This window comes from Lepidochelys kempii, chromosome 24 (genome assembly GCF_965140265.1).
Source record: "Lepidochelys kempii isolate rLepKem1 chromosome 24, rLepKem1.hap2, whole genome shotgun sequence".
NCBI classification, from domain to species: domain Eukaryota; kingdom Metazoa; phylum Chordata; order Testudines; family Cheloniidae; genus Lepidochelys; species Lepidochelys kempii.
Window position 1 is genome coordinate 3,803,515 of NC_133279.1, and position 69,622 is coordinate 3,873,136.

The 69,622-nt window shown below is 51.5% G+C and overlaps 3 protein-coding genes across 3 annotated transcripts in view; 2 read left to right on the forward strand and 1 right to left on the reverse strand.

The window, feature by feature from the left end:
• The first annotated feature begins 3,262 nt into the window (after positions 1-3,262).
• On the forward strand, positions 3,263-13,271 carry SH2D2A (SH2 domain containing 2A). The gene is made up of 9 exons (XM_073323485.1): positions 3,263-3,398; positions 6,553-6,746; positions 7,982-8,211; positions 8,696-8,785; positions 9,189-9,354; positions 9,990-10,193; positions 10,305-10,814; positions 11,581-11,736; positions 13,231-13,271. The coding sequence occupies exons 1-8, from the start codon at positions 3,263-3,265 to the stop codon at positions 11,734-11,736; spliced, it is 1,686 nt and encodes a 561-aa protein (XP_073179586.1). The 3' UTR covers positions 13,231-13,271.
• A 3,877-nt stretch (positions 13,272-17,148) lies between these two features.
• On the reverse strand, positions 17,149-34,137 carry PRCC (proline rich mitotic checkpoint control factor). Its single transcript, XM_073322473.1, has 7 exons — positions 33,357-34,137; positions 29,786-29,833; positions 26,982-27,566; positions 25,490-25,585; positions 21,592-21,735; positions 19,651-19,716; positions 17,149-17,632 (listed from the first exon to the last, which is right to left on the reverse strand). The coding sequence occupies exons 1-7, from the start codon at positions 33,855-33,857 to the stop codon at positions 17,546-17,548; spliced, it is 1,527 nt and encodes a 508-aa protein (XP_073178574.1). The 5' UTR covers positions 33,858-34,137; the 3' UTR covers positions 17,149-17,545.
• A 6,272-nt stretch (positions 34,138-40,409) lies between these two features.
• The window catches only part of HDGF (heparin binding growth factor), a 30,625-nt gene continuing 1,412 nt past the window's right edge, over positions 40,410-69,622 (forward strand). Inside the window, exons 1-4 of the mRNA XM_073323236.1 lie at positions 40,410-40,779; positions 65,655-65,731; positions 66,938-67,076; positions 69,607-69,622. The exon at positions 69,607-69,622 is cut by the window's right edge and continues 167 nt beyond it. Of these exons, the coding sequence (XP_073179337.1) occupies positions 40,693-40,779; positions 65,655-65,731; positions 66,938-67,076; positions 69,607-69,622 (319 nt within the window). The 5' untranslated portion in view covers positions 40,410-40,692. The remainder of the gene's footprint in view (positions 40,780-65,654; positions 65,732-66,937; positions 67,077-69,606) is intronic.

A 69,622-nucleotide genomic window follows, 5' to 3' on the forward strand; every position in this document is an offset into this window, starting at 1 on the left:
AACTGCAGGGATTCCACCAACACAGACATGCCACAACAGCGTGATTGTGCATTTGCAGGCCCATCCATGAAGTGCTAGGTGCTGTCCAGGCATTGATGAGGGACAGAGCTTGCAGTCTTGTCCACCTGCGATGATTGCACCCAGTTAACCAACAGAGAGAATTTAAACTGAAATTGTAACACTGGTATAAGCCACCCTGATTCTGGGATAAGGGTATCTGGCAGAGGGAGGTAGTGTGGCCTAGTGGATAGCACACTGGACCGGGACTCAGGTGAACAGCATTCTATTCCTGGCTCTGCTGCTGGATGGCCTTGAGCAAGTCACCTTGCCTCTCGGTGCCTCAGTTTCCCCACCTGTACAATGGCAATACCGACACGGAGATCCTTTGTAAAGCAGGCTGAGAGCAATGGGTTATAAGAGCCAGGGGCTATTATTATTTTTTCCCCAGATTAATTTGTGTTGCTTAAGAAGAGGTTTAAGCTAAACAAACACAAATACTTTGGTAGGTGAAACAGTGTGTGCACATGAGGGGTTACGCTGGGGTAACTGGTCAAATTTTCTCATGTCGACAAGGTGTTATACCAAAGTAATCAACACAGGGCTTCCACCGATTTCACTGGACAGATTTAACGAAAGCATTTCTGTGCAGAGGGGCCCTGAAATGCCCAGCTGGGTAACCGCAGCAAGTCAGGGAAACGGGAAAAAAACAAAAAAGAAATTAAGCTTGTGTTACCCCAGATACCCAGCCTGGCTGTCCAGATTCATAGAACTTGTAGGGCTTCACAAAGGAAGGTCAGTAGCATTACCCCCATTTCACAGAGGGGAAACTGAGAGCGAAGCAAAGTGCCTGGGATTAGAACCCAGATCTCGGGGAACAATTGCCCTATAAACAGTAATGCATCCACGGAAGCACCTGGAATCACCCCGAGCCAGTTGATGCCTGAAGCCAATGGGCAGGTGTCCTAGTCTCAGCTGCCATGGCTGATCTGTTTAAACAACTATACTTGATGTGCCCTTCGTTACCACAGGCCCGAGAGATGCAAGTAAGAGCTCTTTCTCTTCGCATTATAGCCAGCCAGGGAGTACGAATCCTGGCCGTCCCAAACACTCGATCTGCGACTGCTTTCCGGGCCCAGCCACCCCTGAATCTCACTGCAGATTCACACAGAGCGGAACTCTTCCCTGATCTTCCTGGGGCTACAAAAGTACCTTTGTCTCTTGTATACTGAGACCGAGAAGCTCTCTGCAGGGACTGTCTCCTACTCTGTGCAGCGCCCACCACAGCAGCACCCTGATCTCAGCTGGAGCTTTAGTAGTGGCTGTAATCAATCATCAATCATCATCATCATCCTTATCATCCTCCCATGGCGCTAATGTTAAATTTGCAACACACAGGGACTAATGAGGCTGCAGGGAGACTTTGGCCCACTAGAGGGAGCGAGTGCAGTTGCCTGCAGCGAGTTGGCTATATTTTTCCTTATAAGTAAATTACAGGATTTTGCCCTTTTTCTGCTTCCCGGTGGCTTGCGACTCAACCCCCTTTTCCTGCCAAGTATGAGCTGTTTAGACAAAGTTTCCAGCTTATGGGAGCCACTGGCGAAGTGTGATTGGCGGCCTCCCCCACCCCAGGGGACTGTTCTTCCCTCCTGGCTGGACTGATTGAAGAAGACTTTTCACAGACAGGATCATAGTAAAACACCCGGTTGGATTGGCCTGGGTGTGGGGGAGGGAGAATATTTGTATGAAGATCAGCTGGTGGGTGGGGCCATAACCTTTGACCAACCCCCCCACCGGCTTTAGGTGCTCTTCTAAATTTAGCTTCCCCCCAACTCCACTGAGAGAGGGAGTTTCTACTCACAGCCTAGGGGGACAAATATTTTACCCCATTTTGCTGAGGGGAATCAGGCACAGAGAAGGGAAGACACTCACCCAGGATCACTGGCAGAGGGGTTTAAACCCAGGAATCCTGCCTGCCAGCCTTCTGCTCTAACCACTAAGGTCTCCCCTGTCAGAGCATGGAAAGGAACCCAGGAGTCCTGGCTCCCAAGTCGCTTCCTTAACCCATCTCTGATCATTTTAAAATCACCCATCTCTGATCATTTTAAAATCAAGATGAGATGTTTTGCTAGAAGCTCTGCTCTAGGGATTGTTCTGGGGCCGTTCTCTGGCCTGGAGGTCAGACTAGGTGATCACAGTGGTCCCGCTAGTCTTGGGATCTAGGAATCCCTTGCCCATCTGTTGGCTGGGTCCGATAAACAAGACCCGGCTCTTTTAGAGCTCTTTAAGTTTCCAAAGCCCTGTTCAAACATTAATTGTTTAATTGACAAGCCTTCCGCCGGGATCACAAAATACCCAGTCCCTTGGGAAATCTGGGACAGACTCTGGGCACACAGAACGGTGGCGGAAGCTCGAAGCCTCGAACCCATGGCCCTGCCTCAGCACTGCCTCCTCCTTACTCGGGAAGAGAATTAGGTCACCCGCTCAGTGGCACAGCCCTGCTACCCTGGGGCAGCCCCGCCTGGTAGGAGAGCGCCCCCTGCTGGGTCACCCACCCCACACCCCTGCAGCAGAGGGTACGCTGCTCTCCCCACTGCGCCCTGGAACGCTTTCGAGGTCCCCCGTCCAAGGACTAGCCTGGCCCCAGACAGCTTCCCCGGTGATCTCGCCCAGGTCAGGCCTCCAAATAGCAAAAGCACCTTATCTCAAACACCCTGGCAGGATAATACCGAGGGGGTCTCATGTTTAACAGTACTTGTTTGTCTAGCATCAGCACCCAGACACCCCAACTGAGATCAGGGCCCCCTTGCACCAGGCCCTTCACAGACCCAGAGCCACGGACAGTTCCCTCGGGGGGCTCAGTGATAGTCTAACGAGACGAAGGAAAGATGATTCTCCGTTATACAAGGGGGAAACTGAGTTCAAGTGATTTGTCTAAGGTCACTCAGGGAGGCTAGGGCAGCGTCTGGACTCGAACCCAGGTCTCATGGGCTAGTACTCAGCAGGCCTTTCTGACCAGCTCCAGCTGCCGCGAGCTGGCTGGTTTTTCAGCCCCCCAGACTGGCACAGAGGGATTTAGCCTAGGCACAGGCCCTGTCCTGCCCAGCGCTGCGGTGACCCCACCCCCTCATCTCCAGCCCCAGCACCTAGCCCCAGAACTCTGCCACGGCACTTTCCTTTTCCATGACGTCGCCGGCGGCGCTCCTTTGCTCGCCCGTGAACAAGCAGCATCTTGTGGCTTCGGTAGCTGCTTCCTGCCCTTTGCATGCAGAGAGCACACGAGGAGGACTTGCAAGTTCCCCTGCCTCCAGCAGACATCGCTGCCAGGGCCTCGGAGTGCAGCTCCCCGCAGGGGCTGCTGCAGGGCATGGACTCCCAGGTCAAGGAGGGCCTTAGGACAGGTAGGAGCCGCTGGGGCTCGGGGGGAGACGGGAGCAACCTCGACCGCTCTTCACAGGATCAGATCTGTTCCCTTAAGGGGAGTCCAGTGAAGAGGGACGTGGGCGAGAGCCAGGGAGATCGGAGTCCTGCAGGCAGGAGTGGGGAATCTACGCCCCATGCCACAGAGGGGCAACTGCCCACCAAGCATTGGGTTGATCCAGTGCATGAGTCCTGCAGCTGTTCAGACCCGGGTGTGACCCGGAGGGCATGTCCCCTCGGGCAATGGAGCCCCGGGTCCCCTCCCACGAGCCAAGCTTGGAGCGGAGCTCATTACGGAGGTTGCCCAGCTGTGGGGGCTGGGTTGGGGGAATGCAGAGCCCTTCCTGGCAGAGGTCGCACCGAGACCCACACAGCTCGTTTCATGCCAGCCTCCAGACGACATCCATGCCCTAAGCTGCTGACCTGGGCCAGACGGTTTGATGGGCCAGTTATGCCCTGCTCCAGAGCCACCCCTGCAATGCATTCTCCGAGGGGAGCGGTGAGCGCATGGCATCTTTCCTAGCCTAAACGCTTTCGAAGGCGGAGGCCCAATACTCCTGCACCCTGAGCCTCGGGCTGGCTGTTTGCCCCAGTGCAAAGCAGATGTCAAACGCTGCCTGAGCGGAATGGGCAGCAGCCCGCACTCCCACGGTGCTCATGCTGACTGGGGGGGCTGAGGGCATGACTTGGTGCCTTTTCTTTCTTAAAGGAACAAAAGGGAGGGGAAATGAGAGACAAGAGCGGGAGGGGATCTCTTTTATGGGAACCAATACGGCTGGTAAAAGAGAGACATTTCCGGGCCCCGAAGAAGAGCTCTGTGTAGCTCGAAAGCTTGTCTCTTTCGCCAACAGAAGTCAAAAGTCCAAGAGGAGATATTGCCTCCCCCACCTCGTCTCTCTGATATCCTGGGACAAACTCGGCTGCAGCAACAGGAAAAGACAGTTAGGTCACTTTCGAGAGAGGTGTCTCTCCTTTGCACAAGGGTAGGCCCTGATCCCAGAGTCAGATCCCTGAGCATGCAACCCTGTCCCTGGGCAGAGCTCCAAGGAGATCAACTGATGTCCTTGTGGGCACAAACAAATATTGATCACATTGCAGGATTGGGGCCTTGAAACCCTGCTCTCCATTTGAGTGGCAGGAGATGGGCTATTATTAATAGGACTCCGAAACGTGCCATGGCAATCGCTGGCAGACATCTCCGGGATGCTAAGAAGGTGGGATGGATCAACCGATTTAAATAATTACTTCCTGTTTTAATTAACCCTTATGAAACACTATTGAGAGGTCCCCTGTAATTACATCAGGATTAGAACACAACAGAACAATTGTATTTCCTGGGATTATTACAGTAGCCTTCAAGGTCTCAATCGAAGATTAGGGCCACAAGGTGCTAGATATACACACTGGGAGAGAGTCCCTGCCCCCGAAGAGGTTGTGATTACGTTAAACCCATTAAAAGAACATTAAGCTAGTAAAAAACCAAACCCTCCAAAGGTAAGAAGTGCCCAGTTAAGGCTTCCTGTGAATCTTGCTGCAAGGGGGCTGAATTCTGGGGCAGTCTTTGATTGCACAGTCCCATACGGGATAGGAAGCATTTTTTCTGCATGGGCAGAAGGACGGATTTTTCCCTACCCTCTTTCTCTGAAACAGCGGAAAGTTTTTAGCAGCAACTTTCCCCCAAAATTCAGATACCCAGCATGGGAAACATCAGCCGAACAGTGGAAGTTGGGCAAAGTTTAAAAGCAACCCCAACCAGCATGTTAGAAGGGAAAGCGCGCCCCGCGCAGCTTTAGGCTTTGCTCCCGGTGCCATCCAGAGCAAGGACACAGAGGAGAGGGTGGCTGAGCTGACCTAGCTGCAATCCCGGCATAGCAGCTGTCTTATTGCTTCCTCAGCGAAGATTCAGCAAAGCAGGGGCATTTATTTTGCATCTTTTTGCTAGGGCGAGGAAGATGCTCCATGTTCTTTCTACCCTTCCTCACACCTCTAGAGCAAGGTGGCTGCATTTGGAAACTGCACCCTGGGGGATTAATTCTCTCCCCCTCAACCCCCACGGCATCATGGGCACCTGGGGAAAGCAGGCACCAAGGGCTACCTGCAGGGTGCACTTCTGCCTACTCCAAGAATTCAAAAGTCGTGATTCAGAGCCCAGAAAATCATGAGATTTTGTTTAAAACAATAAGACATTTGGGGAGCTTTTTATTTGCCTTCTAGTTTTCTGGGCCTTTAGGATTAAACCAGGGCTCATATTTTGAAAAAAAATATACACACATCCCAAGCTAGAAATGTATTTTAACAAAGAGAGAGGGAGCTGGGAGTCTCACCTCATCACAGGACTCCAGGAGCTGCGGCTTGGTGAAAAACAACCCGTATCATGAGAGTAGCGATAAAGGCCCAAGCATTGGCAGATGCGTGGAGAATCCAGCACCGCAAGGCTTTACGGAAGGGTGCAAGACATCAGAGTGCCCCCTTGCAGCAGAGCACAGCATTGCAGCCACCCTGGCTCAGTTTCCCCAGCCTGCTCCAGCTGCAGATTGGACTCGGCAGGTAATGAGTTCAACCTCTTCTGGAGTAACAGCATCCTTTAGACTTAGGCTGACCAGAGCCCAAAACAAACTTCTTTCCTGCCAGGCTGTTCCCATCTGCAAGGGCTCAGGCTAGCCCCACCTCACCTCCATAGGAACAGAACAAAGCAGCCGCAATCAGCACCAGCTGCTGGGCTCTCCACCTCTGGGGTCAGGTGTAACAAGGCCAGGCTAATGGAACAGGGCTGGCTGGAGACCTTGGTTCTAATCCTAGCTCTGGCTTGCTAGGTGTGGCAAGGTACATCCCTGCTCTGTGCCTCAGTTTCCCCATCAACAGATATTCTTATGGCTCGGAAGGTCTATGGGAAGCAGGGCAGTGGATGCCGATCTACATTGCAGGCCAGCTCCACCTCCTTTTCCCCGCTCAGTGCAGTCCCCTGAGGGGGCTTGCATAATGGGGCCAAAGGCCAGGCAGGAAAGAGACCCGGGATGGGGACGAGAGCTGCAGAGAAGACTCTTGCACCCGCAGGAGTGCAGGGGGATGGGAAGGTTTCTGAGCCTACAGGGGGGCCTTGCTGGAGGATCGAGCCCTGTTTGTTTCCATCCCCAGGGGCTGACGTCTGGGATAATCAGGGACCCCTCCTCTTCAGCACATTTAAACCCAACGGTCTCAGCAAAGACAACAACGCGGACGAGCTGGCCCAGCTGGATGGTACCAGTGCTGGGCTCAGCAGGGCGCCAGCCGGGGCCCAGAAAGAGAAGCAGCCTCCTGGCTCTCAGAGGGACCAGGGCACCTATACCAGGGTAGGAATCAGCAGCTCTCGATCCAGCACCTTGCGGCTCCGGGTCACGGCACCACAGTCCCGAGAGGTGTCGGACTGGCCATTCTCCAGTTGCTCGGGACTGTGCAGGGCTCTGCGGTGTGGGGGGAGCGTCTGGCGGGTGCAGAATGAGGGGAGCTGGGGGAGGGTGCCCTGGGTGCCTGTCTGCTAGAGCGGGTTAAATAATGGAACAAATGTGTGTGCTGGGGGGGAAATGCATCGGGTACTGTATTCAGCCCACTCTTCTGTCCAGCCGTCTGTCCAGCCACCCATCTGTAACGAGGCACTCACCCTACAGCATCCATCCACTCACCCACCCACTCCACAGTATCCATCCGTCTACTCCGTACTGCCCGTCTACCCGTCCATTCATTCGTCTGTCTGTCTGCTCTACCGTATCTGTCCAACCATCCACCTTCTGTCCACCAGTCCATATGTCTATTCACTGTACAGGATCTGTCCGTCAATCCATCCATCCATCCTTCACTAGTTGTCCATCCATCCACCTTTACAGTATCTGTCCATCAGTCTATCCATCCATCCATCCATCCATCCTACCCTGTCTATCCATCCAACAACCCTACAGTATCTGTCCATCATCAATCCACTCTAGAGTATCCATTCATCCATCTGTCCACTCTATAGTACTCATCCATCCGTCCATCCTTCTGTCTCCCCCCTCCTGTATCTATCCATCCATCCACTAGTCTATTCACCCGAGAACCCTACAGTATCTTTCCATCCGTCCGTCCGTCCTGGCTCCTGGAGGGGGAGTATTTTTAATCGGCCTGGGACACCTGCCTGGCCCAGTGGCCCGCTCATGGCATCTCGCTCAGGTCCTTATCAGAGAGGCCAGGGCCTTTGGTTCTAGAAGGACAGAAACCCCCAGAGGATCCTCTCCAGGTCTCTGGAAGCAGAAGCCTCTACTTGATAAGCCAGAGATTAGCTCCCCAGAGGTGTCAGCCCAAAGGGAACCCCAAGGGACTGCCAGAAAGAAGGGCCTTGGCAAAGGGTGCGAGGCCCCTCCTGCCCTCGCTCGGCCTAGGCTTAGGGCTCGGTGTGCCGCCTGTCACATCCACCATACGGCAGGGTTGGGGGGGGGGCTCCCCTCAGTCACTGCTTGCCCCAGCTTGGCACTAAGGGGGGTGTGTGGAAGGACATGGCCCCCATCTCCACCACCACCCCCCATCTAGGCCTCTGTTGCTCTCCCTCCCTTAGGACCCTCTCAGCTCATGGCCGGCGGCCAGTGCCAAGCTGAGCTGGTCTCTTCTCAGGGACCCCGTGCAGGGAGCAGAGACGCAGGCGAGGCTGGGGCCCAGGCTGGACCCTCCCGAGGCCCCGTCGGCGCTGCAGGCCCGGACCCGGGCATGGTTCGAGCGCACGCAGGCGAGCCGGATCTGCCAGCAGGGGCAGCTGCCGCCCTGGTTTCACGGCTTCATCAGCAGGAGGTGAGGGGCTGGGGGCGCCTGGCAGGTACCCGGCGCCGGCGGTGGGAGGTACGTGGCTCGGCCCCACAGCAGCATCCCCTGGACCCTGGGGCTGTTCCCACAGGCAGCGCCACGCCCTGCTGCCACAAATAGGGCTAAGGAAGGAGTTTCACCCTCCTACCTAAATGAAGGGAGCGGCAGTGGGGAAGGCCAGGGAGCCAGGACTCCTGGGTTCTTTCCCCAGCTCCTCTCCTAACAAGCTGGATTTGCCCCCACTCGCTGCATGCCAGAACACAGGAGGCTGCGAGCCTGCAGGAGTCCCCATGCCTAGACTGCCCCTTTCCAAGCCTGGCGGGGGGCTGGGGGGGGCTGAGATATTGTTCCCGAACTACCAGCAGCTCCTACCCCAGCCCTACCAAGCCACATCTCTTACCCAGGAGCTGCTGCCCCCTCGCTTGGCTTCCCACCTGGATTATTTCTGACCTCGTTTGTCCTTCCCACACAGGGACACGGAGCAGCTGCTGCAGGAGAAGCCGCTGGGCTCTTTCCTGATTCGCTTCAGTGAAAGCACCGTGGGATTTGTCTTGTCGTACAGGTGAGGTCACCTGGCCGCCCCTTGCTCCTAAGCCAGCCCCGCAGGTGAGATCTCCAAGCTGCCCCAGCCCCACTCGCTGCTCTCTGTGCTTCGCCAGGCCCCCATCGATGCTGGTTGCTGAGCGCCGCGCTGTGTAGGGCCAGTCGGTCTCTCAGAGCTGGGGATCGTTGTTGTTACATGGCCCAGCTGCCTGGGGGGCGGTGGGGGACAAGGAGCCACACAATGCTGGTGTTGTGGGTATCGTGAACGTGGGAGCGCCTCTTCCAACCCCGCTGGCCTCCCCGGTTCCTTGAAGACCTGGACGCCACCGAGCCAGAGCCACTGGGTGGAAGTAGCGCAATTCCCAGTCACTCCGGTGTGGATGGAATTTCACCCCCTGTGTTGATTTCTCTCCGGGCTCCAGGGGCAGAGATCGCTGCCGGCACTTCATCCTAGATCAGCTGGAAGACGAGTGCTACGTGATCCTAGGAGAGAACAGCGCCCACATCGAGCTTCAGGGTCTGCTTCTGCACTACACCACCGCCCCCGTCACCCCCTACGATGAGTTCCTGACAGCACCATGCCCCAGGGTAAGAGAGCGACTCGCCCAGAGCGCCTGACATCCCACTGCGCGCCCAGGGATCGCTGGAATGCCGCAACTGCCGTCATAAGAAAGGCATGGGGATGTGCTGGCTGGCTGGTGTCACCACTGCCCTCTGCTGGAGGGGATCAGAATTGTTCCGCTGTGTGTCATAGGCCCTGTACTGTTGATGGGGATTCCCCAGGCCAAGCAGCATGGGTCTGGGCTTGTGCAACAGGAGGGGCTGAGGTCAGCACCATGACAGCCGTGGAATGCGAGGCAGTCACAGATGTTACAGTAATTAGCACCTGAATGAATTGTCCCCCCCTCGCCCCAGACATGCAGCAGTGCAGAACTATCCCCGGTGCACTGGGAGTATTTCCCCACCATGAGGCAATTGAAAGGCAAGTTGGTCCAGGTGGCACAGTGAATCAGTGACATAGAAGCTGGGAGTCCAGCTACCCTGTGCTCTGTTGTCCCCATTACGCCCTGCACCCTAGGAAGAGAACCCAGGTGTCCTGACACCCAGCCCTGTGCTCTGTTGCAGTTTGTAATTTTTATTGCCGTAGCACCTAGGAGTCCCAGTCATGGAACCCCAGACCTAATGCCACGTCTATCGCTCAGGAGCTTTTCCCTTTGCCACAGGGCGACAAGAGCCGAGAGAGTGGTGGGATCCCGGCTGGAGCTGAAGCAGGGTCTGGTGCCCCACTCGAGCCAGCAAATGTCCCCCCAGCAGCAGGCGGCCAAGCATACAGCCTGGTTCTCAGACAGCCCCAGGCCCCCGGCCAACAGAGCCATCCCTGCCCGCTGGCTGCAGAGCAAAGGAACGAGGGAAGCCCTTCCAAGGAGGTAAACGTGGACACAGACAAAGAGGGGAGGAGCAGGGCTGCTTAGACGGAAGCTGACTTCATTTCATTCCTCCCTTAGGCTCCCTGTGCCATTCCCCTGCTCCCCGCCAAGGCTGGCCCCACTCCGAGGCCGAGCAGCCCTGTGCAAGAGGCAGGGGCCTCTGTGGAGCCCTACGCCCACATCAGCAAAGCGCCCGTCCCCGCTGAGCAGCCCACACCGGCCCAGCCCGCAGAGGCCAAGTACCAGCAGCTAATGCGCTTCCACACCTACGCCGAGCCCTGCGAGGGCTTCCCGCCCCCTGAACGCCGCATCTACTGTGAACCCGACGAGCCCATCCCCTTCTACGCCATGGGACGAGGCTCGCTGCCCAGCCCCGACCCCGAGAACATCTACGCGGAGGTAGAGCTGGCGTGCCGGTCCCGGCCCCAGGCTCTACCCAGAGTGCTGCAGGACACGGCGTCCACCTTGCCTCGGGGCTCATCCAGACCTCCCGCCGAGCCGTCCCCAGGACACCGCAGGCTCCTCCGGAGCACGTCGGGGCAGGGGTCCCGGAGGAGGCGGTTGCCTGCAGCTCTCGCCATCAAGGGGGCCCAGGGGAGGCCATCTGGGCAATCCTCGGAGGTGGGTGCCACGTGGAAGGACAAGTGGGGAGCAGCACTTTAAATGGCCACAAGGGGGCAGGATAAGTTGAGTCTGATGGGCCCTGAAACACACTCGGGGCGCCGGTTCACATCCCACTGGTTATTCACGCTTGCTGGCTGTTTGGGGGCCTGTGTGCAATGAGTTTGGTGGGGCTCAGTCCCAATCCTAGTGGGTGGAGGTCTCTCCCACAGAACCCACCAATGCTATTTTCCACCTCTGCTGGTAAAGAGACCGCGGACTTAATGGGCCAAGGAGACTGATTTCCCCTAAACCTTCCACTATTCTGAAGTATTATGGTAATGCCTAGAGGCTGCACCTGAGATCAGAGCCCCATTGTGCTGGGTGATGCAGATACATAGCAAAAGCCTGTCTCTGTCTTACAATCTATGCAGCAAAGACAGAGGGTGGGAGGGGGAACTGAGGCACAGAGCAGGACATGACCAAGCTCACCCAGTGGAGCAGTGGCAGAGCTAGGAACAGAACACAGCTTCCCTGAGTCACATGTCAGTGCCCTACCCACAGACCCACGCTGCCGCTGAAGTTAGGGCTGAGGCATATCGGTGGGGGATGATGCATGGAGTGGGGGGCCGTGATTTATGCTGTTCTTGCTCTGGGGGTGCACCAGGAATCCCTGTCCCGCGTGCTGCCCGTCCCATGCCTCTCCCCAGCACCACACGGCGTGAATAGGAATGGCGCAGAGCAATTCTGCGTTCCTTTCACTTTCTCCCTCTCTCCTTCCCCTCAGAACCCGCTGGAGTTTGACGACCCGGTTTACGGCAGGAAGGCAGCCACCCTGACCAGACCGACGGCCACCAGGGGACAGGAAGGTCTAGAAAACATTTACGAGCTGATTTCTGGAGACCATCCTAGCCCGCACGCATCGGGGAGCAGTAACTCATAGGTAGGTATTAGGGAAAATCCAGAAGAAATTACGTAGGCAGAAGGGGAAAGTCAGCCCTTATGCATCATGTCAGCCCACAGCTAGTGTTCACACCCACTGGGACAAATGACACCGCAAAGCGCAGGGGGACTCGGGCCCATGGATCAGATCCAGTCTCCATTGCAATGAGCCTGGATTTCATCAGGGGTAGGATCAGGCCATCAGTGGCTGAAATTTCCCACTGTGCAGAGAGAGACAGAGCACGAGGCCCATGCACCACTGCAGTGCGGAACCTACCCCTGGGCGAGTATCACTTTCAGGTTCTCACACTCCAGCCTGCAGCCCTGCTCCGGCTCACAAACCCTCAAGGGATTGAAGTTGGGGAGGACAGGACAGGATTGAATTAATCTCGAAGAAGGGGGAAAGGCATTTCTTGTAGTAGCCTTTTGAGGGGAAAATTTGCTTTTTAATTAAAAAACAAACAAACCCCATTTGTAGGCTAAACTGACAGGAGCCTCCCTTCAAAGGCGGGTTAAAATTTTAACACCGACTTGAACACAAAAGGGAGGCAGTTTGGTCTAGGGGCTAGTACATAGGACAGAGTCAAGGAACATCAGCTCTGTGCGCAACTCTGCCACTAGCCTGCTGTTGTACAAGTCACTTTGCCACTCTGTGCCTCAGTTTCCCCATCAGTCAAATGGAGATAATGATATTTACCCTCGTTGAGATGGACGGCGGATAAGAGCCGGAGGGTGATATATTACCAGTTGCCCCGTTACTAGGCTTGGGGCTGGGATGGATTTTCACCCATCTTTGCACTCCCCATAAGCAGGTGCTGGGCCCTCTATGGTTCTCTGGTCATGCCCTCAATTCACCTCCTACCCCAACAGATGGGAGCAGGTTCCTTTCACCAGCGCCACACTACCCAGAGAGCTAGGGGATCTTCAGCCAGCCATTTCCATCCGCTCTGCGGCCCCTTTGCACTCCAGGCCAGCATCTGTAGGTCAGAGTTACTGAGAACCAGGCCCATAGAGCTGCATCTTTATAGTCATTGCAGTATCTAAATTCTGTAATTCTTAAAAGACACTGGCCCGGCCTGTTTGCTAGTTAGTTTATCTGTAAGCAAGTGGCACAAAATTAACATTGGTGCAGTGAAAATAGCCAGCCACAGCCACCCTCAACAGAGTGAAGAAAGAGAAGAGACAGAGAACTATGAGATGGAAGGGACACGGGGGGGGGGGGGGGGGTCTTAACCTCTTAGGAAGTTGCTAGATTTTCTCAAAGGGATTTAAGTTTTCTGCCACCTAAATAGCAAGAAGTCATATGCTCCATAACTTGTGTCATTACACACCCGCCAACAAAAGCTGCCTGCAGTCCCTCATATCCCCCAAGCGAGCCCTGACGCCCAGCTCCTGCAGTGCCTACCCTCCCCACCCTTCCCTGAGCTGGGAAGAGGAAAATGGCAAACACCCGACCCTTTGGGAGGCTTGACACAAGCATTTTCACTCTTTTCAGAGCCCTCCCGCATTCAAGGCAAGCCGGCAGGACACCCCCTGCCAAGGGTTCCTGGGCTTGAGAGCTGCCGGAAAAGACTTCTTCCCCATCAGCTGCTCTCTAAGGATATGTCTACACTAGTGTAGACCAGGGCTAGGACACAGAGTTGCTGCAGACATAAGCCCTCAAGACACTGCTGCTCTGACCACCTCTCTCACGTTTGCGCATGGAGCAGCCTCCTCCGTGAATTCAAGGATCACATGCTCTCCCCCCCTTCCAAGGGTGGGAGTTTCAGGAAGCAGGGAAGATCTTTCCATGGAAAGGACAATGAGATCCAACGCCAATAAAAAACCCAGTGAGGTCTTTGGCTCACAAAGTCTCTTCCTCACAGCTACGACACCAGCTTTGTCGGTTTTCCCATCCCTCCTGCTCTCAGTTGCTTGATACTCAAGACTCATGGCTTTTTTGGACCCTTGATGTTATCTCCTTCCCCCCCACCCGGAGGGGGTCTTTGCTTCTTGGTGTCATTGGGCAGTCATAGAAGCTGCTTCATGGGGTGGAACTACCAAGCCCAAATGGGATGACAAACACCCTCTGGCGTCGACGGAGATACCCACTGACTTGACACCGCAGAGCTGTTCAGATAAGAAGGATTTTTATTTTTAAATCAGGGGAATAAACAGAAGCAAATGGGATGAAATCGACTTGCATGCAGGGCAGGTGGCATTTAAATCCTGTTTACATAAGGGGCAGCTTCAGGGTTTAAATTCCATGTTAAGTCCTATGGACCCTCTGCTGCTTGATCTGTAACCACGATGGGCTGTTTTTCGTTCCCACTTCTCAGGGCAAGAATTTATCACTGCCACGTGCTGTCTGTAAATAAAAGTGATGGGCCTTCAGTGAGCCATGAACTGCCCTTATGGTGTCTTAGCATCCTCAGAGAAAACAAATAGAAGGAGAAGTATTTGATCTGGATGCTGCTCGGCCCAAGCACAGCGATAATTCCCTTCCCCCCCCCGATGGGTCGCCAGGCAGGTTCGAAGGCAGCATGTTCAGAGAGGAAGGATGGTCTTTAGGCTCAGGCCCAGTAGCAGAGACAGGATTCCCCGCCCCCTCGTGTCATCGCTGCTGCAAGGAACAGCTGCCAGTTAGGAGCAGCACGTGGCAGCGGGAAGGGGCACAGAGGGTGGAGGTACTGGGGGATGTGGGAAGAGAGTGGCAGGGCAACGAAACAGATGGATTGTGGAAGGTGGTAGGCTGGAAATGCTGCACGCTACAAGGATGGTTTGCAAGAAGTCTCATCGCCTGGGGAGAACGACTGAGGGTTCCACTAGGTAACATACGGAGGAAAGGCCTAGGGAACGCTGCAGTTAGGAACAAAAAAATAAATTCAGAGTGAAGGTGAAACTTACCAGAAATCCTAAACATGTGAAAGGTCCCTAAGACCCCCAACACCTCTTCCCCAACGCAGCCCCCTCTCCTGGAGGTAACCTGACTCAAAAGTGTGCACCTGGCAACATGGTTACTAAGCAGCAGGCAGCCAGAGAGCTTCTGGTGTCTGCCTAATTCTTCCCCCTTCTCCACCCCAAGACCTACCACTTCTTTGTGGGAAGGGCAGCCACAAACCCCACCACCAAACAGACCAGCATAAAAGCAACTGCCAGGCTCATATGAGTCAGCATCTGGGCCAATAGGCCCCTGCATGATTCAGCTCCACCGGAAGAAGCCATTTGAATGTTCCCTAGCCCTGAAGTCTCCCTTTAAACTCTGGCTGTCCCTTCACACATCACCTGCAGGAGAAAGGCCTGAGCAACTGGCACTTTGAGAGGCAGTCACCTCTTCAGCCCCTCACTGACCTGTGACTACCCCAGCTGTTCAATTCCAGGGGAGGGGGGAACAGTTTTGGTTTCCACCTTTTGCCCAGCAAGGTCACCTCCTATTCTCCGATGTAGAAAGACTGCCAAGACTCAGGCACAAAGTCGCCTGTTTCAGAGTAACAGCCGTGTTAGTCTGTATTCGCAAAAAGAAAAGGAGTACTTGTGGCACCTTAGAGACTAACCAATTTATTAGAGCATAAGCTTTCGTGAGCTACAGCTCACTTCCTCAGATGCATATCGTGGAAACTGTCGCCTGTGTATATGTTTAGAGTAGTCCCAGCTGTTCAGGGTCCTGGCCTTGATTCCCATTAAGACTAAGGCTGGGTCTACACTATAGACTTACATCAGTACAACTGCATCACTCAGGCATGTAGGAAGTCTACACCCCAGTGCCGCAGGTATACCGACGGAACTCCGGCTGTACACAGCACGATGTCAACAGGAGGGCTTCTCTCGTCAACACAGCCAAACCTCTCGGGGAGGTGGAGTACCTACCGCAACAGGAGACGCTCTCTCCTGTCGGTGTAGGTAGCATCTTCACGAGGCATTACGGCAGTGCCATGATAGCACTGTATGTGTAGACAAGCCTCAAGGGTCCTTTTTCACAGCTCTGGCAGAGGAAAGGGGCTTTAAAGTGGGTGTAAGTTACAGCGGTATCCATTGTAAAGCTCCATGCCAGTAGGGTGCAACCGGGCCTTGGTGCACAGGAGTCAGGCCCTGTGGGTTCAGTATTAAAACTGGTAAGATCTAATCACTCCTGTGCCAGTCCAGTTCCTGAGAATGACAAGAGGGTGTGAACAATCCCATCCCCTGGAGAGGCAACCAGAGGGGTGGTTTGGTTCGTTTAAAAGTTTTATTCCTTTATCAAATCTCTTTTCAGAGGATTTCACTGTACAGATAAGATAGGAATAAATTACTCAACAGTAACTTTATTCTGGTCATTGGAACACTCAAAACGGGCTTTGCAAAGTACTAAAACATCCAGGGAACTAACCTATAAATCTGATTTTAAAATACTGTCAGACTTCATTTACCACGTCCTTTTCTTTGGAGGGGGGGGAACAGGGTAGACGGGAGCAAGGTGCCTTTTGGCGTTTTCCTCAATGGAATTGCCGCAATTAACTGCTTTAGTTGTGGTACAACAAATAAAACCTTTGATGTCGGGAATGTAACTTAAAGAACTGGACCGACTCGCTCCTTGCTTCAGCATCGTAAGAGTTCAGCAGCAAACAATGAACTAGGAAGTGAGGCCAGCAAGAATGAACAGATACACACATATCTGAATAGCTAGCCTGTGTACTATTTGCAGACATGCCCGTCTCTGCCTCTGGGAAGTCCACCATCTTAAGTGAAATGAAGAAACTCATTTTTCAAGTGTTCTGTGAAACAAGTTTAAGTCAAGACATTGCCTCCCTTTTCCAGCCAGGTGGGTGGAGTTAACATTTAAACCAGAGTTGGTGCCTCAGCAGGAACTAGGCGTTATAGAGATAGGCGGATAGGTTAAAAATTTGTGCTGTAGGCAGCTTTTGCCTAGGTTTGGATTATTACAGGAAATACTGTGGTGACTTCAGTTCGCTGCGAGCTGCAGGGCACCAACTCACCCCAGAAATACTTGGATTCAACTAGCATTTGCATCAGATTTTTACAGCGCTCTGGGCCTTGGCTTGGGGACACCCACACCTACCCCATAGAGCTTACAATAGCTTCTTGTGCTGGCAGAGGAAACCAGAATATCTTCCGCGGAGTCCAGAGATTGGGGGTATCTGTGCGCTGTTTTCAAACTGAAACAAGCACCGTCTTCTTAGCCAACATCGACCTTGAAAACAAAAATGTCCCCTCAAAAGTGACTCAAAATTTACAGGAGGGCATGGCAAGGAAAACAAAAGAACCAGACACACTTCAAACCTGCTGAGATTGCTTGTAAGAAGAGAAATGTGTCTACACAAGTACAAACTGAACTATCCCAAAGGGTTTTTCAAATAATAGTCATAATAATAATACAAAAAGTTTGCCCTTGAAACTGCCTTTCAGAAAGGAAATTACACTCTTGACACACGGTAGGTCCAAAGAAAGGAGCAGTGTTGGACTTGGAAATTTATTGAGACTCTACCTAAGGTTCTGGTGACTAAAGAAAAAAATTGGTAGTCTGTACACCTACAGGATGAGAGCTCAAAACTTTGCGCCAGTCATGTCCTCTTTGGACAAGCCTGTGGCTGTCCGGTGCTAGAGTCCCCAGCTGCACGAACCAGACTTGATTTGAGCCTTCTACATTATCATTAAAAAAATTACAGCGTGGGTTTCAGAAATGGTTAGTATTTAACCCTTCTCTTTACAGACAGGGAGTGCTGTATCCTCCCACCCACACAGTTAGATCCAGGGGCCTCCTCAATTCCTGGTAGGCCAGGAGGAGTCTGACATGGTAGGTCATCTGGGCTAATGCCCACAAAATAGGAGAGGTACTAAAATCCATATTTGGCTTGGGTCTGACGCCGGCTGAGTTTGTTTTCGGACCATGTGTTTTTCAGTTCCAACTCTCGCTCCTTCGCCTGCAGAAAAGGGGGTGGAGAATAGATCAAAATCAGAACAGTTGTTCATTGTTTTAATAGTCCTTTGCCCTTCTCTGTCACTTCACAATGAGAAGCTCAGAGCACTTTAGTTAGTTCTCTGGTACCACGGTTATGGGTTTTCAATTGTTTTTCATTTGTGGACCCCTAAAAAATGTCAAAGGGCGATGCAGCCCACTTTGGAAATCTTAGATGTAGTCTTCAGACCCCCAGGGGTATGTGGACCACAGGTTGAAAACCACTGGTGTAATATAAATATCCTGATAGAGATCTTGATGTAGAGAAGCCAAGCTGGAACAATGCTCGGAGTCCCTAGTCATATGAAAAGTGTCATGGGGTCCTTAAGTGGCCCCAAGTGGCCAGGCCCTGTGGTTTAAGTCCCATCCACAGCAGCACAGCACCCTTCAACTTGTGCTGGGACACTGGCTCAGTGCTGATTCTACAGAACCACTTCCTGCAGCAGCAAGTTCTTTCGAGGTTTCACCTCGGAGACTCCCCAAGAGGTTCAATCACAGACAGGCATCAAGTCTCAAAAGCCCAGTGGTGCAGGCATTCCACCACTCCGCATACTGAGAGGACGGGGGCCACAGTAGGTTAATGTGCCACAGAGCCAGGAAAGACCCCAGGAGTCCAGACTCTCAGGCCCCCGTTCTAACCACTAGTCAACACTCCCTTCAGCCAGCTCTAACAGTGGGTGGCTAACCCAGTGGCCTCACACCACTGACCTCCAAACACAAACCTATGACAAACCATCTCTCTAAATCTCCACATCAGGGTGCTGGGTCTCAGGTGGGAGGAGAAAATATTCTCCTAAGGAACACAACTGCACAGACACCCTCACCCTCCAGCCAGGAAGCCAGAAGTGACGGCGATGATATCCCAGCAACAGGAGACCCTCTGCCATCTAGTGGCAAGACACGACGGGCTTCTGCATTTGGTCCCCATTACATACAGCCCCAGATGAGGCGGGAGGATTGCCGGTGGGGTGGGGGTGGCAGGGGGGGAGGTCAGGGGAGTTATCTGGGATCTACCAGAAATGCCTTTAGGAGGTACTGTCTGTCAGGATCCTCACCTTTCCCTCTGGCCTGGGCATGGCTTTTCCTAGTGTTACAGCTGTGCTGCCCACTGAGAGGCTGGCACACCTAATCAAGCGTCTGGGGAATCCAGAGAAGTTGCACAGGAACCAGCCTTGACGCACTTACTGCCAAGCTTGCCAAAGGGAGGTCCAGGCTGTAGACTGTTTGCATGAACCCTCTCGACCTACCTCTGTTGTTCGGTTTCCCTATGCCATAGGCATAACCCCATTAGCCTGGTGCCAAAGCTCCTTGGCTGAGCTTTCGCTCATGGAGCAACAAAATCGTGACTTCAGACAAGCATCAAGGCTGTCTGCTATTCCAGACACACATGGTGTCACTGCACTCTCCTCTACCACGTGGCTTTGTCATCATCTCCTAGGGCTTTTATCTTCTGCAGATCAGCCATACATATACCAGCCAGCACAGCACAACAGAGGCAGCACGTTCACCCCAGCTGGGGAGGATGGAAACAGGCAGAACAGAAGCGACTTGCATTACCCTCTAATGACCCTTTCTGGCAGATGCATGGCACAGAGGAGTTGAGAGGGAGATGAGGAATGTTCGGGGCTCGGATGGGAATCTCAGAAGACACCACAAATGGATTCAACCCAAGGGCAGAAATTATTGATGCACTAACAGTGGTCTCAGTTCTGTGCAAGGAGCAAAGGAAGCCCTGGCCTCTGCCCCATACAGCTTGCTGCAGCCCTCAATTCCCCCCACAAAACCACTGCAGGTTTCAATGGGAATTCTTCGTGCATAGATTGAGGTCTGCCTGATGTAGGACACACTGGGGGGCCTCTCTCTTGTAACTGCAGAAGTTATTGACTCCATCAGCTCATTTCCACTGATACTCTCTGCTCTTAACTGATACCACATTTGTAACATTGTCAAGGGCTGTTTTCACACCCATGGTAGGCAGCTGACCTGGTGGATCAGGTACGTGATCTGGTGTTTTCTTCTCTGCTGTCCTGTGGGCTGCTCTCCTTTTTTCTAAAGAAAAAACAAATTCAAAATGACTATCAGTGCTGGAAGGATACTGCCCCGGCTAGTGAAATCAGCAAGGAATGGTGTCACATGGACAGAAACCAATGCTGCAGAAACCAGAAGTGTCTGGTTTGCTTTAAAGCCCTTGACAAGGGTTGTGGTAGATTCTCCATCACTGGTGATTTTTTTTCTTTTAAAAGATAAGCCCTAGTTTAAAAGGAATGACTGTGGGGCAGGTCTCTGGCCTGTGCTATACAGGAGGTCAGACTAGATGGTCATGATGATCCCCTCTGGCCTTGGAATGTATGAAACAACAGATCCCATGTTGAGGCAGCTTCTAGTCAGTCTTCACTGCTCACACACTGGGGCTAAGCACCTGTTTCAAGATGCTCTGCAGCCATGCTGTGCCTAATTACTTTGTACTTAAACAGCACCTTCCTCCATGAGCTGTGAATTTCATGAAAACCGATTAAGCCTCACAACATATACAGAAGCTAGGCATTATACCCATTTTACAGAGAGGGGAATGGAAGCAGAGACAAGTGAAATGGGTTACAAGATCACGAAGAGTCAAAGCCAAGCTGGGAATAGAACCCAGATCTCCCATTCTATTCTATACAGGGTTGCATACTCCCTACATAACTGTAGATCCAAGTGCCTTACAAATCAAGGCATGGTCCCTACCCCGAGCAGTGAGCTAGCTGTGGGTTAAGTTCTCAAGGTGCTCCATTACAGGAGCAAACAGCCCTACCTCTCCTCCCTTTGACAGGGTTTGAACTCAGAGCACTGAGGCTGGGGAAGGCAGACGCAAACTGCCTCTCTGGTATCTTTATCCCAAAGTCTAGTAGCACTTTGGGGCCGTCTCCAGAGCTTTCCTGCTTCAATTGTTCATTCCCAACAACCTCCCTGCAAATTTCATTGCTGTCCCATGACCATTGGTTTCCAGTGATCAGCTTGGGTACGGCACCACCATACCGGCCGCACTGCGTGCCTGACTGCTTCCCAGATGCCCTTCCCTTTGCAGCTGGATAACTGGAAAGGCGTATCCTTTAATTTCTAGTCCCCTCTACATTAGATTCACAGATTGTAAGGCCACAAGGACCGCACTACATCACCTAGTCTGATCTCATGTATTTCGAAGGCCAGAGACGCTCACCCAGCTACCCCTGTGTTGAACCCAATAACTTGTGTTTGGCTAAAGCATCTTCCAGAAAAGTATTCAGTCCGGATGTGACAAGTTCAAAAAATGGAGAATCCACCACTCCTCTTGGCCATTTGCTCCTGATGGTGCATGTTATGTCTAATTTGTATCGGTCTGGCTTTAACTTCCAGCCATTGGTTCTTGTTCTGTCTCCTTCTGCTTGACTAAAGAGCCCTTGAGTACGCAGTGTTTTCTCCCCATCTAAGTGCTCTACACCATAATCAAGTCATCTCTTGATCTTTTCGATCAACTAAAGTCTCTCACTTGTAAGAGATTTTCTCCAGGCCTCAAATCATTTTTGTAGATCTTCTCTGCACCCTCTCCAATTTTTCAACATTCCTTTCAAAACGTGAGCACAAGAAATGAATGCAGTATTGGTCTCACCAATGCAATTCAGAGAGGTGAAAACAAGTTCCCTAAGGCTCTGAAGGGACAGCCGAACAGCAGCCCCGTGGCTTGCCATCCCTCTGCTACCCATCTATTTATCTGACCCGCACCTGAGCGGCTCACAATCATTAATGGATTTTATCCTCAACATCCCCGTTTTACAGATGGGGAACTGGGACACAAGGTTGATGAAATGACTTGCCCCTGGTCTGGGGCTGACTTGGGACCTGAAGGCAGGCCCTTTGCATCCTGGTCCAGTGCTCTACCCACTAGGCAATACATCCTATTCATACCTTGCTGAAAGATTTCATGGTCTTCTCCTCTGTTAAGGATTTGGTCATCCATTGCTGGGCTCCACTCAGCTGATCATCCCCTTTGATCTCCACAAAGTTGATCTCTTCCCTCCCACGGTTCCGTTTACCTTGGAGACGCTTGAACTGAGAGAGGAATTAAAACAAAGGTCAGAAGAGAATTACGCTCATATTACATGGCTCTGATACACCGTACCAAACAAAGGTGACTGGGGCTTGGAATGATCCAGCTTATCATCTGAGGTGCTGGGCCACAACCATGCTCATCTTCCCAGTCAGAGAGTTCTTTGTTTATAGTATAACTCTGCTCTTCTACAGATCAACAGATCTCAAAGCTCTTTACAGTGAGCCCCACAAACTCTCTCCCCCACACCTAACCCATGAGGTAGGGAAATATATTTTAAATATGGAGAGACAGCAGCAAGTGAAGACATTTGCCTGTAGCCACTGGCAAAGCCAGGAATAGAACTGAGCAGTCCTGGCTTCCACACCCTCCACTCTAAGAGTCAAGGAAGCACTGAAAATGTTGCCACTGGCAAATGCACCTTACACAACTGAACAGGTCTCCAAAACAACACAGCAGGGGGGTGGCATATGAAATGAACTGAGGTTGCTGGAAGGGAATTGCACACAACAGCCAGTGCTTTCTGCAGCATCGTTCGATTCCAGATGCCAGCTTTGCTGGCAGTTTCTGGAGAGTGGCAGCAGTCTGTGGTACATTTCAAATGGATTTTGAGCTGAAGCTGCTGAGCCCTGGAACATGAATGAAGCACATTGCTGCATTAAGTAAGGTAGATCCAAGGTCCTTTAGCTGCAGTTTTTGTATTGCTTTGCAGTTGTAAGCCAACTAGCACCTGTGCACACCACACCGTGTTGTGTGTGACATCCACTCCTTGCTACATCCTGAGTGAAGATTACGCTGGACTTGCTGGATTGTCTCCTGTTGGAAATATCTGATATCAGCTTATAAAGCAAACCAGATCACCCAGAGCAGAAGATCTAAAGATCACTGGAAGGGGCTGGGGTGTGAGAAAAAGTGCTTCTGAGCTGCCCATCTTGCAATCAGTGATCTCATAACGAGGACTAGTATAAGAGGGAAAAAGGCAGGAAAGTCTAATACCATACCTAGTGGTCAGGGCCACAGGCTTTGCCAAACATTCTTCCAAGGACATAAACACAAGAATTAGATCAGTTCACGGAGGATAGGCTCATCAATGGCTATTAGCCAAGATGGTTGGGGATGCAACCCCATGCTCTGGGTGTCCCTAAGCCTCTGAATGCCAGATCCTAGGACTGAAGGACAGAGGATGCATCACTTGATGATTGCCCTGTTCTGTTAATTCCCTTTGAAGCACCTGGCATTGGCCACCGCCGGGGGGCAGGATACTGGGCTAGATAGACGACTGGTCTGACTCAGTATGATCATTCTTACGTACAGGCAACAAGGCCAGATTCTCAGCTGATGTAGCTCCACTGACTTCACCATAAACCACTGTAGCTCCACCAAAGGCAGCAGATCTCCCCTGACTTACAACCCAGAGTTAGTTTCCTTAGCAGGGGAAATTTATTTATTTCTGGGGACTGGTGTGAGATCAGTCAATGTTAATACTGCTTCTGAAGAGTATAAAAATATTGGTCGGGCATGTAGGAATGATATCAGGAGGGCCAAATCGCACCTGGAGCTGCAGCTAGCCAGAGATGTTGAGTAACAAGAAGGGTTTCTTCAGGTATTTTGGCAACAAGAAGAAAGCCAAGGAAAGTGTGGGCCCCTTACTGAATGAGGGAGGCAACCTAGTGACAGAGGATGTGGAAAAAGCTAATGTACTCAATGCTTTTTTTGCCTCTGTTTTCACTAACAAGGTCAGCTCCCAGACTGCTGCGCTGGGCATCACAAAATGGGGAAGAGATGGCCAGCCCTCTGTGGAGACAGAGGTGGTTAGGGACTATTTAGAAAAGCTGGACGTGCACAAGTCCATGGGGCCGGACGAGTTGCATCCGAGAGTGCTGAAGGAATTGGCGGCTGTGATTGCAGAGCCATTGGCCATTATCTTTGAAAACTCGTGGCGAACTGGGGAAGTCCCGGATGACTGGAAAAAGGCTAATGTAGTGCCAATCTTTAAAAAAGGGAAGAAGGAGGATCCTGGGAACTACAGGCCAGTCAGCCTCACCTCAGTCCCTGGAAAAATCATGGAGCAGGTCCTCAAAGAATCAATCCTGAAGCACTTGCATGAGAGGAAAGTGATCAGGAACAGCCAGCATGGATTCACCAAGGGAAGGTCATGCCTGACTAATCTAATCGCCTTTTATGATGAGATTATTGGTTCTGTGGATGAAGGGAAAGCAGTGGATGTATTGTTTCTTGACTTTAGCAAAGCTTTTGACACGGTCTCCCACAGTATTCTTGTCAGCAAGTTAAGGAAGTATGGGCTGGATGAATGCACTATAAGGTGGGTAGAAAGCTGGCTAGATTGTCGGGCTCAACGGGTAGTGATCAATGGCTCCATGTCTAGTTGGCAGCCGGTATCAAGTGGAGTGCCCCAAGGGTCAGTCCTGGGGCCGGTTTTGTTCAATATCTTCATAAATGATCTGGAGGATGGTGTGGATTGCACTCTCAGCAAATTTGCGGATGATACTAAACTGGGAGGAGTGGTAGATACGCTGGAGGGGAGGGATAGGATACAGAAGGACCTAGACAAATTGGAGGATTGGGCCAAAAGAAATCTGATGAGGTTCAATAAGGATAAGTGCAGGGTCCTGCACTTAGGACGGAAGAACCCAATGCACAGCTACAGACTAGGGACCGAATGGCTAGGCAGCAGTTCTGCGGAAAAGGACCTAGGGGTGACAGTGGACGAGAAGCTGGATATGAGTCAGCAGTGTGCCCTTGTTGCCAAGAAGGCCAATGGCATTTTGGGATGTATAAGTAGGGGCATAGCGAGCAGATCGAGGGACGTGATCGTTCCCCTCTATTCGACATTGGTGAGGCCTCATCTGGAGTACTGTGTCCAGTTTTGGGCCCCACACTACAAGAAGGATGTGGATAAATTGGAGAGAGTCCAGCGAAGGGCAACAAAAATGATTAGGGGACTGGAACACATGACTTATGAGGAGAGGCTGAGGGAGCTGGGATTGTTTAGCCTGCAGAAGAGAAGAATGAGGGGGGATTTGATAGCTGCTTTCAACTACCTGAAAGGGGGTTCCAAAGAGGATGGCTCTAGACTGTTCTCAATGATAGCAGATGACAGAACGAGGAGTAATGGTCTCAAGTTGCAGTGGGGGAGGTTTAGATTGGATATTAGGAAAAACTTTTTCACTAAGAGGGTGGTGAAACACTGGAATGCGTTACCTAGGGAGGTGGTAGAATCTCCTTCCTTAGAGGTTTTTAAGGTCAGGCTTGACAAAGCCCTGGCTGGGATGATTTAACTGGGAATTGGTCCTGCTTCGAGCAGGGGGTTGGACTAGATGACCTTCTGGGGTCCCTTCCAACCCTGATATTCTATGATCGTTTCTTGTTTGGCTATGTTGCTTATCCAGATTGGAGGATGGGGGTGGGTAATGTCTTTGTAAGGCACTCAACACCATTTAAAGCAAATGTATTATTATTACATTTAAGGAATTCTTCCTTTTCCCCATGACATATGGTATTACCAGACTGACTGTGTGTACTTTAAGGGAGCGGAAGTGGGCAGCAGCAGGTATCGACTACTGCCCATAACAGGACACTAGACCTGAAAGAACAACAGCCAGATCTGCCATGGCAAGTAGCAAGGCACCAGGCTTGAGAGGTCAGTGTTTTGAGCTGCCAAGCAGATCCTATGTTCCTATAACCCCATAGCATCTAAATGTGAACTCTGTGGTAGGATATATAATAAATGCCAACCGCTTCATCATCCATGAAGGACGAATCGGTGCTCATCTCCTGTGCTGGTCCTAGGGCTGGATCCATCTCTGGGTAATAGCCACTGGGGTAGTAATCCTGTAATCGAGAGGAGAATAGGTTTGTCATCAAGGTGTGATCAGACAGCTACTGGAACAAAACTGGACACAGATACCAAGATGCAGCATTGGATCTGGAACCAGATGCCCTCAGGATGAGGTACCTTTAAAAGGCCGCCTTCAGAGATATCACCTGACCTTAGAGGTGTGTTAGCCTGTTGATGCCCATGAGGAGGCATGCACGTGCCTTGCCCTGAGCCCAACAAGAGAATTTATTTCCCCACTCAGGGGGACTGCATCCTGCTGTAAGCACTTGTCCCTAGTTCATCACTACTTTGGCAGCGCCATTGGACTGAGTGGCACTTTACACATGTGTACGTAGCGACTACTACCTTAGACTGCAATCAGTTCCCCTCTGGCTAGAGCCATAGCTTTGTGTTTTCACAACCCCACCTCAAGTGTTCCCATCCCAACATTCTGATGTACTGTTCCACTGCACCTTTCCCTACTTTCAGTATAAACTGACACATGTGGATTTCCTCCTGCACTCAAAAGGACTCTAAATATTTGGGGAGCTCCTGAACTCCACTACACAGACAATCTGTTAATGTTTTCTCCCTGCCCTTGGGCTTCATGTGGAAAGTAGATTAATGGGGGGTTAATGCTGGTAGGTGAGACTACAAAAGCAGACTCCGAAGGCTCTAGAAGAAGGGTTGGCATTTCAGTACATACTAACTCAGTAGGAAGAGCCAATCAAACCAATACCCCAGTACAGTGTGAGGAGGTGCTGTGCTAATGACAGTCATTTGGGGATGTAGTAAAACCAAGTCCAAGAACCCAGGGGACCTTCTGCAAGAGCAGAGATGGTAACTCCTAGGATCCCATTCTGGGAACTACATTCAACCTGCACAACTACCCTTGCAGTGTGAGCTGGGTGTGGTGTATGCTTCCTCATTTCCTTAACCTAACAGTTAAAAAAACCACCCTAAAGACCTTAAAGAACTTTCTAGCCCACCTTCAGACATTATGAAGCAGCAAATAGGACACACACACCATTTCCCCCCTTTAAGATCTATTATTGGCTACATGTACTCAACTGCTACCTCCCCAGCATAACCCTCCTGCTGGATCAGTAAGAACCAATCCTGTCTCAGACACTGCCCCCAGGTTTTGAAATGGCTTTGAACAGGCCCCAGATTTTGCACCCAGACAATGGCAGGTGCAATTCTGTGGATGCATTTCAAAAGTCAGGTAAACATTTATACTGTAGTCATGCCTTGAGACCTCCTCACAGCAGGGGCCTCAGTGTGCTGGGCTGTTTAGCCTGAAAGAGTTCGCACAGGCTCAATCTCCAAGGCTATAACCTGCACCAATTCAAAGGCTACTTTTTAAACCAAGCCCATTGTGTTTTGCCCATTGGTAATCCTGGTTCTTACCTGATAGTATGCCCCCGGGGCACTGGCATCGCTGTAGCCAGGGAACTGGTTAAATGGCTGGTTGCCATAGTCTTCTCCGGGTTTGGGGGCCCAGCTGTGCTGAGTGGTGCTTGAACCCGCAGCCGTCTTGAACTCCAGAGGGGCATTTGCGGCAGCATCCTGGAATTCAGGCTCTGGCTCCGTCCCAGGGGGCAGATCCTCTGTCACCACGGTGCCGGAATACACGTACGTCTCCGCGCTGACCACGCTGGGCTCACTTTTGTCAGACAAAGAAAAGAAGTTCTCTGGCTCTAGCTCTTCGTCACTGTCATCCTCCTCCTGGGTGATCTGCTTGGTCACCTGTAGGGCAGCACTCTTGGCAGCTGCCTTGATGGCAGATGGCGAAGGAGTCGTGGCCACTGCTGGCTTGGACAGAGGTTTTGGCTTGGAGGAGGAGATTGGAGCCTTAGCTGGTTTTGACTCAGAGGCATTTTCTGCTGCTTTCCTCGAGAAAGCATAGGGCAAAAGCAACCGGTTTGTCTCTTTCACTGTCAAGTTTTTGGGTTGAGGAAGCAAAGCAGACAAGCCAGAGCCCTCGCTGAGTCCCTGATGGTTTCATTCAGAAAATATGGTTCATAAAAACAGGAGACAAGAAAATAGATGAGCGAGTTTATATTTTCTTAACTCAGTGCTCAATATCTACCCCCATTTCACTTTATCTAATCTTGCCAATGGGCACCCCCACTACTCAGCGTGCACTGCAGGGACTGAAAATTACATTGGCCTGAGATACAAAGGAGGCTATATTCTGCTCTGAAGCAGTGACAGAAAAATCTGACAGACCAGAGCAACAGGAAGGGTTGTAAGGGGTTTTGCTGAATGCTAGCGCGGTGAACTGAAGCTTTATTTCACTTCTACAATGGAGAGGGGAAAAATGCCAGAGGCTTCCTTATCCAAAAATAAGAGGGCTTTTCAGGGAACGTATAGCTCTCAAAGGCATCAGTCTATGTTCTCCAAATTAAAGCACTGTTCAGAGCATTATCCTAAAGAAACCTTTTAAGAAAGGTATTTGATCACTTATACCTTATACTTATACCTTATACCTTAGACCAGACCACTGCCTTAGACCCTCCAGTTTGGGGTTTAATCCAACTTTCATATATACAGGCTGATTGCAAGTAAGGGAAAGATTGAAGAATTGTGCGTTTGTGCCAGCTTTTCACACCACACAGCTTAGTCTTCACCCTGCAGGCCTGCAATCTAAGCATGAATAGCGTGTAAGTGGTCAGGGTTGGGAGAATCTCTGCTGTGTTTGTCATCCTAACACAATGAGGCCCTGAGCCACGACTGGGGCCCTTCAGATCTATTGTAATATAAGTCATAATAAATTCCATCATCAAGTTCACACCTGAAAGCAATGGGAGGCAGAATACTGGGGGGAGCAAGACACTAAAGACTGTCCCGACAGCACCATGCTTTTTAGCATGCAGTGATTAGATCTCAAAGTACTTTACAAAGGAGGTCACTATCATTATCCCCATTCTACAGAAGGGAAACTGAGGCACAGAGCAGTAAAACCACTTGACCAAGGTCACCCACCAGGCCAGTAGCAGAGCCAGAAAAAGAACCCAGGTCTCCTGAGTCCCAGTCCCAGATTCTATGCACTAGGCCACACTGCCTCTCACGACCGGTGTTTTTAAATAGATCAGCCGCTCCTGAACAATGTTTAGACCCATATAGGACAGGAAGCAATAAACTTGTTACCTTCAGTTCTCCTGTTTATCCAAGCTACTTGCAGGTGCAAATACACTACGCTTTTCTAAACATTGCTTCTATTAGGAACTACCACCAATCTCTGGAGATAGGGTTTTCTTGGCTGGCAGTTTGAAAACACTGAAGTATCCAGCTTGTCAGTGGAGGTCTAAGTAATTTGGCTAAGTAATAAAGAAATGGACCCTTGGGGGTCTTGCTGCCAAAGTGCAAGAAGTTGCAGGATCAGGAACTAAGTCCCCAAGGTGTCACAGAGAGTCTGTGACAGAGCCAGGAACTGAACCTACAATTCCCAAGTCCCATTCCGGTGCCTTGACCAAAAGGCCATCCATTTTGAAGTCAATGAAATGCCTCGATCTCAAAAGCAGCAGGGTTGGGTTTACAATAATTTTTCTGAGTAACAGCCGTGTTAGTCTGTATTCGCAAAAAGAAAAGGAGGACTTGTGGCACCTTAGAGACTAACCAATTTATTTGAGCATAAGCTTTCGTGAGCTACAGCTCACTTCATCGGATGCATACTGTGGAAAGTGTAGAAGATCTTATTATATACACACAAAAAGCATGAAAAAATACCTCCTCCCACCCCACTCTCCTGCTGGTAATAGCTTATCTAAAGTGATCACTCTCCTTACAATGTGTATGATAATCAAGGTGGGCCATTTCCAGCACAAATCCAGGTTTTCTATTACTTTCCCTCATTTTTATGGGCTTGGCAGCAGGTTCAGAGTTCCAAGTGACTTGACTGTCAGCCAATGATTCTGTTTGCTACTATAGATTAAGTTTCATATGTCATCTAACCTGTGGCAACTTGATTCAACTGCCTGATTAAGTTTTAGTAGCAGCCTAACCAGTTGTTGTAGAACCTGAATATACCATACTTGTATACCACAAAAATAGTCTCCTTTAGGAACTCTGGCAGTTTGCTACTGTACACTAGTGCCCCCTTAGTCCTGATAGGGGGCTGCCTGAGGGCCCCAGCTGTAAGCCCAAGATTGTGACAATCAAGTTGCTTCCACAGGAAGTATACGTTTGAGAATTACATTTTAAGTCATTACCTGAAGAGAGTTTTTCTTCTTTGCTGGTTCATCTTCCTCTGAATCTGACTGAGAAAGAAAAAAAAAAAAAACAATTTAAGTAGCACTTGTGATAGTAAAAAAAAAAATAGAATAAATGTACTCATTATCAAAGAGATCATGTTAGCAGTAGGGCCAGCTTTTTGATTTGCAAGGACCCTAGCTGCTGAACAAGCGGTAGGAGATCGAAGTTCTTTCACCTCCAGTCCAGCTGATATGAGGATCAGGTCAAGAAGTGCTGTCTCATTGAAAGCCAGCCCTGGTTACTACATGAGAGATAAGCAAACTGTCCACAATGGAAGCAAGACTCTGCTACTTGCGGCTACGTTTAGCAACAGTTGTAACTAATGCAGTTTGGACATGGCCATGTATAAAGCACTACGCTACTGTAAAAACTATAGCTATATAAACTAGTACACTGGCATTAGTTCTTTAAATCTCATAAGAGCAATTTCAACGCAACTGAACAATGTTTTGTCCAACTTAAGATCAATTTCATCTGTATGGTATGTGGACCAAAAAAAACCATTTACTTAAAATTAAGTCAGGATTTAAAATTTTAAGCCTGTCATTTTAATACATTTACAATGCAGGAGTGAGTGGGAGAAAATGAGAGGCACAGCTTACACATATTTAGCTGCTCACCAGTGATTAGTACACCGAGTACCAACAGCTCTGGCATTTTAAAGTTTTTTGCTGCTGTTTTTTTAATATAAGAAACAAAACATTGAGGCAAAACTCAGTTTGAGTCTTTTATAAGTCAGGCTCTGTTTTGAAATCACAAAAAATGCCAACCTCAAAACTGACAGCCCTCTGCTTTTGTGTTTAGACAATGTAAACCAAAATGGAAACACAAACTCATAACACTGTGGATCTGGTAATTTAGAATGGAGATTTTTCAAAGGTGCTTAGACGTTTTGGACACCCAAGTCCCATTAGAAATTAGTGTCTGTAGACTGATTCTCTTACGTTCTAGGCCCCTTTCCACGCTCTGCCACCATAAAGGGGCCTTACTGTACAAGAGAATCCAGCCCTAAAGAGGTATACAGTCCGATAGCTTTCCATGGCAATTTACAGAGATTAAGGGAGACATAGCCCAGTTTACTACCTAAATTATACAAATGTAGAACATGAAGCTAGATAAAGTAAACAGATAAGGAGAGTTAAAACAGAACTCATCATGTAAATTCTGATATGCTGAAGCAGAAACTGAGGTAGAATTCCCTGGTTGGGACGCAAGGTGAAAGAATGGAATTTTGAGGGGGGGTTTGAAGGATTAGGACGATTGTCACAATGGAAAAGAGGTATGGAGTAGTGAAAAATTAAGAATGGCCCCATTTTTATGCATTTCTTTTTACTGACCCTTACTCATCAACATAACAACCAGTGATAATCTGTGCCACATAACTGTTCAAAGTTAATATGTTGCTACATGGGGGTGGGTGGGATGGATTAATACACGAAAAGAAACAGATCCCTTCCATGTAAGTCTATCCCACAAGAGTTGTCAATAAGCCTCCTCATTAACATTACGGCAGTAGGTTGGCATCTGTTTTATTATGAAATGTCTGTTTCTCAGCCAGATGCTGTGAAGAAGGGAATGAGCAAACAGGGGATGTGAGAGAGGAGAACACTTCTGATTAGTTTGCTAACAAGACTGATCAATACATTGCATTGCCCAACAGATGTACATCGTCACTGGAGCCAGCAGAAGGGATAGAAATAAGAGGATTATGACACAGGGATATTAGAGATGGACAGAGTGGAGCACACCTAAAGCGAAGCCATTTCCTCCCCCTATCATCCTAACTGGGATGGAGACATGCACATTGCAAAGCAGTGGGAAGTAGAATGAATTTGAATGGTCCTGTTGCCTGCCAATGCTTTGACTAAATTCAAGTTCACTATAAACAGTCCCAAGGTATAGCAACAAGATATTCTCTGTCACATATCTTATATTTTGGTCATCTTGGCATAGGGATCTATGGCTCTGGAATTTGTTAGGCTAGGTCACTTAACAGCCAAACCAGCGCCCTGAGTTGTTGAGACTATGGAGAGCAGCATACACTCTGGAGTGTCCCCTATGCCATTCCTGCAGACTCCTAGCAAGGTGAGAGGGGAATTGACATTGACACAGTTCCAGTTCTCCCAAGGCTAAGATGCTGGCTGACCAACTATATCCCTGCAACTATTTATAAGTTCACAGTCAGGATCCACCTCCTGCAGCTGCCTGTCTCAAAATAGACAGGCAGCTCTCTGTCGTCTCTCCAGGACTTTGCTGATTATTCTTTGCATCCTACAAGAGGCAATATAAAATAGGTAACACCCTGACGGAACAGGGAGACAATGTGCCAGTGAATAGAGACTAAAACAAAGTCCTGACCCTTTGTGGGGTTTAACTACAATCTGCCTCCCTAAGCTTTTGCCACAACTGCAATTGGATTAGGATATTCTTCCACTTCCTTTCCTAGTCTTATTAAATAGGATTGCTGGACACTGTCAAAAAGCTGTCACTTTCCACTCAGGAGGAGGTTGCATTTTACTAGTATACACATCAATCACATTCCTACACATGGTTTATAATTAAGTCCTTATGCTAAAATATTACAGATTCTTTCAGAATAGAAGGCATTGCTGAACCAATGTATCTCCTGATGAGAGTAGGACAAACCCAACTAGTTTCACTATTAGGTTTGATATATGTATGTCCTAGAATCAAAGGTTCGAATCCCAGCAACACTATCTCCCTAATCCTTTACGGTAAAAGAAGTGAGTTTTGGGGATGCTCTTTCAAAAGAGAAACTGAGGTCCCATTAGTTCTGCATACTCTGAGAATGACACTTTCTGCGGGAGTGGTTACCCTCTGTTCTTGACCAAGAATATTCCCCTCCCCTCCCTATTGTACAGCACATAACCAGTTGCAATTTCATGGTGCTTAAGGACCCAGTGGGATCAGAGACACTATGAAAACACAAAGGCAAGTTACAGATAACCTATTACTTAAGTGTCCCGGGGGAACCTAAAACCTTCAGATAATTAGTTTTAAATAAACAAATTTTAGTTTTGATGTGAAATTTGGGCTAGCAAAATACAAATTATTTTGGACGTTCCAAAACTGGTAGATTCAGGCTTCGACTCATTAACTAGTTAACTTTTCTAACGAACAAGCCTACGGATAATCTAGTTTTGCTGTATTGTGATTGTAAATAAGCTTTCTATGCCAGCTTAATTCTGCAAAGCACTTTAGGATTAGAGTTGCCAGCTAGGACAGGTCTCCCCTGAGACGCTGCAATGTCAGTGTCAACTTTTTTTCCCCGCACCTTCTTGTGCTAGGATGCTTGGGGTCAGCACAACATTTCACAGTCGCCTGAAACCGCCATAGGATCACCCCAATAAGACAGGGAGAGTTGCAGGAATACTCTCCCAGGGGGTGCTCCCCTACCAGGGGCGCCCCCCATTCCCTTACGGGAGACGCCTCTTTATGGGGGCACCCCCCGCTCGGGGTGGAGGCGTCACTGGATCCCCAGAACACAAGACTTTATTTCATACTCACATCCCCCTTGTGCAGCTCGGGCGCCGCAATCCTCTTCTTCGGCTTGGGGAGGCCGGAGCCAGCCCCGGGGGGAGCAGCGCAGGCCATGGCAGGAGGGGGGAGATTCAGTCCAGCGGGGTCCCTGGGCGGGGGCAGGGGGAGCCCCCCAAGCCTGGGCTGCTCCCCCGCCAGGCTCCCCAAGGCTGCTGGCTCAGGCAGGCCCAGCCCCAGAGCAGAGGCCTGGGCCGGGCTCATCCCTGGAGGGGGGGTGCTGAAGCCCCGGACTGAGGGAGGGGGCCCCAGCATGAAGGGAGGGGGCGGCCCCCCGTGGGGCGGGGGCAGCAGGGGGAAGCCGGAGCCCAGAAGCTGGTGGGGGGGCAGCAGGGGGAGCTTGGGAGGGGGCAGGACAGAGAAGAGCCCCCTGCCCGGGGGGGGCTGGACGGGGGGGGCCTCCTCTTCCTCGCCGGAGGCCTCCTCCGCATCGCTCTCCTCCTCACTGCTGCCATAGGCCACCAGGGACATGGCCCCCGCCCCGCGGCCGGCCGAGGGGCAGCCCTGGGCGGCAGCGGCCGCTACGCGAGCCCGGGGATCCGCCCGCGCGACTAGGCCGCGCCCGCTTCCGCCGTTCCCGGAGCTGGGGGGGAGGCGAGCGGGGCTAAGCCGCGCGGGCCGCCATGGCAGCTCCACCCCCGGGTGGAAAGGGGAGGCGAAGGCTCCGACCCAGCCGCTCTCAGCCAGCCCAGCGCGCGCACAGCTAATGGCCGCCGAGAGCCCCCCTCCTCAGCACAACAAAACTACAACTCCCAGAGGGCACCGCGGCCGAGCCCCATTGGCTCTCCGCAAGGGGGTCCCCGCGCTGCACCTCGGGACGTGGAGTCCATACTCACCCAAAGGCGGGACGACCACTCCCAGCCTGCACCGCGGCTACCGGTAGTGACGACAGCATCGTCACCTCCCACGAAGACTGAAACTCCCAGAATGCACCGCGGCAGACGGGCGGTTAACGGACCCCATTCAGTCGGGGGAGACTACCAATCCCAGAGTGCACCGCGGCAAAACGCCCTTGCTGCCCACAGAGACAGGAAGCTGGGCACCCTGGGATTTGCAGTCATTTCGTCACTCTCCCCGCTGTCTCATACGGCCACTCCCAGAGTGCACTGGGCCCGTAGGGATTTAGTAGCTTTCCCAGACTCAAATAACGGTAACTCCCATAATACACTGCAATTAATGCCGCCTCCGACCCCACCGTTCATTATCTGCAAAAAAGGTCGGCTAGAGATTTGCGGTCATAGAGAAGGACTACAACTCCCATGGTGCACTGCCGTGGGTGGACTGCAACGCCCATAATGCACCACGGCGAACTCTTCATTGGCTGAGAGAGGGACCTGACGCAATACGTGCCAGGACTGTTAGTTAATCGCCAAATCAGGACCCGGAGCGCCCTATGGCAGAGGGACTACAACTCCCATAATGCCAAGGGAGACGCTTCTCAGTCCCTACCAGCAGGGGGCGCTGCAGTGCATGCTGGGACTCGTAGTTCATTGCCCCGTGGCCAGCAAATGGTGATCTCCCCTTGGAGTCGGTGCAGTGATAGATTACTCACTGTCCTGAATTTTCACACTTGCTGTCTGGTCACCCTAGGGTCACTGCTAACCCCAAAACCGAGCGTGGGGTCAGGGGTTCAGTTAGGGGCTCGAAGCTGCAGGGACCGTTGGTAGGTGCCCTGCCTCCCAGTGTCAGGCTCTTAATCACAGCCCCCTTGCTCCCCTAAACTGTTCCCTTGTTCCCTCCGTGTAAAAGCCACCGATTTTCACCTTCTGCACTGTGATACAGCTGGGGGCATTAGCACTTTGCCGTTTTACTATGTAGGTTACACATCTCGAACGGGGTGCAGCAGCAGGCTCCGGGGCAGCACATAAAATAGTTACGCTGTAATTGGGCCCATCTTTGCACAGGCCTCCCAGTCAAAATACCTACTTCCCCTATGCACCACGTGCTGGCTTCAACACTCCCGGCCTTTCCGGGCCACTGCACATGCTGCTTTGCCATATCATTGCACTGGGTTTACAGGAACACTACCAAGTGCAAAACACCCAGCCAAATCCCTCCGTGCCTAGAATTTGGACCAGCAAGGGTTGAATCTGGGTTAGCTACAAACTGAATAACCATCACCAAAAGTCCCACTTCTCATCATGCTTAACGAAGGGCTGTGTGGGCCAGGGATGAGTTCTGACGGAAAAGACCGTGGTTCTATTTCCATTTCTTCCACTGATTTGCTGCTTAGGCAAGTTCCTTCTTGCACTATGTAATACAAACCAGTAATCATAATAATCTCATGCATGCTGCTTTTACACTGGTATCACTCCAGTGACTTCAGTGGAGGTCCTCCAGACATACAAGAGCAGTATGAAGACTTGAGATCTTCTTCCTCTTCGCAAATGTGGAGCCTGATCCAAAGCCCACTGAAGCCCATTTGCTAATATGCTGTGAACCGTTAACATATATAATTAAAGTGAAATCAAGAGAAATTAGCAAAATACATTTTGTGACGCCGGTGCCTTAATTTTACCACTTTCGAAGGGTTGGGTATTGGCTAATCTGCAGTTGGCCACCAGCCCCTAGACATTAGCTTGAAGAACTGGCAAGTCCCTGCTGTGTTAAAAATGGATGTTCTCCCCTGGGTTATGAAGATCTCAGGTTTCAGAAGCTGAAAGAAGGTTAACCTCCAAGTTTACTTCTTACTGATTATGATCTTTATTGTGAATTTCTCTCCATTTCTTCTAAACTGGCACAGCGAAATGAAACTGGTTGGTTTCACTCTTGTTTTTAGTCAGTTTTACTCTCTTGGCCATGTTAGAGCATGCTAGAGGAAGACTGGTCTAGCAGTTAAGGTAGTGGTTTGGTACTTAGGAGAGCAGGATTCAATTCTTGCCACTGTTGCAGACTCATGGTGTGACCTCACAGAGTTGTTTCCCCTGTGAGTGCCTCAGTTCCCAGTCTGTGACACAGAAATATTAACCCATCCTCTGCCTATTCTATTCCAATTGTAAAGTCTTCAGAGCAGGGCTGTCTCTCTCTCTCACTACATGGATGCACAGTGCCTGGCACAACGGGGCCCTGATCTTGGGGCCTTTATATGCTACTGAGAGAGAGATTGGGTTTCCATCACAGCTGGAAAATGTTTAAATCTTCTTCCTGCTCTCTCTCTTTTCACAAGCTAATGAAAACCATTTCCACTGAAACTTACAACAACCAAAAAATTATGGAAGCTCATATTAGGTCCACTTCTGCAGTCACTTCTCAGGCAAAACTCCCACTGAAGTCAATGGAAGTTTAGTGTCATGAGTGAAGTTAGAGTCAGGACTTCACTCCCACCCCCTTTGACGCCCATCTCAAAAATCTATCCTGAGCTTCCAAAGACTGGTTAGTCTCTAAGGTGCCACAAGTACTCCTTTTCTTAAAACAAAAGAGGAGAGAGGTTGTCCTGAGAGTTACTGTGGGAGCTTTTTTGGGATGTTCACAAGTCCACATCACTAGGTGGCAACACGGAGCAGCTATGCCTCAGATTTATTGAGCTGTAATCAGGCGGAAGGGGCTTTGGTTACTGTGTTTGTGATGTGGCTGGTTTTATATGGTTGTGTTAACTTTGAATAATGGGGAGGAGTGATTTCTCCTTCTATACATTTGATTGATTTACTTAGATAACTATAATTATATTATGTTAGCATCGGCAGCAACCTGGTCGAGTGGTTAGGGCTCTTGAGACGAAGTCAGAGACCTGGGTTGGATTCCCAGCTCCGCTACAAATCTGCTCTTTGACCTCAGACAAAGCTGTTCCCCACTCTGGGTCTGTTTTCCCTCTCCCCCTTTGTCTGTCTTGACTATTTAGACTGCAAAGATCTCCAGAGCAAGGGCTGTCTCTCTCTGTGTGCACACACAGTGCCTAGCATGATGGGACCCTGATCTCAGCTGGGACTTCTAAGGGTTGACCTCAGCCAGGATCAGGGCCCTGTTGTTTTAGATGCTGTCCATAGACAGAGGGTTAATTATCACACCCTTACTCACACTGAGTAGTACACTGTTCCTCAAGTAGCCCCCTTGACTTCAGTGAGATTATGCCAAGCACAAGGCACAATCTAGTGAGAGTCATAGTAGCATGATCTGGCCCACGGTAGGGGACAGTCCCTTCCATCTTCTGTCACATCAGGAGGTGAAAGAAATGCTACTGGGGAGCCAACCACAATCACCAGATGGAATGAAGCATCCAGACTTTGGGGCTGAAGCAGATGGTTCTAGACACGGATGATAAAGGAAACTCTTAAGAAGCTGGGAATGCTTCTTCTCCAGTGAGATAAAATGGTTCCCTTCCTCCCTCTCTTCCAGCAGTGAGATACTGTAGTTTGCAGCATTAGCATTACAATTGTCATCATGAGGCTTCAGAATGATCAACCCATTGAGAGGAATAGGAACGTTCAGACCTCTTGGAGTTATTGTTTCAGGCAGGTGGCAAACGCAGGTAGACCTCACTGATTCGGTTCACAGCTGGTTCCTGCATCAGAAGTTATCTTTGCGACCACAAGGGCTAGGACTAATGGTAATACACATACAAGAATAATGATAATAATTAATAATAATAGAGACCTAATTTTTTAATTAAATCTGGATTTTCCACCTGCAAATGGGGATAATAGAATTTCGTTCTCCTCACCCTTTGTCTGTCTTGTCTATTGAGACTGGAAGCTTCCTGGAGAAGGGATTGTCTCTTGCTGTGAATACTCCCTAGCACAATGGGGACCTGCTCTCAGCTGGAGCCTTTAGCCACTACTTTAATACTAATTATTAATTATTAATTTATTTTTATTATTATTAAAGCTGGGGGGAAATTACCAGCTAAGACCCTGATCCGGCAAGGTACCCAGCACTCTGATTCTGACCCAGCAAAGCACTTACTTACAGCTAAGCACCTGGGTAGTCTTATTGAACTCCATGGGACTGCTCATGTACTTAAATGCTTTGCTGGGTCAGGGCCAAAACAGTCAGGCTGAGATCCTCAAAGGTAGTTAGATGCCCGTCTCCTGTTGAAATGAATGGGAGTTTTAGGTGTGTAATTATCTTTGAGGATCTGGACCTCAGCCCCTTGCAAGATCAAGCCCTCAGCTGCCAGGAGCTCTCCCCATTCAACCCCTAGCCCTGCTCTTTTGACTGTCTGTTGATGAAATGGAACGGGGAGTACAGAAGTGGAAATCCCCAATATGCATCAGTTTCAGTCCTGATTTAAGCTGGCTACTTTTAATTTTAGTGTTGGGGAAAAGTGTGGTAAAGAGAGTTTATGAATCAGACATTAACAACTCAATAACCTCCCACCCCACTGGACTCTAACTTAAAACTCTCTGGTCTGTTCACAACTTTGGCTGCCATCCTGCAAAGACTTACGCACAGGCTTGACTTCACACACTGTGTGTAGTCCCTTTATTTCAAGGCCCTGACCCTGGAATTGGAACCACACAAACAGGCCATTGGCTTAAAAATCACGAGATTGTAAACAACAACACATTTTGGGTTCTTTTTATTCCCCTTTTCATTTTGGAGCCTTGGGGGGGGGGGGTCACATTTCCAAGCTTTTATTTGCAACCGAAAGGGCTAGAAACATCTCTTCTTTAAATAAAAGCCAAGATTCTTACCTAATCCTATGACTCCAGCTTTAAGGAACACAGTAAATATAGCCAGAGTTGGCCAAATTGACACATACACATAAGTAGCTTCATTGTTGGGGCTTTAAGTATTTGTGCCGTTGTTCATAACTGTAGCTGGAAACTTTATTTACTTATTTGTTTGTACAGGACCAATAGAAGCTCTGAACCAGAACGTTCTGTCCATATAAAGTATCTTTAGTTGGATTATCTTGTATTTTCTTCTTTTCCGATATTTTTTCCTACCTTGTTTGCAACAAGACACATTTAGGCCCAGCTCCTGCAATCACTGACATGAGCGAGTAACTTAAATACACTTTGTAAGCCCCAGTTAACTCAGTGGAGCTACTCACAAATGGAAAGTTATCTGGGTGCTTAAGTGTTTGCGGAAATGGGGATCTTAACTACATTATTTTTTTCTGGATTTAAAGCAAAAGCCTGACCCAGCAAATTGTTCCAGAGCTCTTTGCAAGACCAGGGCAGCCGACAAGTTGAAATCAGCTCAGGCCCTGATGACGGCCACATGCTTTTAGCTTTATGCCTGGGCATAAATTCAGTTGATGGCAGTGGGGTTGGTACATATGTGAAGTTAAGCAGGTGTACACATTTTTGCAAGACTGGGGGGCCAGCTTTTGAGTTAATTCCAAGGCAAAGAGAGAGGAAACTGTTGCTGAATATTTGTGGCTTTACCTTGAAAACCGTGGACCAAAATCCTGTATAATCATTTGCCAGATTGTTCATAATTCATTAGAAGCCAGATATTTTGTCATTAGCTAATTATTATGGTACAACCCCCCCCCCCCCGCCCGGCTAAATACTTTAATAAGTATTGTCATTAGTTTGCAACAAGACAAATCTAGCTGAATATTCCCCCCCCCCCCCTCCAAAGAAGTCACCTGGATGCTGTATTTGTAGGACTAATAATTGTCTGACAACGTGACAAAGGGTAGCTGGATTCCACCTCCCCAACCTGGGAGCTGGACACTTCATTGATTGTTGGGGTTGGTTTTTTTTTTTGTTTTTTGTTTTTAAACTATCAATTATTGATTTGCAACAACTGTAGCCAGATCCCTCCCCGGAAGCCACCCTTCCCTGGATACTTGATGATTAGGAATATTTGCTTTTGCTACAAGACAAATGTAGCAACGACGGAGTCGCTCTTTGCAACTTGTGTTTGCTCGCACCTGACCGTCTGCAGGCCGGAGTCTCTCTCGAGTCCCCCCCCCCCCCCCCCTTTGTATCTGTTCGCTCCGAGTTCTGCGCCTTCAGCCTGCTGACTGCACCCCCCCCCCCGGCTTTTTGCTCCTCCTTAGGGGGGGGACTTCACACCAAGCGCTGTGCCTGGGACGAGGCATCAGCAAACGAGCCTCCGATCGCATCCACCGGGAGGGGGGGTGGGGAAGGGAGGGAGCAATTGAATTTCAAACACAAACAACTGCATGGGGCACCGACCCGTCTCCCGGGAGCCAACCTGCTTCTAGCACCACCGGCTCCCGTCCCCCCGGCCCCCCACCCCAGCCCCCCCAGGCCGCTTGCTCTCCGGAGGGGTGGGGGAGAGCCGCTCGCCGGATCGCTGGGGTTTGCCTCCAAACTTCACCCTCCTCCCCCACTACCTAAGCCCGCACCCCCCCCCCCCACTTTCCAGCAGCCTGGCGCTCAAGGCGAAGATGTCCCGGTCCAACAGGCAGAAGGAGTACAAATGCGGGGACCTGGTGTTTGCCAAGATGAAGGGCTACCCCCACTGGCCTGCTAGGGTAAGGAGCCTGCAAGGGGGATCGGGGCTGGGGGGGGGCGGCGGTGTGCAAAGGGAGGGGGGTCGACACTGCCCCCCTTCAATGGGATTCTCCGTTGCATAACGCGGGCTTTTGCACGTTGCACGGGGGGTGCAAGGCCGACCAGGCTCAGCGCCCCCGGCTGGCCCAGGCTTGCTCCCCCCACCCCCCGCCGGGCAGAGCGCACGTTGAGCCGGGCAGGGGAGCTCGTAGTTTTAGATTAGAGGGAGCCTGGGGATCTGGAGTGGGACGCAGCCCGTGCATGGGATTATAAAACTCCCAGGCTAGGTTATAGGTATGGGGGCCAGGAGATCTGGAAGTGGGGCACCACCTGGGGAGGGAGATTTAGATTATAAACCTCTGTGGATCTGAAATTTAAACGTAGCCAGGGAACCTACATAGACTAGCCCTGGAAAACAGAGATTAGAGGATAACACTGTAAAAACTGGGATAGAACAGGGCCCGGGAGCCTACAGATTACAAGTGGACCACTGCCCTGCTTTCCAAGGATTATAACCCCTAAGATTATCTGTATAACGCTCAATTTTACCTATGCCCAAGAGAGTGTAATATCGGCTTTCAGGTTTTGTAGTTTCTTCATCTCTCTTTTCAGCCATTTTTCATAGGATCGAATTTCAGCTTCCACGTGAGAGGTGTATTTCATATAGTTTGTGTGAAATCAGGTCAGATAAATTATACAGAAAAAAGAAATTCAGTGTATATGCTGTTCTCTGTGTGAGCGCAAAACCTGCAATTAGACCATATAATAAATAGGTAGGAAACGACGCAGATTTATAACTAGGTTAATCTATTACTTTGTTTTAATGTGTGTTTATATATGCTGCCCTGTGCATTTTCATGCTGGACAATACATATAGTGCTCTGAAACAAAAGCTGGTAAATATATGGAAGCCAGATGGATATTTGTAGTGCTCCATGAGTGTTTACATGGTCCTGTCTGTTTTCATGCTGTGCAGTACACATCTCTGGGAACAAAAATTAGTTCATACACATGTAGCTGGGAGTCAAAGTAGACTATAATAAATATATACATTGTGGTTTTGTGGCTGCTTTATATGACTGCACCTTTCTCCATATTTTCTATGATTGTGCATTATTATTCCATCAGCGCTAAAAGCGGCTGCAACTTAAAAATAAATATCACTTGGTCTATTGCCTGCTAATGATGCAGTTTGTTTAAAAAGTGAACCCGGTTGTATTCAGAGTTTCCTGCTAGGAGGGTCTCCTGCATTTTTTTGCTAATCTCCTTGGAGACAGTAAGTGAAACTAGACTTTCCCTGTTGTGTTTTAGTGGGAGGAGGGGAACTGGAGGGGGTACCAATGGGGATTGTCATATTTCATCTTCAGTGCAACAAACAGAGCTCTTCTTTATTTTTGTAATATTAGACTCCAGACAGAATTAAGGCTATAGTCAGGGGGTCACTGGTAACTGCTTTTGCCGTCTTTGTCAGAGCTTTAAGGGTTCTTGTTTATTTATCTTGTAAATTTAATTTAAAGGCACAGTAGTTCCATTTAGGTGCCCTGGGCCCTATGGGCCAAATCCCCAGATCGTGTAAAGTAGTGCCCATGTGTTACACCAGCTCAGGATCTGGCCCTTTGGGGGGTTCCTTTGTCGTGTGATTGGTTGGAATTTTAATTTTGCCCGGTACTAAAAAGCAAATGCCCAGCTAGTGCTAAGAAAGTTTCTCTACGAAGCTGTGTTGGCTCAGCCTAGGAAATGCGGGGGTAATTCTGGAAGCACATGTGCTGGTCTGTTGCCTGCTTTGGGGGGGGAGGTTTGTCAGACCAGGCCTGCAGATGACATATCTTATAAGCTGGTAACACACGTCCACGTTTGTGTTTTCTTCATTAGTTCAAACTAACGGCGGAAAAAAACAAACCAGAACTTCAGATCAGATGTTTCCTCCTTATTTTGACCTCGTTTAGTTTTTGTGCCTCTGTTCGAGTGAAACTCTATTAATAGACCTGGGTCCTAGGCCCACAAGCTCAGACTTCTGACCACTTGATTCCCTTATTGGCATCGGGGCCCTGTTTTGTGTGTGTGGCTTGATTGTAACATAAGTCCCACGTGTTATTTCCGAGCACATGTGGGGTCCTTAGAGTCATGTGGTGTGCCGGATACCGTGAGGCTGGGTTAGGGAATTGTACCCCAGTGGAACTACATGGGTGATGATACACCAGTGCAAAACCCTATAATGCAGTCGCACTGCACTGGTACAGAATGGGGTTACACAGCCATAGGGTTAAGGTGCCGAAGAAGTCGTGCATTGGGTATAATTTAATTTCACTCCCAAGTGGTGCTGCTCAGGTTAAAAGTACTTTGTTATTTCATAACGAGCCTGATTTGATGTTACTGGCTGTGTCCGAACAGCTGGATATTGTAAAGTGGGATTCCTACATGATTGCCCCGATTCTGCAATCCGATCAGCGCCTCTGGACCCCTGGCGTAGCTCCCATCTCAGGATCGGGGCCTCTCTAGGTCCGTGCAGAGAGCCTGATTCTGTTGCAGCTGGCAGGAATTCTGCCCTTGTTTGAACTGGAACCAGGGTGGGGCTGGTTGGAGCGTGTGTGAACAGCAATGTTTTAAAAATCAATATAAATATTTGGAGCGTTTTGGGGGAGTGTTCTGCTGCTCCCCGGGATAGGCCCATCCAAGCCAATGGCAAAGTCCTGATCCAGGCTTTTGGGCTCTGCCATACTGTCGTCGTTTAATAATAAACAGGAGTAAGATTGGGCTGGTGTGCAGGCCTAAGTCCAGATTCAGCAAAGCACTTGGCACACGTACGTAACTGAGAGCTGGGGATTTAAGCATGTGCCAACGCTTTGCAGAATTGGGGCCTCCACCCTCGCTCTCCTGAGCCCTGCTGATGTCCCCAGACATAGGTGTGAGCGGGGGCTGCAGCAGGAGCTGCCCGGGGAGGGGGTGGTTTTCCTAGCTGCTTTATCTGGGCTCCTTGGGGCCTGATCCTGGGCTCTTACAGAAAGACAGCAAGAGCCTTCGCCATGCACTTCAACGGCAGCCAGCTCCAGGTCTTTAAGAGACAGACTTCGCCAGGAATCCAGTTGCTCCGGAGCGAGAGGGTGGGGAAGACAGACTCTTGCTTCAGAATACGTTGCTGGTTATTTTTAAGCGGTTGATGATGCAGTTTAAAATTTCCTTGGAGGATTTGCCCCCGCCCTCTTCCTCCTCGGTGCAGACGGGACAGGCTGAAAACGAAAGCGATTTCAAATGGAAAAATCGACCCAAAGAGCAGCTTGTTTGAAAGCGAGTTTTGCGCAGCCTCCCCCCCCCCCCACTCCCTCCTGGCTTTTGTGGAATTACTTCTGTTTGGTTTCATACCGTGTGGGGGGAGGGGCAGGGGGATTATAACTTGGCTCTGGCCTGGAAATGTGTTTGAAAGCAGCTTTTCGAGGAGGAGCCAACAAGTGATCCTCAGAATCAGAATGTTTTCAGCGTGGGGGGGGGTGTTGTTTGGGGGGACGGGAAGGGGGCAGCATGGGCCGAGTTCTTGTTCGGGGGCTTTTGATCTCTGGCTTGAGGGGAGCATGGATTTTGCTTTTCGAATCTGTTACGTTTCTCCCAGCCTGATTAAGGGGATTGCCAAAAAGGAGTGTGAGAGGCTTACTGCGTTTCTCTGGGACCTCCCTAAGGGACGTGTCTTTTCATTCCTGGCTGGAGTTTTGCTTCAGGAGAGGAAAAAACTCTTCCTTTGGCTGCGTGTGGCCTTGGGGGCTTGATTCCCCTCTTCAGAGGGGCCTAGGAGTGTGTGGAAGGGGTGAATTAGAGGAGCACCCACTTTAAGACCCCTTGACGTGCCTCAGGGCGGGGCGAAGCGGGCCTCTCCGCGGTGTCACTGGGAATCGGGCGCTGAGATTTCCGCTGGGAATTCTGCGGGGGGAGCCAGCTTGTCTGAGCTCCCTGCAGATCAAATTATAAAACAAGTGCGTGGGGGAGGAGGGGAACACAGGCAGGTTTCATATTGGGCATGTGATCCACGCAGTGCACACAAAGAACCGCTCTATTATTATTATTGTTTGTAGGCCAGTAAGAGCTCGAGGCCCCGGTCAGGGCCCCATTGGGCCGGGTGCTGCACAGACCCACAGCGAGAGACGTGCCCTGCCCCGAAGAGCTCACGGGCGATTATTTCTCTGATGGCAGGATCAAGCTTGTCCCTTCACAGCCATGTGAAGGTGTGGGGCCGGATCCTCTGTTCCCTGTGCAGCCGTTCGCACCAGTGCAAAGTGATGTAAAACGCTCCCACATCACAGCCACAGTGTTTTGCTCTCTGTTTGCCTTGGTGTAAACAACCCGACAAGCTTCAGGGCAGTGGGGAATAGGACCCAGTAGATTTGCTCCTGGTAGTAAGCACTGGGAATATCCTGCACCTCCTTTGCCAGTGAGCAATCCTTAGTCAGGGCAGGAAATCTCTGCAGGATGCAGCCTTGGAAGGGCAGATACTCCTGGCCTTACTCCCACAGATAGGGTGACCAGATGTCCCGATTTTATAGGGACAGTCCCAATTTTGGGGGCTTTTTCTTATATAGGTACCTATTATCCCCCACCCCCACCCCGATTTTTTAACACTTGCTATCTGGTCACCCTACCCACAGATAATCCCATTACTTGTGTGAGTAAACCGAGCAGGGTTGCTCACACAAAAAATGGGCCAATTTCTTTAAACCTTTAAGATTTTTTTTTAATGTGTTTTGGTCTGGTGCATTTGTGCAAAAAACCCAGGGTCTAAATCAGGTGAGAGTGGAATCTAAAGAGACAATCAATAAATTAAAACTAGAGAGGCATAAACAGGAGGGAGGCGTGACCAAGGGGACTGCTTGAAAGTCATTTTATTTAGATCATAGTTCAGTTAGGTCATCGGCTCTTTCGGAGCGGGAGCTCTCTGGGAGCCTGTACAGCGCCTAGCACAATGGAGTTCTTGGCTGGTCCCTAGGCTGTACTGTAATTAATATGACTGACCAGCTTTCATTGTTAACATGTCTTGTTAGTTTTAGGTTGAGATTTATCGGGAGCCCCAGTGGGTTTAAGCTCCCAGTTGCCATTATGGGACTCGGGCAGCTTTGAAAGGCCCACCAAATGGCCGTCATCACCCCAACTGCCTAAAAGAAAAAAAATCCAAACAAACCTAACCCGTGAAATAATATTTGTAACCTAAAGGATGGAGGGGAAGGTTGGCTTTGGGGTTGAGGTGCTAGCCTGGGACTCAGGAGATCAAAGTTCAGTTTCCAGGCTCAGCTGGGTCCAGTCGCTCCATCTCTCTGCGCCTTTGTTCTCCATACTAATCATTACACCTATTATGGTAGCACTTAGGGGCCCCGACCAAGACAGATGGTGCCAAGCACTGTATGTACGTGTGATAAGAGACCGTCCCTGCCCTAAAGAGTTCACAATCTAAATATAGACAAGAAGTTGGAGGGGAAACTGAGGCACCAAGAGGGACAGTGACCCAGAAGGCCAGTGGTAGGGACGGGCATAGAAGCCAGATCTTCGTAGCCCAGCTCTTTAAGCACAGAGCCGCTCTTCCTCTTGATTTTAAGACCTTGGTTGTGTCGATTCAGAATTCCAGCTCTGCGGAGCGGGGATTGCATCTCCCTCTGTCTGTGCAGCCCCTGGCACGATGGAGCCTTGGTCTCCGTGGGGGCCTATCGGTGCAGGTAGCAATACAGGGATACACACAGCTGCTGCAGTCGCTCTGCGTTCCCGACCTTAGGGACATCCCCCTCTGCAGCTATGGGATCCAAGTCCCTTCTTAATTATAGCCACATTATTTATTTACAGACAATTCAGAGGAGGTGTTGCAGGTTTGCTCCTGATCCTTCTGGGGGAGAAGTGCGGGGGGAGGTGCTCAGCACCTTTCAGAATCGGGGCCCCAAGAGGCTTAAGTAGAAGGCTCATGCTGCTGGCTGCACACAGGGCTCCTCGGTGCTGAGGTTGTGCGGGGAGGAGGTGGATCTTTGGCACCCTGCAGGAGCGGGCCCTTCAACTGTTCTTGGGGCTTCCTTGCTTGTGCGCCCTGCCTCTTTAAACGAGAAACCGGATCCTGGTGGCCTCGTTGCTGCAGGCTCCGCTGCCGCTTTAAGGAGCTGGTCTCTGCGGGCCACGCCATTTGTTCTGAAAGGCAAGAAACTAGTCGGGAGCCTCTTAAAGGGAAACGCCATCTAAATCGGCACCCAGGCCCCGGCTGTCTCCTTGCAGCGACGCCCCCGGGGCTCTCTTCTCTCTCGATCCTTCGAGAGTGAGGCGGAACCCGGCCTGCCTAATTCTGACCGGGATCCCAGGTTTGGTCTCGGCCCCGCCATCAGAACAAGGGGGCAGCTGCATCCCCAGAAGCAGCGAAAGGACAGGGCTTGGCTGAATATAAAGAGGCTTTTTTATTGTGGCTGCCGGACTCAGACAGACCCCGTGGTCCTCTCTGGCTTCCAGTCTCGCCCCGCGTCGCCGTACGCTCGGGCTACCTGTGCACCGCCCGCAGTCACCTGAATTGCCTCCTCTTGCCTCCCCTCGGTTAACCTCAGTTTCCCCATCTGTTAACGATAGGGGACTTGCCCAGGGGCATGTGGCGTCTGGCAGAGTGGGGAATTGAACCTGGCTCTCCCAGGCAAGTGCCTCGAGTGCAGAACCAGCCTCGCCCCGTCTATCCTGGCCTGCAGGGCGAGTCCTGACGTTTCGCTCCAGATACAAGCACAGAGGCTGGGTGCGGTGCTGGAGTGGGAGCGGCTCCAGGGTGGGCCCCTGGGTCGCTGCGTTCTGCCCCCTGCAGCAGCCAGGCCCTCCTGGATAACGCTGTCTGAGCCACGCCCTTCTCGGTGGTGGGCAGGGCAGCTTTCTAGCCAGGCTGGTGCGCAGCAGTGGCCCTGCCTGGACCAAGTCGAGGCTCGGCTGTAGCCAGGGGCCACTGATTGCCGCAAAGGTCTGGTTGAGCAGCCTATGGGCCCGATTCTGCAGGGTACAGCGTGCCCCGGCGTAGTGCCGAGCGCTCCTGGCTCCCAGCGGCTTCCGTGGGAGACCCTGCCGGGGGCTGAACTCCCAGATTCCAGCCGTGTTAGCTTTGGATCCACCTGGGATAGGTCTGTTACCTTGTGCCTCTGGGGGGGCCCCTGATCCTCAGTGATGCTGAGGCCACTCTGGCAGCTGAAGGGCTTGAAATGGCCCCTTGAGAATTGCCCCCTGAGTAGGGGAACCCCCTGGCTGGTGTGGGACTGTCGTAACCCTGCACTGTGGCTATTCCCTGCTTCCCGGGGGGCACAGAAACAGAGCGTTAAATAAGAGCAGCCTTGAGGCTGCTGTGATTGGCAGTGGGGCCCTGGAATCTGGGGAGCACAAAGGTGACCTTGGGCAAATTGCTTAGCCCTTGTCTACACAAAACAGCAGAACCTTTGTAATGACGCTGGTCTAGTTAAAGCGGTACAGCAAGGGTGCAGGTATACTGGTATAAAGGTGCTTAAACTGGGGGATTTAGTCCCGTACAGGAAGGGGAATAAATTAAACTGGGCTCAGGTACCTTTGTACTGGTGTAGCTGCGTCTATGCTAGGACTTGCACTGATATAACTAGATGGGTGAGAAAATCACGCCCCTAGCTGATGCACTGATACTGGTATAAGGATTGTGGGTGGATCTGGCCACGTTGCCTTGCTATTGGAAATTCCCCCCGTAATAAAGTCTTGTTGGGCTTTGCCAGTGTGATACGTTCCCAAGCGTTTTCCTCTCTCTGACTGATGAGAGGAAGGGTCTTATCAGCCCAGAATGAGGGGGGTAAGTTAAGGAGATGGGATCTGAACGTGCCTGGGATTCCCACGTTAAGGTCCCGGCCTAACAGATCAGCTGTGATCAAGAGCTGCTGCGTTTAACCGGGCACCCAACCCACCCCTAGCGCTGACGACGAAGGGAGAGCGCCCCCTATTGAGTCACACGCACTGCTTCCTCCAGCGCCGTGGCTGAGGGGGAGGTTCGTACCGACTCCAGGGGACAGCATGGGTCCTATTGAATCACCAGTACCACTTCCAGCAGGACGGCGGGTTTCCCATCCAGTCGCAGAGCGAGGCGGACCTTGCTTAGCTTGCACTGGCCCACCTCCTGCCCAAAGAAAACCAGCAAACACCCCAAGGAAGCCAATTGGGTCGGCCACCCCAGTGACACCACCCCAGACCCCGGGGGAACAGGCAGCATGGGCAGCGTCTCCTCAGTGCACACCCAGCACTTCAAATGCATCACCCTGAAGGCCTCACTCAGCCTCTGTTCCCCCACGGCACGGTGCCCAATCTCAGGGCCTTCTTCAGGCCCGGGCTGGCTCTTCCTCTTACTGTCTCTTCCATGACTTCCAAGCTGGCTTTCGTTCGGCATCGGAGTTTCCGAATTTTCCGCAAAAAGGAATTTTCACGGGTTTTGTTTTGTGGAAATGTTCGTTGTATTATCGCTTATAACATCAACCGTAATTTAGGCTGTCCAATTTCAAAATGGAAAGTCAACATGCTCTCTTCTGCAGATGGCAAAAATTGAGCATTACGATCTTATCGAAATGCTTTGTTTTGATTTCCCCACCCCACCCCCCAAAAAACCCTGATGTTTTGTCAAAGTCACTGTGTTCCCGCGGGAAGTTTCCATTTCAATGCAACAGTGTTTTCCAGTGGGAAAAAGCCCGGCTGGGAAATTCTCACTCAACGCTAGTTCTGGGGTGAAGTTCTCTTCAATAAATGAGACTGCAACAGATTTTCCATCTGGATCTCGATCTCGGAGATGCTGATTTAATTCCAGAATTTTTCTGGCTTGACACTGAGATTAGAACCTGGCTGGTTTTCTGTGCATACGCAGGGAGCTCCATGACTCTCCAAGTAGCCTTTTGCCATCCACCCGAGAGAGCTGGTTTGGAGTCCTGCTTGGGAAGGCAGATGACATGAGTGTGTTTGCCCCCAGCCCAGCCTCTGCCTGTCCTGGTGGACGTCTGTTCACCTCGCATGGCGTGATCCGGGAAAGGGTCGGGGTGCTGCTTGGAGGAGGAGGTGCAGAGGCCAGCTGAGTGGATGCCTCAACCGGTGCGTCCACACAGAGCAGATACTGCCCCAGAGCCCGTGGGAGTTAATCTGGTCTCGCTTTGCCCATCTCCTCTCTGCACTGCTGGGAGCCTCCAAACTGCTCACTGCTCCAATCCACCAGGTGCCCCTCTGCAGAGCCAGCCCAGCCCCCTCCCCCTGCCCAGTGTGTGGGACGTGCAGTAATGCAGACGCGTCGCATGCCAGGCTGGCTGAGGGGATGTCTGGGGCTCTCGGGCAGCAGAGAGGGAGTACAGCCTTATTTTCTTTTCTCTGTCCTGTTCTTCAGGCCTGTCACATTCCCTCCCGCACAGCCCTGTTTCTCGGGGCAGGGCCCGGGGCTGTTGTCAGAGCAGCATCCCTTGCTGAGGGAGCCAGCCTCTCTCTAAAGTGGGGACTCTGGCGTTCAAGGATTCGGCATATGCTAAAAATGCTACGGTACCAAGCCTGGGATCACATTCCCTGCCATGGCCTCTTGGCATGGCGTGGAAGCCACAGAGACAGAACTCTCAGCCTCCTGTTCTGAGCTATGGGAGAATCACCCGCTTGCGGAGTGCAGTCTAGGGCCTCTGACACGCCACTGAATTGCTCAGATTCCATCCGGCAGAGAGTAGTGGGGCACGTCTTTTCCATTCGCATGGCAGTAGTGGCTGGGAGCCACACTCGTGGGCCAAGACCCCATTGTGTGCGGTGCTGTAATAGACATAATAAGAGACCGCCCTGGCCCTGACCAGCTTACAATCTAAATAGCCAAGAGAGACCAAGAAGGAGAAGGGAAACTGAGGGACAGGAGGGGAAGCGACTTGCCCAAGGTCACCCAGCAGGGAGGCCAGGTTTCCTGAGTCTCACTCCAGCGCTCTAGCCATTAGGCCACACGGCCTGCCCCTGACACTCTAGGTAACAAACATTGTCCGCCTGTCGCACTGCTACAGCAACCGTCTGAATTTTCACCGTGTGCCCCATGAGGGTCACAATCCCCCATTTTACAAGTGGGGAAACTGAGGCATGGGCCTGGGGTGGGAAGACCCCCAGTGCGCTGATGGCTCGACTCCCGTCCCCTATGAAGAGCCGCGACTGGGAGCTGAAAGTGAAAGTGGGAGCTGGAGAAAGTCGGCCCAGGGAAAGCCACTGAGCACAAGCAGGCTGAGCAATCCTCTGGAAAAGATAAAGGAGCCCCGGGTTATTGCGACCTCTCCCTGCACAGAGCTTGCGTGCGGCAGCTGGGTTGCTGCCTGACCTTCCTGCTGATTAAATGTAAACATGAAACCCCAGGGGCCTGATTCTCCTTTGCACCCAGGCTCCTTTACGCTGCTCTAGGGCCTTGCGGTGGGTGTTGGTGATATTCCCTCTCGCCCAGAGCGTGCTGTCAGCGACAGCCAGGCCAGGTGCATCTCCTGCTGTTCCCTGACGGGCCTGAACCTGCAGGGAGACAAGGGCACTGGGCAATTCCCCAGCTTGGATCCCAGGGCCCGGAGTCATTTAGACCCTCTTGAAAATGTCACCCATCGTCTCTCAGCCCCGGTGCCCCCCGGGGTTCGTGCCTCGTGCACACAGCAACTCCCGGGTCCGGTTGCCACTGCCTCTCACTCGCGTGGTGCTGGAGTAAATGGCTGCGCAAGGAGGCAGGGCCCTGGAGGATTGGGAGGAAAGAGGGATAACAACACTCGCGTGGGGGGGGCGGGGAGAGGAGGAGTTGGAGCAAATGGCCACTGATGCTTCTGGGGAGGGGGGGAACACCTTGTTACGACTGCGACACCAGCTGAAGGCAGTGGGGTCTGCGAAGGCCCTGATCCTAAGCCCAGTGGAGTCAGATTCCTCTTGAATCATGCGCTGGGAGAGTGGGATTAAAGGTGAACAAGGATGCTGTGCTGACCAGTGGTCGGACCTGAGGGAGGCAGGGAGAGGGAATCCCAAGAATCAGCGCCATCTCTGCTGTCGACTCTTATTTTGGGAGAGGCTGGGTGGGCTAGTGGTTAGGGTCCTGCACCAGGAGCCCTGGATTCTGCTCCTGGCTCTGCCACTGCCCTCGGGGAAGTGGCTTCCTCTCTCTTGCTGTCTCCGTTTCGTCTCTCGTCCCTCCATCTGTCTCGTCCTTTCACACTTAGCTTTTCGGGGCAGGGACTATCTCTTGCTGTGTGTCTGGGCCGTGCCCAGCACAATGGGGCTCTGATCTCACGTGGCGCCTCGAGATGCCGCTGCAATACACAGAATAAGTGACTGTGGGTGAGTCGCTCGGCCCCTCGCTGCCTCAGTTTACCCACTTGTAAAAGTGGGTGTAATCCCTATCTCCCAAGGGTACCGTGTGGTTTGAATTAGGTCAGTCAGACCCTGGGGTGGGGGTGGTCAGACTCTTGGCCCATCACATGTTTACACCAAGGCTCCTTTACGCTGCCAGGATGGTGCAAACACTAGAATAGGGCCTGGGGTCTCAATCTCCCCAGGAGAGCTGTGGGCCAGCATTGTCCTCATTGGGTCGGGGTGTATGGTGGCATCAGGAGCTAGCCTGCTGTGACTCTGACTCATTGTTCCTTTCTCATCGCTGCTCAAGATTAGTCACAGCTGCTCCGAAGCGGGTCTGAGACCTGGGGACACCTTTGCCAAGCTCCCACTCCCCCATTTGGTTTTCATATCGGAGATGGAGGGTTGGGGTGGGGAGAGGCAGGCAGGCGGTCCACACAACACAAATTCTTAAAGATTAAACCCTGTGATCTTGTAGTTCGCTAGCACAGCCTAGGGCGTGACAGCTGCGTGGAAGGGCGGGCCTGACCTTTGTCCTATCGAATCAGGCTAGGGAACCAATTCCAACCCGCAGCAGCCGTGCTGGGGCTGCTGGTTGGCTGGGGCCGGCCCATCACCAGCTGCTGCCTGGCACGTTCCTGCTTGGGCAGCAGAAGCAATGGGGCCTTTTCATATTGCAAAACAGAGACTAGCTGATCATCTGAGGATCCCGAAGCACTTTGCAGACACTCAGCCTCCTAGCACAGCTTGTGAATCAGGGGAGGCCCAGGGGAGTGTGGGCACAGTTGCAGGGGTGGGAAACCCAGGGCTTGGAATAGCAGGGGGGCTGCAAATCAGGATTTGAGAGGACACGGACAGAGGTGGGCAGGGCAGAGGCTGGGGAGCAGGGGCACTGCAAGTTGAGAGAGCCCCACTCACGCAGGGAAAGGGCTGAGGGGGCTGGGGGCGGGATTGGAGGGCACACGCAGAGCGGTGACAGGGAAGCTTGCCTATTGTCTGCCATCTCATTGAACAGAGGCAAGTTCGATTAGTCACCAGCCTTGAGTCACTTCTCCCCGGTCCGTACGTGACCGTATGACCGAGCTTTCTGGGTTCAGCCTGTCTGGTGTGGGTGGGCAGCGGCGGCTGGCGCAGTAGCTTAGGACTTGCCCCCTGCATCGCCAGGCAGCTGAGCTGGGTTTGATCCCCGCTCCCGGAGCCCAGGCCTCTTACTCTGGGTGGGTGGGACTCCCCGGTGCCGTGGAGGAGAACGGTGGGGGAAAGCAACAAGCGTCGCTCAGTGTCGCCCCACTGAGCTTCTGCCCTGCCAGACATTTTTTCACGTGGTTCGCACAACTGAAGCACACTCGCCTTGCAGGAGTGGCTCTTATCCCGCAGGGCTGGGCCTGGCTCCCCGCCCTGGACATCGCGACTTGGCATGTGGGGTCACAGCACGGCCCTGGTTTGGCCCAGCCGTCTCTCCCTTTGATGGTTTGGCGGGGGGCTTTCAAATGGGGGGCCTGAGGCAGATGGGCACCCCTGCACGTGTGCACGACTGCGGGCACCACTGGTTGTTAAGGACAAAGGCGGGTGGCGGAGATGCAGAGCTCTGGGTGCTGTGATATCAGGAGTCACAGACACGCCCCCCAAGGTAGGAAGGAGGGTAATGGGTAGGGCACTAGAGTGGGAAGTAGGATATCTTGGGTTCAGATCCTGGTATTGCTATGGACTCCCTGTTGGACCTTGGGCCAATCATTTCGGCTCTGGTTTAAAAGGCACTGAGGCATTGCTGTGCTCAGTGTTGCAAATGTTACGGGTTTAGGAGCCTAAGCCTCATTTTCAAAATGGATTTAGGCACTTGAGACTTAGGCTCTTCAATGCGTTAAGTTTGCCATGCTGAGCCCTGCAAGGCCTTAAAAATCTGGGCCTTGGTCGCTGTGTGCTTCAGTTTCCCCATCTGTAAATTGGGGATAATCCTTCCCGGCCTCCCGGGGAGGATGGGAGGAATGAAATCCATTAATATGAGGGGTGGAGGGCGGTGAGGGAGTGTGAAGATACTTTAATACAGTAGCACTTAGCTCTTATGCTGGACTTGTCATCCGTGGATATCAAAGGACTTTACCAAGGGGGTCACTGTCGTTTAGTCTCATTTTCCAGCTGGGGAAACTGAGTCACCAGGCGGGTTGACTTGCTGGGAATAGAACCCAGGTCTCCTGATCCAGTACTCTATCCACTAGGCCACGCTGTATCCCCTGCAGCTACTGTAATAGCGTAGCTGGGGCCTCACTTCCAGACAGTAGCCAGTGCGTCCCCATCATGTGACTCCTTATTTGCATCTGGCCTCCTTCTGGCCCTGGTTATCTGGTACCCGCAGACACGGCAAGGCCGCTAAGACTCTTGGGCTGGGTCGCTGCAGGCTCAAGATCCACCTGGGGAACAGATCAAAACAAGAAGGCGCAGTCCAGGGTGTCGCTGGAGCCAACCTCCCCACCCCACACCCAGGGGCACAGAATCCGTGTGAAATGACTTGGGTTTCCATGATTTTCTAGGTGGCTGGGAGGCAGGGGGGTCAGAGGGGCATCAAGCAGCCTGAAATCGAAAACCCTGTTGCTTCCTGTCTGTTGCGGGCTAACAGCTTCCCCGGCTGCGGTTACAGTCACTGGGCAGGTATATTTCGTGATCCTGCAGCTTTGGCGCGTCCTCTCCCAGCAATGGGAGCAAGGAGTAGATGAGAGGCAACCTGACCATCCTTTCCCAGAACGAGAGCCAGGTAGTCGAGGTCCCACAGCACTCCAGGGGGAGCTGAGCTCCAGCCTGCCCAGAAGGGCAGGGGGCCATGTTGCAGCTGAGTTCCTGCCACACGGAGCGATGAGGCGTACGGGTCTAGAGAGGCCCTACACTGCTGGCACCGCTAGGCAGTGCTGTAATAATAAAAATGGCCAGAACAGAAGACTGGGAGCTGGAAATCAGTGAGTTCTTGTCCAAGCTTTGCAAGAGCCAAGACTGGTCCTTCTCCTGCTCTGTGCCTCAGTTTCCCTATCTGTTAAACAAGGATGATGATACCGACCTCCCCGTTTCACCAGCCCAGGAGGGTAAAGTCAAGGTGTTGATATGTGCATGGAATTAAGGGCTGTAGAGCAGCCTATGTGGTGAATGCAGCGCCTCCATGAGCCGACCCCCATCCTCTCTGTGGTTTGTATGTATTAAAGCAGCCACCACGAGGCACCAGCTGAGATCAGGACTCATTGTGCCAGGTGCTGCCCATGCACCCAGGGAGAGACAGTCCCTGCCCTGAAGAGCTCACAGGCTAAACAAAGGATGGGTGAAAGAAAGGATTATTATCCATTCATAGATGGGGAAACTGAGGCATGGAGCGATGTCATGGCCTGATTTCCAAGGAGCTCTGGAGAACAGGAGCCGAGCTCTTTTGAAAATTTACCCCTCCGTTTTGGGCACGGAGCATTTGAAAAGCCAGCCCCACGTTAGGCATAGAACCCCTGTGTCCCAGTCCGGTGTGCTGCCCACTGGACCCCACTGTCCCTCTGCCTTGAGAGTGACCGGAGACTGCGCTGGGTAGACTCCCGATCCAATTCATCGTCAGTCTGGCCATTCCCACGCCGGGAATTGTTCAGATCTGGCCCTTAGGTTTTCCTAGATGTGAGCACTCTGCCCGTTCAGAACACACTGTACTTTGGGTTCCCCCTGACTGAAGTCCCTATTGATTGATTTGTAACTCTTGTTAGCAAACAGCTGCCAAGAGTCTGGGTCTCCCCAATGCTCCCTTGGCTTTGGAGGAGCTTTGGCTTTGGCATCAGGGGCTTTTTTAAATACTGGGGTGGGAGCAGAGAGTTCTACCACCAGAGCGGAGCCAGGATCGCCTCCCCAGGTCACAAAATAGCAGCCCTGCTTCACCCTGCAAAGCACCTTGGCTAATCTTTAACGCGCTCTCTAGCACTGTTGTTCGCTCTGCGCTTGTCCAATAAAGAATCTGTTACCTTAGACGTAATCTACTGTGTATATGATATTAAAATGTGCCCGAATATTGTGATGTGCCTTTGCAGACTTCCTACCAAGGATTACTGAACCCCCTTTTCAAACCTTAACTAACTTCCCCCCCAGCAGCTCTGTGATTTAGGTAGGTCTGATGCCGCCCCGTGCCTCAGTTTCCTCATCTGTAAAATGGGCATGTGACTTGCCCAAAATCATGTTGTGAGTCAGCGGCAGAGCCCAGGAGTCTGGCTCCCAGGGGTAGGTGTTTTTGATTCCAGCACCTTTCTACCCAAGAACAAGCTCTGGTTCCTCTGAGGTCCCACCAGAGTCGTAGGAAACTGACCCCTCTCACAGACTTTCTTGCGGCCCTCCTTGGTGGCTTTCTCTGGACATTTTGTCTGAATTAGTTCTGGCTGAAACTTGGAGCTATTTCTAGAAACTATAAAAAGCTTCCAGAGAGTGACTTTTTGCTTTTATTCACACATGGGTGGCGTGTGTGTATGATTTTTATTTGCTGAAATAACAGCATCTGCTGTAAGCTTTAACTGGCTGTCTTTGGGAGGAGGATGAGGGAGAAGGGGACGACTAGAGAGGAAAGATGGTCCAGTGCTTGGGGCACTGGCCTAAGGTATGGGAAGATCCAGGTTCAATTCCCTGCAGTGCCATGGACTTGTTATGTGACCTTGGGCAAGTCATTTAGACTATCTGTGCCTCAGTTTCCCATGTGCACAAGGCGGGGTTTCCCCTATCTCACAGGGTTGTTAGGAGGACAAACCACACTAAAGACTGTTGAGTGCTTTGAGATCTACCGATGAAATGGCTATGCAAGAAACAGGCTTTGTTAATGAGACCTGAACTAGGTATAAACATCCTCCAGGGAATGATGGATCCAGACTTGGAGCCGTAACCTGAGCTGGTGTGAACTGGCGCAGCCTTACTCCCCTCTGCTGATTCATACCATTGGAAGGTCTGGGCCTTTACCTGTAGCTGAGCCCCAAGCAAGAACAGCCATTCTGTAATTTAAGTCCCAAGGCCTCATGGGAGGTGTAGTCTGGCTAGAGAGCCAGGCCCATCTTGGAAAATTGGGACAGGAACCAACCGAACTACAACTCCCAGAAGGCACTGCGGCAGTTTACCAAATGGAACTATTTCGCTGTTTGGGGTTTTTCAGCCAGAAATGAAAGCGTCCTGCCCCAAAAAAAAAAAAAAAAAAATCCTTTGGTCAAAACCTGAATTTCCTTTGCCCCCAGCCGGAGTTAGGAACCCTCCTAGCCAGTCGCTGGCTGCCTGGCGTTAGGACAGATCTCCCAGGGACTGACAGGCTGGGCCATCACTGCCCGTTCCTGCGGTTAGATGCCTTTGGCTGCAGCCGGTGCGGCAGGAGGCTGGGCAGGCCAACAGGCTGGAAAAGATCACGGAAAACCTCCACCCCAGTTGGCAGTAGTCCTTTAGCAAAGAGGCTAAAGCTCTGAAGGCCCATTTTGCCCACTGGATTCGGGCTGAGGCATGCGTTGGCAGAGAGTAGGACGCATGGGAAACTGACCTTGCCGGGGCGTGCCTGCTTTGGGCACAGACAGAGGTCTCTGTTCTCCATCCTAGCCCACTTGCTAGCTTCTGCATAGGGGGAGGGGCGATTCAGGGTTTTTTTCCCCCCTCCTCCTTGCCTGTGGTATTGTGTGGCCAGGCGTCTTTATCCGTAAAGGCAGGTGCAGCTTGTGTTCCTGGCTCCCCAGGGAGAGCCCCTCACACCTGGCCCGGCTCTGGTGCGGTGGGAGGGTCCACAGCCAGCCCTGACACTGTGAAGATAAAAGTCGGGGAGCTTGCGATTTTCTTTTCCTTTTTAAACAAAGAGATTCAAAAGACAAGGGGTGAATAGGCGGGAGATTCTGGCCTGGCCTTGATCCTTCCAGCCAGAGCCATCAGCAATGGCCCCTGAATATTCCCGATTAACTCCCAGTGCAGATGCTCCAATTCCAGAATCAAAGCACTTGATTCCGAATTCCACTTGATGTGCTGCCCATGCACGCAGTAATTGGGAGTAGTTAATCTCCTCTGCATTCACACCCTGCTTTATTGCGAATTAACTCTCACATGTAGCCAAGTCCTTGGGTGGGAGAAGGGAGCGGCTGTTCTGCGCCTAGAGCAAGGGACTGGGAAGAAGGCATCCTGGGTTCTAGGCCCAGCTCCAAGAAGGGAGTGAGGGGTGTCTAGTTCTTAGCGTGGGGGGAGGTTGAGAGCGAGGACTCCTGGGTTCAGTTCGCAGCACTAGCTGGGGATGGGGACTAGAGATTAGGGCAGGGAGCTGAGAGGCAGGACGCCTGGGTTCTATTGCTATCTCTTCCATCAAGCTGGGCGAAGCCTCGTGGACTCACTGCAGGTGCTGCCCTGACAGCATGGCCCTTAGGGTGGGGTCCAGGGTTAACAGCTTAGTTTCGGCCTAGGGGCTGACCCAGCCTGGCCCTCCAGCCCTGTTACCTGCTTGCCAAGAGGCTGGAGGTGCCCTCTGTGTGGGTGGGCAAGGGAGGGGCACAGAGCTGATTTGCTTTGCAAAGGGGACATTATCGTGACCCCTGCCTGCAGAATAACACGACCCGGGAAAGGGAGGAGCGCATGGGGTGCAGAAGGGCTGGAGCTTTGCTGGTTTGTTTCCCAAAGGGGGATATTCCCCCCCCCCCCCCCGCCCCAAATCAAACAGTGGGGCAGAGCCGCTGGTGGCAATGAGATCATAAGCCACAGCTGTAGCAGCTGGAATGTTTAGCCCTGGGAAAAGCAGAGGAAGGAGGGGACGGGGACAGGGGTCAGTTGTTCCCCCTGGCCACTGGAGGCAGGACCAGGCATAAGAGGGTGAATCTGCAGCAAGGGAGACTTGGGTTTGATATTGGGGAAAAACTTTCCCCTTATGGGGGGTTGAGCTCTGGAACAGGCGTCCAGGGGAGGTCGTGGAATCCCCATCGTTGGAGGTTTTTCAGAACAGGCTGGACAATGCCCTGTCAGGGATGGTCTAGATTTACTTGGCCCTGCCTCAGCGCACGGGGCCGGCCCTGATGCTCTCTTGTGGCCCTTCCAGCCCCACGTTGCTCTGATTCTAGAATAAAACCCAAGGCAGGTGTAGGGAGCAGCTCCCCATCCAGGGGAAGGATGTGGGGGCCTGCACTGCACCGTCCATGCTCTCCCCCCTGCCCCCCGCCCCCATCCCGTTTGTCTCTTTTCCTGAGAGCTGCTTTGTTTTTTAGCTTTGATCTGTGTAATGTTTCAGAGGAACAGCCGTGTTAGTCTGTATTCGCAAAAAGAAAAGGAGTACTTGTGGCACCTTAGAGACTAACCAATTTATTTGAGCATGAGCTTTCGTGAGCTACAGCTCACTTCATCAGATGTTTACCGTGGAAACTGCAGCAGACTTTATATACACACAGAAATCATGAAACAATACCTCCTCCCACCCCACTGTCCTGCTGGTAATAGCTTATCTAAAGTGATCAACAGGTGGGCCATTTCCAGCACAAATCCAGGTTTTCTCACCCTCCACCCCCCCACACAAATTCACTCTCCTGCTGGTGCTAGCCCATCCAAAGTCACTTTGGATGGGCTAGCACCAGCAGGAGAGTGAATTTGTGTGGGGGGGTGGAGGGTGAGAAAACCTGGATTTGTGCTGGAAATGGCCCACCTGTTGATCACTTTAGATAAGCTATTACCAGCAGGACAGTGGGGTGGGAGGAGGTATTGTTTCATGATTTCTGTGTGTATATAAAGTCTGCTGCAGTTTCCACGGTAAACATCTGATGAAGTGAGCTGTAGCTCACGAAAGCTCATGCTCAAATAAATTGGTTAGTCTCTAAGGTGCCACAAGTACTCCTTTTCTATCTGTGTAATGTTGCTTCTGTTTGGTTTCCACCTGGATGCCTGACTTCACTTCCCAGCACTCTGTCAGGAATGTGGTCTAGAAATCAGAGCATGGGGAAGAGAAGCCAGGACTCCGGGGTTCTATTCCCAGATTTGGGAGGGGAGTGTTGTCTATTGATCAGAGCAGGGTGCTGGGGGAGCAGGACTCCTCTGTTCTCTTCCTATATCTGGGAGGCCTGTGAGCTGCTCTTTAATAATAGAGATGGGTCCATCCTGAAACCTCCATTTCCAAACTCCCCTTGGTGGGCATGGAGAACACCAACACCTGAATTCTGCAGCTGGGGTCTGTGCCTCCGTTCTGGCAGACACCCTCCCCCTGTTCCTTCAGTTCTCCCAGCGCTCTCCACCCAAGTTGCACGGGGCCACATGTCGGTGACTCGCCCGTTGCACTGTTGATTTGGGCACGTGCGGGTTTCCCTGTTGGTGAAACTTTCTTTTCCTGTCTGTCCCTGGCCTGCGATGATTCCCAGGAGCAGGGGGTGTGTGTGAGGTGGCGGGAGGACAGAGAGCGTGGCTGGGGGCAGGGGATCGGGTCTGGCCCGGCGGTTGTGGTTTCCTTTGTGTCGTCTCTATCAGGCCTGGCAGTGGGTGGCGGGGCATTGCAGGGAGCCAGTTATCGGACAGGCCAGAGAGCCAGGGGGAGGAGCACAGGGTGGCATACAATGGGGGGGGGGTGCTCATGCAGGTTCTGGTGTGATAGTGGGGCAATGGAGGGATGCATTGTGAGAGTGGTGGGGGGCGTGTGTGTGTACAACAGGAGGGGATCTGCTCACAGAGGGGGAGGGGAACGGTGTGTGTAAGGGGGAGGGGCTGCTGCGAGCGTGCATGGGGGAGGGGTAGTGTGAGACGTTGTGAGCGTCTGTGGGGGAGGGGATAGAGCTGGTGTGACAGTGCGGGGAGCTGGTGTGTGGTCACCTGGTGGGACTGGGGGGCCGGGTTATGTGGGAGGGGGATGGAGTTGGGTGTGTGTGTGTGTGTGTGTATAGGGGTTGTAGGGGGGGGTTGGGGGTGTGTGTGGAGGGGGCTGGGGGGGAATGTAAATTGCGGGGGGGTGCAGGCCCAAGACCAGGGAATGTTTGGGGTATTTGCACTTACACAGATCTCAGCGCTCTTTATAAACAGCCCATTCCCCATGTCGTAGATGGGGAAACTGAGGCACAGAGAGTGGAGCGAGTGACTCGATGAAAGCCAGGCTGCAAGTCAGCAGCAGAGCTTTCGGGAGGTCTGACGCCCAGGGCCTTTTGCTCTAACTCCCTGGACCCCGCTTCCCTCCCAGGACTGGGATTAGAACCCAGGAGTCCTGATTCCCAGCTTCCCCACCCCCCTTCTCCAACCACAGCCCAAGCCCCTCGCCTTTGTAGATGGTTTTTAGCCGATCCAATTACAGCTGACCCCCTTCCCCCACTCCTGCCTACTTTCTAAACCAAGGGAGTGGAGGAGGACAGAAATTGGAGGTGATTATTGCTTTTTAGGCAAGGGGCTTTCTATTCCCTGCATGCACGGGGCCCCGGGATATGACCTCCCACCCCCTAGCTCCCCCCACCCCACCCCAGACATCCCGCAGGCAGCCTTTGATCACCAGCCGAGTGGAAAAGCTGCATTGTTATCCAAGCCTGCTATGGAGAATTTTAATGCTGTGGTTGAAGTTAGACACCCCATGCAGGGAAGGTGTGTGGCGGCTGAGGAATTTCTCTGTGTCACGGTGTCGTGTTCCCTAGACCAGCTGCTGCTGGGAAGGGCAATTTATGAAACAAGGGGGATGGGGGGGATGCTTTGGGTCTTGCATGTTGTATTCTGCCCAGCCTGGTTTTCCCTGGGTGCCAGCACTACTTCTAGAACTATTTTGAATGTTTACTGTGGAAACGACTGTCTCTCGAGGCCTCCGAAATGCTCGGATCTGGTGCTGCCATGAGACAGTGATTTGGAAAAGGGGCCTTGACTCCTAGCTTGAGCCTTGGTGTAAAGAAGATAACTGCGATGTTTTCTTGGAATCAAAGCTATTCAGTCTGTTCCCTCCCCCTTGCTTATTTTCCTACCCACCCGCCAAGCCCCCTATGTCAGTGCAAACCCCGTTGGGCAGGATTTTTGCAAAGATCTAAAATGTCACATGAGAATAGTTTTAAAACGGTTTGACCCTGTCACCGCGTGGGGACCAGTTCTGAAGAATCATGGAAAATGGAGGAATAACCGGGTGTATTGCAGTACCAGCTAGGGCCATGGTCAGGGCTCCCTGGTACCACACACTGTGCAAACACAGACCTAAAAGATGCTCCCTGCCTACAGCAGCTGGACCTGGGTAGAGGGCTGGGTGAAGAATTCCAAAGCTTGTTGCGAGGTGTGGGTTGCTGCAGACCCCATGCTCTGTCTGGCTCCTCCGTGCTAATGGACTCCACCCCAGCGAGCCAACTCCACTGTTTTTAGAGTTACACCAAGTCCGTGGGCCCTCTGCCACTCTAGGTCCATGGATCCTTGGTCTACCTCCACCCCCCAGCCTCCCAACCCACAGATCTATGTATGGTTTCAGAGTAGCAGCCGTGTTAGTCTGTATCCGCAAAAAGAACAGGAGTACTTGTGGCACCTTAGAGACTAACCCATTTATTTGAGCATGAGCTTTCGTGGGCTACAGCTCACTTCATCGGATGCATGCAGTGGAAAATACAGTAGGACGATGTTCTCTAAGGTGCCACAAGTACTCCTGTTCTTGTTTTGGAGATCTATGTATGTTTCACAGCAGTGGCTCTCAACCTTTCCAGACGACTGTCCCCCTTTCAGGAGTCTGATTTGTCTTACGTACCCCCAGGTTTCACCTCACTTAAAAACGACTTGCTTACAAAATCAGACCTAAAAATACAGCAGGGTCACAGCTCATTGTTACTGAGAAGTAGCTGATTTCCTTATTTTTACCATGTAATAATAAAATAAATCAACTGGAATATAAATAGTATGCTTACATTTCAGCGCATTGCACACAGAGCAGTCTAAAGAAGTCATTGTCTGTATGAAATTTTAGTTGGTACTGACTTCGCTAGGGCTTTTCATGTAGCCCCTTGTAAAACTAGGCAAAGATCTAGAGGAGTTGATGTACCCCCTGGAAGATCTCTGCGTATCCCCAGGGGTACGCGTACCCGTGGTTGAGAACCATGGTTTCAGATCATGCCCCCCCATGAGAATAAAAAGACGGAAAATACGAGCAGGCCCAACTCAATTGAGCAGGCCCAACTCAATTGTACGGGAGGAAAAAGCAACTCTGATTGTTGGAAATTTCCCCTTCCCCGTCCCAGCCCTGCCCTGATTGGATCTGAACTGTGGGTGGGTGTGTTTTTTTTCTGCTTTGTTACAACCGTCCCCAGATTCTCTGAAACCGACATTCCTTTTAGCACACGGCCCTAGCGCGGGCCCGCAAATTTGCTGAGCTAAATATGTCTGAGCCAGTCTAGACAAGAGCTTACGGTTGGCTAGGAAAACAGCCAATCCTAAATCATCTCTCGGTCTTCGGGGCCGTGCCCTGTGGTGTCACCGGTTGCAAAGGCTGGGTTTGGAGCAGGGTGGGGGAGAGCAGGAAAAGGAAGGTTTTAGCAAGAGGGAGGCTATTTCTGTGGCGGGAATAATTTAGTAGCAAGGAGTTAACTGGCTGCCTGAGAGCTTGTGATGTCCAGCAGAAGTTGGAGTAAAATATTCATGACCGCTAGGGAGGATATTTGCACACCCGGCCTATGCCTGCTGGGTTCTCTGCCTGTATTTCATTGCTACTCCCTGCCTGCTGGAGACGTTCACGCCAAGCCAGATCCTTGGGGGTTTGGTTGCGTTTCGGCCCCCAGCTTTGCACTTGAATGGCCGTGCGAGGATGGAAGAGGATCATGCCCCTATTTGCAAGGGTCAATATATTAATATCTGCAGGGTGACTGTTCTGTGAAGCTGGGGGCCACTGCCCGCCCAGGGATCAGAGCTATGCTTCAAAGTTATAGCTGCCGGCCAGATTTACCCCATCCACTGTGCCCAGGGACATAGAATGGTTGGAAATGCTGTGGGGCAGGGACTGTCCTTTTATTCTGTGTTTGTACAGCGCCTGGTGCCATGGGCCACAGAGCAAGTTAATAAATAATGTTGGTATAAAACCAGCGTGCAGGTCCCGTCCACGCTATGGGTGCAACAACGTACCCTCGCACTGCTCTGGCTGAGGACGACTCGCATGGGGAAGTTGTGCTGACGGGGCCGCTTTGGGTCCCAGCCCCGCCACAAGTCACCTGTCTGGGTGCAGCTGTACTGGTCCCAACCATGACACCTGACTTGTGCATTCTGGGAAAATGGTTAATAATTCCAGTAATGTTTCGCCGGTGCTCAGTCGGGATCGGTGCCTGCACAAAACAAGAGCCAGTCCCTGCCGTGTGTGTGGGGGGGGGGGGGGGCAGGGGGAGCCCTGGGTAGCTATCCCATGATGCCGCAGCAAGGACAGGCCACCTGAGCAACACGCATGCAAAGAAGCACCAGCAGTGGGTGGGGCAGTGCATTCTGGGATGGCTCGTGTATATAGCCCAGGCCTCAGGATGTAAAATCCCCCCTTCATGCTGGGCAGAGGAAGCCTGGTTAAGAGCCCCCTGGGAGAAAGGGTGGGTGTGTGGGGAAGGCACTGGGCTGGAGAGCTGGCTTTAATCCCTGGTTCTACCCTGTGCCTCAGTTTCCATTCTGTAAAGTGGAGGTAATAAATCCTTCCTTTATCTAGACTGGAGCTCTGTGCCGCATGAACCATGTCTGGCCCTGATCTCCGCCTATGCCCTGATCTGTGTGCGACCCGAGACCAGACTGGTGAGGCTAGCTCCTTTCTGCTAACCTGGCCCTCGGCTCAGGGCACGCAAAATAATATTCCCTGCCAGTATTACGTTAAGATTCTCATCCCCTCCAGCACCTCCCCTGCCAATTGGTCAATAATTTAATTTGCAAATAAATGTTTTCATTCCTCATCTAGCCCTGCAACTAGTTGGATACTATGTCTTAAACACCTTATTTGCTTTTTCCCTGTGTGTTTGTGTGTGTCTGTCAGTAAATGATTCATTTCCGAGAAACATTTCCAAGCCCACGCCATGAGACGTCGCTTAGTGCATCCACGAGGCTGCACATGCCTGTCTGTCCTGGGCCACTCTTTGCACAATCTCTATATCCCGGCTCTGTCTGTTGGGTGACCTTGGGCAAGTCACTTCCCCGCTCTGAGCCTCGGTTTCCCCATCTTTAAAATGGGGTTAACGACACTGACCTTCCTTTGTGAAGCACTTTGAGATCTGCCAATGAAAGGTGCTCTGGAAGAGCAAGGCGCTGTACAAACATGGGAGATTTGGCTTGTTAAAGCTCATACATTGATCTTTGCTGAAGGATGGAGGGATGCTTTCAATTGGCCTCTAACACATGTCCCAGATATTTCCATCTTCTTTCCTGGAGAACTTTGGAGATCAGGGGTTGCTGAGCTCCCTGGCCTTTGTTCTCAATTCATCTCTGAGCATTGTTGTGCCCGGCTGAGGCTCGAATGCGCCGTGTAAAGATTGGGGTGAACTGGCACCTAAACAAACCAGGCTTGAGTTTTGTGTGTAACTCTTGGGTGAGAACAGTTGCGGGGGGCGAGCTGGGTCTGTTTAGCATGGCTTTGGGTTGCGGCACAGGGGCTGTTCTCACCCCATGATTTGTGTCCCCTGAACAGATCGACGAGATGCCGGAATCCGCCGTCAAATCCTCCTCCAATAAATACCAAGTCTTCTTCTTCGGGACCCATGAAACGTGAGTGAGATTTTAAAATGGGGGCGGGTGGGGGAACACACGTGCGTTTAAGGGCAGGGGAATGTGTGCATGTTGGGGGAGCGAGATGCGGGTGTCCGTCAGAATCAAGTGAGCAGTGTTCAGGCAAATGCATGAGTTGGCCAAGGGTAGGGTCTTGGGTTCAAATCTCAGCAGAGCTATCAAAGGGCACCCGGTCTCTTTCCAGCAAGACCCTGCCGTGCGCTTGTGACATGAGATGTGTCCGTCACCGGGACAGCCTTCCTCCTGGTCAGTCCCCCTCAGGGCAGAGGGGAGATAGTGATGAGGAAGGGGCATGGGAGCAAGACAAGAGGGGAGGCCTAGCATGAAATGACAGCAGAGAGAAAATGGTTTCTGTTGGCGCCTTCCCCTTACCTGTGGTGTAACCAAAGCTGTCCCCTGTCGGGGGGAGCTTCCCTCCTCTGACAGACTGGCACTAAAAATAAGATGAACGAAATAGACCAAGATATTCTCATTGTAAGCTCCTTGGGGCAAGGACCATGTGTTCGTACAGCACCTAGCACCATGGGCTCTTGGTCTGTGGCTAGGGCTCCTAGGAGCTACTGCAATGCAAATAATAATAATAATAGAAATATTAATATCCCCTGACCAGCGTTTGCCTATCTGCCTCCAACCAAGGAGCAGCCTTTTCCAGCTCCGTCCCTGGGTGGGGTCACATCAACGTATTTAATGCCACTGTGGGGGGACGGTTTGATCATTGTGGTGCTAGGAATTTATCCAGATTTGCTGTATTTGGGCGGGTGGGGGCAGGGGAAGCTGTAGAAACATCCACGATCTGGATCATGGAGACGTTTCAAGAGACACCCCACTCCCCCCATGCAGAGTTCTGTTGCAACTACGGAGGGCTGCTGTTTTTCCTAAGCCCCAACATTGAATTCACCGACAAAAAAACTTCGATAAGGCAGGTCCAGGAAATCAGAGCTGGGATTTACGAACGTCCTAAGGCACCAGCTGGCTTTCTGCAGGAGTTGGGTGTTTCTCTCCCTCAGATGCCTTTGAAATCCCCAAGTTACTTCCATGCCTCGTGCCTCAGTTTCACCATCGGACCCTGCCTCCCAGACAGGTCGCGGCTGGCACGCTTGCTTAGCGATCCTCAGCTAGGGAGTGCAGTGGAGGCGTATTGCTCATGGTCTGTTATTACTGCTTCTTCCCTTTTCCACCATGCAGGGCGTTCCTGGGTCCCAAAGACCTCTTCCCCTACGAAGAGTGCAAGGAGAAGTTCGGGAAGCCCAACAAACGGAAAGGGTTCAGTGAAGGCTTGTGGGAGATCGAGAACAACCCGACCGTCAAAGCCTCTGGGTATCAGGTGTGTCTGCCGATTAAACCTCTCTGCTGGCCCCCGGCTGATTCACGTAGGGCAGAGCTCGTCCTCAGGCAGAGGCCTGCGCATCCCTTGCCCAGAGGGTAATTCCACCCGTAGCGACTCCACTCTGGTCTCCTTTGTTATACACGAAAGCTGTGGCCAAATCCAAACCGGCATTGTGGCTTTCAGCAGGGATCGAACCCAGGACCTTTGCCAGCAAAAACCCAAGCATCTTGCACTGGAGCGAAGTAGAGATTTGTCCCCGTGTGCGCCAGTCGCAGGTTGTTGTAGTTGCTGGGGCCAGGCACTGGAGGGACAGGTCCTACGTACTAAGTCGGGGTTTTGGGGAAGGTGAGCAGGGGCAGTTTGAAGGGGTTAAGAGACGCCAACCCAGTGATCTTTTCAGGCATGAGATCAAGATACCGCTCTCCTAAAGAAGGTAATCGTCAAGGGAGAGAGGGAATTTAGTCCTGTGGGTAAGTATGGGGCTGGAAGTCAGGACTCCTGGATTCTGTCCCTGGCTCTGGGAGGAGAGTGGGGTTGAAAGTTTAGAGCAGGAGGTGCTGGGAATCAGGACTCCTGGAATCTATTCCCAGCTGTGCCCCAGTTTGCTGGGTGATCTTAATGAGTTACTGCCCCTCTTTGTGCCTCAGTTTCTCTGTCTGTAAAATGGGGATAGGACAGGAAAGCTAATCTCAATCCCTCCTGCCCTGATCCAAAGTTGGTTGAAGTTAACGAGAGCCTTATTCCTTCAGCCCCTTATAGATGGGGTAGGGGGGCGGGGTGGGGGTAAATGAAGATAGCGGGGAAATTATTTCTCTCCCCTCCCCTAACCCCGATGAAAAATTTTAGACTAAAACTGTTGAAAAGCCAAAATCCCCCAAACTGAAAATGTTCTGGTTTAAAATCGAAAAATGTTGGCTTTCCGTTTTTCAGTGACAAGCCATATTATGATGATTATTGTGTTGACAAAAGTGGAAGTTTTTCACAAGATTTTTGGTTTTGTCGAAAAGCCACCTTGGAGTGGGGGGTGGAATCTCTATAGGAAAACTTTGATCTGCTCCAAGTTCCAGGACTGATCTGTTTTAATTGTCCGTTAATGAGGATCATTATGACAGTACTGGAGACCCCAACCCCAGAAGCTGGGAGTGGACGACAGGGGATGGATCACGTGTTGATTCCCTGTTCTGTTCATTCCCTCTGGGGCACCTGGCACGGGCCACTGTCGGAAGACAGGACACTGGGCTAGACGGACCCTTGGTCTGACCCAGTAGTGCCGTTCTTATGTTCTTAACCGATATCAGGTGGGAGGAGCAGTATGTCCAACACAGTCTGAATACACCACACGAGCAAAGTGTGGGAAAGAAAACTGAGGCCAGGGGGGATTTGCTTGAGATCCCCCAGTGGTAGATCTGGGAATATAACCAAGATCCCTTGAGCCCTAGTCCAATGCTTGAGCCATGGGTTCATGCTGCCTGCCCTCTTTACCCTGCCAAGAGTAAAAGCTTCTTAAGGTGCAAAGGGGGGAGGTGCAGGTTTCAAGCCGGGTGTGTCTTTCATAACTTGAATCAGTGAGTGAACCCACTGCACTGACGTTTCGGGGGTGGGTTTTCTCCGCAGGCTGCAGAACATGCTGGGATCAAAGCAGCTCTGCTTTGCAATCTCATCTAAAATATTTCTCTGGGTAGCCTGCAGCAGCTCTGCTGCGATGCTCTCAGGTCTTATTAGCTAAGCGAGGGCTGGGCTGTGGATGGGAGACCTCCAAGAAATGTCTAGGTACTCGGCAAGTGGGGTTGGGGCATTCAGAGGGGAGCACTTCTCTGGGAGGCAGTAACCCAGAGGGTGCTTTGCTTTGCTTTGCTTCTGGGAGGTGCCATATTCTGGAAGATGGCTAAAAGCAAGGACTTATGGTCATTCAAGACCCATCTTTTCATAGGCGTTGGAGGTGCTTGCCCGAGACCTGGTCAAAAATCTGCAAACTCAGTCCTGCCTCCCTAAATGCCCCCTGCCATTTAAACTTTTCTGCTTCCTCTCCCACGAGCCGTTGTCACGCTCCACCCCAGAAGTGGCTTCAGCTCTCTGTGTGTCATTTGGCCACGGCTGCACAGTGCTTGGAGTCCACCTGCAGCAAGGTGCTATAGAAACATAGTTGTGGAGAGGAGGTGGTCACTGGGTAGGAGACCCCCTCCTATTCCTATTTCCCTGCAAGGGGGAAACTGAGGCACAGAGAGGGAGATGCTGGGCCACGACTGGTGGCTGACCGGTCTGTGCATCTCCAAGGGTACGTGTTAAGATGCTTGCCAGGAATAGAAATGGTTAATTTTTGAGTCGTGGGGGAAGAAATAGGCTGTGTAGAACCATCCCTGACCTTGAATAGCAGCTGGCACTGGGGAGCAGCTGTCAGGAGTGAGGGGCAGAGACAGGGCACCGGTCTTCCTACCACCTTGCAATAACTGTGTCCCCCCTTCCATCTTCCTCCGTCGGTCGGTTTATCCTCCCTCCCTTCCCCTGCCATCCCTGTATCCTCCTGCAGCCGACCCAGAAGAAGA

What these genes read in the sequence shown, in the direction of transcription:
- SH2D2A (XM_073323485.1), top strand. Translation starts at nt 3,263, where the DNA reads ATGCAGAGAGCACACGAGGAGGACTTGCAAGTTCCCCTGCCTCCAGCA. An exon ending in CAAGGAGGGCCTTAGGACAG is followed by an intron (nt 3,399 to 6,552) that starts GTAGGAGCCGCT and finishes TTCCATCCCCAG; the next exon opens with GGGCTGACGTCTGGGATAAT. An exon ending in TGACAGCACCATGCCCCAGG is followed by an intron (nt 9,355 to 9,989) that starts GTAAGAGAGCGA and finishes CCTTTGCCACAG; the next exon opens with GGCGACAAGAGCCGAGAGAG.
- PRCC (XM_073322473.1), bottom strand. Translation starts at nt 33,857, where the DNA reads ATGTCCCTGGTGGCCTATGGCAGCAGTGAGGAGGAGAGCGATGCGGAG. An exon ending in CCCCGGGGGCATACTATCAG is followed by an intron (nt 25,586 to 26,981) that starts GTAAGAACCAGG and finishes TCTCGATTACAG; the next exon opens with GATTACTACCCCAGTGGCTA. An exon ending in CCTTCATGGATGATGAAGCG is followed by an intron (nt 21,736 to 25,489) that starts GTTGGCATTTAT and finishes TTCCTCTCTCAG; the next exon opens with TTCAAGCGTCTCCAAGGTAA.